Source organism: Mauremys reevesii, linkage group 22 (assembly GCF_016161935.1).
Source record: "Mauremys reevesii isolate NIE-2019 linkage group 22, ASM1616193v1, whole genome shotgun sequence".
NCBI lineage: Eukaryota > Metazoa > Chordata > Testudines > Geoemydidae > Mauremys > Mauremys reevesii.
In genome coordinates, this window is record NC_052644.1 from 881454 (window position 1) to 946987 (window position 65534).

Genomic DNA, 65534 nt, shown 5'->3' on the forward strand with positions numbered 1-65534 from the left:
GCTGTACATGAGCAGTGGCTTTGTTTTTCTACGTTTCCTTTTCAATAAAACTGGATTTAAGCAAAGAGGCGGCTGCGTCTGTGTCACTCCCGGCCACGGGGGATCCCCGGCGCCCTCGGCCTGGCCACTCGCAGGGGCTATTTCGGGCCTAGGTCAAGGCCAATTTTAGAACAGGAAGCCAGAGGCCGACTTGGCCCAGCCAGGGCCCCTGCCCACGGAGCCAGAGCTGGGTGTGGGAAGGGAACGGCTGCCAGGGGCCTCTGGCACCGTCCCTGCAGTGCTGCACCCCTGCCCACCAGCTGTGTCCACCAGAGCACCCCAGCCTCCCCCCTGCCTGAGCCCACCTTCTCCGGTGAGGGCCAGGAACACCAGGCCCCCGCAGGGCCAGCGGGCTCTGTCCAGCGGCACGGGGGGGTGGGGGGGGGGCATGTGGAAAGCAGCAGCGCCACCCCTGCCCTAGGCCCCCCGGCAGCCCTGGCATGGGTGAGCCCGCCCCCGCCCAGGGCAGTGCCACTCGGCTGAGCTATTTCAGTGCGAAGTGCTTCCCCCAGCCCCACAGCAGGAGGCTGGGGAGCCTGCCCGGCACAGGCCTGGGTGGGCCTTTCCCCCGAGCAGCCGCTCAGAGCGAGGGGGCCTGGGCCCGGGCCCAGCAGCACTGGAGAGCCTGGTGTGACGAGCCGCCTGCCGGCGGAGACAGCAGCGCAGCCAGGGGGAGGGGGCTGCACGGCCGGGGCTCCCGCCCTGCAAGGAAAGGAGCAGCCTGGGAAGAAGAGAGTTTATTTGAGAGCCCAGGAGAACACACAGGGGGTGGTTATGTCCCCGGCACGCGGGGGGGCCATGCCTGCGGTGGCCGGAGGGGAACGTGGTGCAAGCGGGACTCCAGTGGCACCACGCTGCGGCTGCCCGGGCGCTGCAGGGAGGCTCCCGCGGCACCGGGTGCTGAACTGCAGCTGCAGGCCGACGGGCCGGGAGCCCACCGCCGCCAGGCTCAGTGGGGACCCAGGCACTCGACGACCCCGTTCCCTTTGATGCCATCGAAGAAGAAGAAGTTGTTGTGGGGTGGATCCCGCTGGGAGAGGGCCTGGGGGTGGGGTGGGGGGAAGGACGTTGTTACAGCCTGGCTAGTGCCGAAAGCCCAGTTCCAGGAACCCCCACCCCCCTCGCTAGGAGCTTCACCACACAGGGGCGGCTCCTGGGGGTGTGGAGAAGCTTCACCCGGGGGCACATGCCCCCCACTGCCCCCAATCTCAGCCAGCAGGTGAACTGGGGACACGTGCCCGCTCACACTGGTTTTCACCTGGCTGTTCCAGGACAGAGTAACAGCGCAGGGGGCCCTGCAGCCAGCAATACCCATGTCCAGCAGCCACGGACAGCTGAGCACCCTGTGGGGGTGAGCGCAGCAGGGAGCAGCCCCTGCACAGGGGGCAGGGGCCCAGCAGCACTAATCCTGCTGCAGAGCGGCTCTCGGCCAGGGGAGTTTGGAGACAGGGACCCCCTTCCTCCCAGGCGCAGGACGACAGGCAGGGAGCAGAGGACACAGCAAGTTGGTGGCAGGCTGGGACTCTCCCAGCAGTCCTGTCCCCAGCCCCCCTGCACCCCTCCCAGCCGACTGACCAGAGAGCAGAGGGGGCAGGGAGAGGAATCCCCTCCCCCCAGTTGCCAGCCAGGCCCCTGGTCCCAGCAGAGCAGCACAGCTGGGGCTCAGACAGGACAGTCACAGCCAAGGCTGCTGGGAGACGGCAGCACCCAGGGGCCCGGAGGAGGGAGGGCACCCAACTGGCCGTGCCTGGTGCAGGGTGAGGGGCACTGAGCTTCCCAAGCAAGCTGGGCTGGGATTCCAGACACACCCAGCCCCAGGAATGCTCAGGGCTCCCGGGCCCAGCAGCTGTGCCAGGCAGCTGGGAGGGGGCACAGAGCCTCCCCATGGCCCAGAGTGGGAGAGCACCACCTCCGCCCAACAGCCTTTCCTGGTCTCCCCACGACACCCCACCCCTTCTGTCTGCACAAGCAGGGGAAATGGGGGGGCTGGGAGGCAGGACTCCTGGGTTCCATCCCCTGCGCTGGCAGGGGACTGGGGCCTAGTGGTTACAGCGGCCAGGGGGGGAGCCAGTCTTGGGTTCTATCCCAGCTCTGAGAAGGGAGTGGGGTGTCGTGGTTAGAGCAGGGGGGGCTGGGAACCAGGACTTCTGGGTTCTATCCCCAGCTCTGGGAGGGGAGTGGGGTGTAATGGTTAGAGCAGGGACGGTTGGGAGCCAGGACTCCTGGGTTCTAGTCCGGCTCTGCCACTGGCTCCCTGTGTGATGGAGGGTAAATTTCTCCCCCACCATGGCTATACTACCTCTCTCAGACAGCTGGGCATAGCCGCACACCCATTACCTTGACGACCTCCTGTCCCAGGACCCCTCCAAGCACTGCGCAGACGGGAGCCATTTCAGAGAAGCAGTAGCTGGAAGAAGCACACACACCAGGTCAGTGCCTGAGGTGCCCAGCTGGCTCAGCACCCTGAGTCCCAGCGCCAACGTGGCACCGGCTGCCCCATGCCAGGGGAGTGACCAGACCAGCCACCGGCACTGACAGCCCGGCCCGAGGGTCACTGGCCCAGGCACGGAGCCCCGTGGAAGGGAGGCGATGGGTGATCCTGCCAGACAGAGGGAACGCCGGGGGTCTGCAAGGAGCGTGTCTGGTAGATCCAGCAGTGAACACCCCTAGGCTGGGGCAGAGAACCAGAGTCAGGACTGAGCTAAGGGCGAAGCGTGAACCGGCCCAAGCCCCCGATCTGGGGGGGGGGGCCCTGCGAGATGGGAAAGGTGGGCAGGGGTGCAGTGAGACAGGGGCCATAGCCAGAGGGGTCGGGTAGTGGGCCCAAGATACACCTCAATGCGATCAGGCCAGGGGGTCCAGGGCCTTCGGGGGGGAGCAATGAGCAGCCAGCACTGCCGGGAGCTCATCAGCCAGACGGGTGTCTTGTCCCAGCCCCTCACATGCTGCACGCGACCCTTCTAAAAATAGGGCCAGACATATCTGCCGTGTGCCCGGGCGCATTCCCGCCATTCCTGCCCATGCACAGCGGCCTGCGCCTCCTAGGCCAGCGTGTGGCGACATGCAGGCGGGGTGGGATTTTCAGGCTGAAATGAATCCGGGGGCGCAGGGAGGGTCCTTCCAGCCCACACATGAAGGGACGGCAGGGTCCGGGGGTGGGAGTCGTGCCCCCTGCAGCATCTGCCCTGGCCCCCCCATCCCCACTGGTCCAGCCCATCACAGCCTCCACCCGGCCCAGGTAGCCGGGTCTCTCCCATGTGCTCAGGGCTGATTGGGGCCATCTCTGCCCCAGCTCCAAAGCTTCAGCTGGGCCTCTCAGCCCATGGCGTCACTGCCCCGGGGCCCCTCCACCCAATGGGGCAGTTCCCTGGGTCAGGATGTCTGGGACTGTGTCCAGCCCTCGTCCGGCCGTTCAGCACCAGGACTCACTGGTGCTGGGGTCTCCCTGGGGCTGCAGAGACAGGGTCGCAGGCAGCCCGGGAGAGCAGGGAGGAGCCGAGTCTTCCCAGCAGCCCATCCATCCCCGTCAGGCCCACGCAGCCAAGCAGGGCAGAACAGGCAGCGCATGAGACGACCCGGGCGAGGGAGTGGAGCCCAGCCGGGAGGCTCTGTGCTCACCCACGGGGCGACGCAGCCAGACGGCTCAGGTCACTGCTGATGCAGAACTGCGGCTGCCCAGAGGGGATCAGAGCCAGATTAATGATCCTGCGATGTGCTCCTCGCTGTGGGGCTGGCGCAGCGCTGCAGACAGCGGCATGGCCCCATGCTGGGCCCAGACCATGGGAGGGCTGGTCTGCAGCAGGCATCCCCCCTCACAGCGCAGGGAGGAGGCTCTGAACCCCAGCAGAGCTGGTACAGGAAAGGCAGTTCCATCCCCCAGAAATCCCTGCGCCCACGGAAGAGAGGCCAAGACGCCCTCTGGAGCCAGGCAGCTACTCACAGGCCAGACACAGGCCCCAGGAGCTTCACAGAGTCGTTTTCAGTCTAGTACCTGTGGGCACATGCACACTCCAGTGCCCGATGAGGGGCAGCCCCCCGGGGACGCAGCGGGGACACATGGGGTGTGTGGGGGTGTCTGGCAGACAGGCCCATTGGACAGACACTTTCTTTGGGACTCGCTTTGCTCCTGTTCACATGTGGGCAGCGAGGAGCCCCCAGCGTGGACAGTGGTCCCCAGCCAAGGGAAAGTTCTCTCCCGAGGCCGGGCCCAGGCCCAATCCCAGCCCGACGCCGGACTGCAGGGAACCCAGCGCACCTGACGAAGTCATCGGGCAGCAGGCCCGCACCAACGCCCAGGGAGTCCAGCACCTCATTTCGGATCTGCAGCAGAAGCTCGGCATCTTCGGCATAGCTCTCTGGCAACGGGTCCCTCCCTTTATCCGCCCGGAACTTCAGCAGCACTGGGGGGGGAAGAGGCGGAGGTCACAGTCCCGATCCCTGGGGCTGTGCTCGACCCACGAGATTCCTCACTGAGCTTCTAGCTGGGGAGAGCTTCGCTGCGCTAATGGGAGAATCTAGAGCACAGGCCACTTGCAGTAAAACCTGCTGCTACAGATCCTGTGCACGCTCGAGCGCATTGGCACAGCCGCCCCGTGCCTGGGCCAGAGAGACACATGCACACAGCTCATGCCAGGGGAAGGCAGCCTGGACCAGTGGACAGAGCACTGGCCTGGGGTTCAGGGGGGACAGGACCTATTCCCAGACACCTTCCTCATCAGACCTGTTTGGCTGGCAAGAGAGGATTGGCTGCCTGTGTCATGCTGGGCACACGGTGCCCGGATCTCGGATGGCAGGGCACTGCCAATAGCAAAGAATAACTCAGGGGAGACATGGCCAGAGGCCATGCCTAGTGACCCGAGCCCAGGCTGGGGCAGGACTCTCCCATCGCTGGCTTGCTGCACGCCCCGGCTGTAAAACAGGGACACGCTCGCTGTCCGCCGGGGTCCCCACGCGGAAGAGCTACGCAGAGTGCTTTGGGAAGGCAGCGCCGCCAGCCGGACGGGTTCTCATTCAGCCAGCTGAAGCTGCGGCTCTGACGCTGCCCTGGAACAAAACCATTCAGCAGCCCTGCTCCCCACCCAACCCCCTCCCAGCACATCGGTGCCAGAGCGCCACGGCCACTGCCACAGGGCAGCTCCGGGGCACTTCCCAGCATTCTCCGGGGCAAGGCTGGTTCTCTCCTCACCTCGACCCTGACCACAGCCACCCCCCAGGCCAAAGCCCTAAGGGCTGGTCTGCTCGTTTATTTTGAGCTGTCGGCTCAGCGGGCAATCGAGCCGAGGGGTCAGTATAGGCCCAGCCAGCCATCTTCCCGGAGCCAGGGGAGCGACTCCCAGCCCAGCACAAATCACATCAGCAGATCCAGGAAGGGCAGAGAGCACGGGCAGCAGCTCAGCCTGGTGTTTATCTGGGCTGTCTGCCTGCCATCCGTGCAGTCTGCTCGGGCGCTAACGAGGGGGCAGGCTGGCACCAGGCAGCTACCTCCCCTGCCACATCTGACGGGATCCTGGGGGCTGCTGGGAAAGCAGCCAAGAGGCCCAGCATGTCTGCAATGACTTACGGTAAAGCAAACAGGAGCAGCGATTTTAACTCATCTTTTGGGAGCGTCAGCACTTTGCAGCCCACTACAGACCAGCAGAGAAGGAAACCCCGAGAGCGAGCCAGCGCCCAGCCCCCACTAACCCCACACCGGGAGCCAGCACCCAGCGGAGCCGGGAACAGGGGTCCCGGCCCCCGCTAGCCAGCGCCTGGCAGAGCCAGGAACAGGGGTCCCGCCCCCCGCTAACCCCTCACCGGGAGCCAGCGCCCGGCAGAGCTGGGAACAGGGGCCCCGGCCCCCCCTACCCCCCACCGGGAGCCAGCGCCCGGCAGAGCTGGGAACAGGGGCCCCAGCCCCCGCTACCCCCCACCGGGAGCCAGCGCCCGGCAGAGCCAGGAACAGGGGCCCCGGCCCCCGCTACCTCCCACCGGGAGCCAGCGCCCGGCAGAGCTGGGAACAGGGGCCCCGGCCCCGCTAACCCCTCACCGGGAGCCAGCGCCCGGCAGAGCTGGGAACAGGGGCCCCAGCCCCCGCTACCCCCCACCGGGAGCCAGCGCCCTGGCAGAGCCGGGAACAGCTCCAGCGACTGCTGAATACCTAGGCCAATACAGAGGCACCGTGTACCAGGCAGCGTGGCCTAGTGGGGAGAGTGATGGGACTGGAACTCAGGGATCCAAGAGTCTATTCTCAGCTCTGCCACTGACCAGCTGGCTAACCTTGGTCACTGCCCCTCTCAGTGCCTCAATCCCCGCCCACTGTCTCCCTTGTGGGTTCAGACCGAGCTCTCTGGGGCAGGAACTCTCACTCATTCTCTGCCTGTGCAGCCCCTCGCCCCACGGTGCCCCTCTCTCGGTCTGGGCCCTGCCCGAACAAAGGAATACAAATGCGGCATAATTTCAAAGGGTGGCTTTGAATCCATTCCCGTCCTACCCCGGCCTGCGAGCCCTGGGACAATCTGCCAACTGACAGCCATGTTCTCCTAGTGTTTGAGGTGTTCTGGGGACTGAACACGGGCGAGCAGCACCAGCCAGATGCCGAGTGCTGCCTGACAGCCAGCAGGAAAACAGTCTCCTGCGATGGGCAGGGTCAAGTCCCTCCCAGACTCCGCAGCAGCCTGAGCCGATCGCCCAGCGTCGGACAGGCAGGCAGGCAGCGCTGGCTCTTCGGCCACAGCAGCAGCCAATGCAGCTCTGGAGGGAACGGGCCAACACTGGGGACAGCAACACCTCCTCCCCCAGAGCCTGACTCAGCAGGAGGAATCCTAGCCAGGCAGCCAGGAGGGGATGGGAGGCCTGGATACCGCTGAGAAGCCAGGAGAGGCAGGCGTGTCCTATGCCTGCAGCGAGCCCCAGCCCTGTCTTTACCCTCTGGACGCCCTGCTGTGCAGGGGGGAGGCGGGCACTGCCAGGTGTGGGCAGGAGCTCACAGCCCCGGCTCTGGGGCTATTAATCTGGGAGCCAGCGCTGGCTCACGTCACTGGAAAACCACGCCTGGGGCTGTGGCTTCACCGAGATTGCAGCCCGTGTGGGCACCGGCGCCTGAGCGTGGCACGCTGGAGGGAGAGGGCAGCGGGCAAACCACACGCTGGGGCCGGGCCGGTCCCTCCCAGCTGGCAGGGCGCTTCCGCTCTGGGGAGCGTGGCTGTTTCCACGCTCGCCCGGGTATTTTTAGCTCACTGCTGTTATGGTAAACTTGCATTAACCTCAAAGCCAACAAATCAAAGCCAGCTCCTGCCACAGGAAGTGCCGCGTGCTCGCTCGGCTGAGCGGGGCCCGGCGCTTCCTAAGCAGACTCTGGCGCTGACAGGCGCGCTTGCCAGGCCTGCGCTGGGCAGGGACGAGCAGACACACCCCCGCAGGGCAGATCCCACTCCCAGCCGGGTGCCGAGGCCCGAGCAAGCCAAGAGCAGCTCTCTCTGGGAACAGCCATCTCCCCAGGAGGAGAACGCAGCATTCAGAGAGCTCACGCCAGGCCAGCCAACGCTGGGGTGCGTGGGTGGGAGAATAAAGCCTCAGAGCCTCCCCCACTACGCACCCGTGGGAGCTGGGCCTGTGGGCTCCTCACTGCCAGGATGGGGAAACTGAGGCACAGAGTGGGGAAGCATCCTGCTCCCCAGCCCCACCCCTCTCCCAAGCGTCCCTTACCCTGGAGCAGGAAGTAGTCCGGGGCGGTGCGCTTCAGGGCTGCCTTTGCCTTCTCACTGCTCCAGTCGACTGCCAGCGCTTCCTTCAGCTGGCAGAAAACCACCCGCTGCAACGGGAAAGCCAGCATGAGAGGGGCAGGGAGCCCCCTGCAACGTTCCCCCCACGGCTGGGGGGCATCCCGCCTACGGAGAGCGGAACAAACACCGGGCCAGATCCTCGCCAGCGTTTACCCACGCAGCCCCACTGAGGTCGGGGGAGTTTACACCACTGAGGATCTGGCCGTGCCGCCAGGACTGCAGGTCATCTAGCCAAGCCCCATACACTTCTCCCTGCCCCTAGGCCCCAGGGTGGGAGCGGGCACCCCCCAGGCAGGACGAGCACAGTGCGCGGGTGTTCTGCAGCAGGACGCCGTGCTGGGCCAGGGTATCCGGCCGGCTGTTGCTAGGAAAGAGCTCTAGGGTGGGGGCGAGGATTCGCTGGTGGGCCTGGGTCTCGCCACGTGGACGCTCAGCCTATGGGGCTCAGAGACAGCAAATCGAACCCTGGCCAAGGGCAGGGGAGGGGAACAAAGGCCATTTTCTTCTCCCCTGTGTCCGGCCAGGGGAAGAGATGCTGCTGCTTGTTTGTGCTGGGCTGTCACTGCCTAGCCAGCAGGCCGGCCCGACCCCCGAGCTTCCCGCCCGGGCTGGGCGAGCGGCCTGGCGACGCCGGCCCCAAGCTGGCTGAGCTCAGTGCCAGGTGGAGGGACCAACAGCAGAAGTGAGCTAGCCACCCAGCGCACGGAGCCGAGTGCCTGGTCCAAAGCCGGGGAAGAGCTATGAAGGGGTTAAGTGGGTAAAGTCTGCAGGGGCTTCTGCCGATCACCACCACTCCCGATTCCCAAACTCTGCACGCACGTCCGGGAGGCTAAGAGCCCCACTCAGGGGCTCTCTCTCGCCCCAGTTCCAGAGAGCAGGACCACAGCCGGACGGGAACCTCGCTAGAGACCTCTCGGGGTCTCCGAAACCCAACCCTTTAACTCCTGCCAGCAGTGGCATGCAATCTGCTCCAGCTGGCCGGTCTCATGCATGCGCACATGCGACGCAGGCTGCAGCCCTGCACGGGAAGCGCCGGGGGCTACATGCAGTGCTGAGCACCGGAGGAACCACCACCGCACTCACAGCTGGATGCAAGATGCAGCACTCAGTGTTACGGGCCGAGCTACTACCCACAGCTGGACTGAATGCACAGCCTCGCCCGGGGGAGGGAGGCTGTCCAGGAATTAGCACTGACCCTGGGAACGCGACAAGTCACTTGTGGGGGAGCCTCCCGGGCAGTCTCTCTCTGCGGCTCTCATGCCTCAGCACAATGCTGCAATGTACCCCCCACCCCACCCCCCAGAGCCCAGCGACTGGGCAGTATGTCGAGCTGGGACAAGGGGGAGGTTTCAAGCCGAGTCTTGGGAGCAGAGTGTTAATGCCCGTCTGCCTAACTGCTCCCACTAGAATCACTGGACAAACTCCCAGTCTCAGAGTTAAGCCAGTGCGAAGAGCTCCGGAAAATCCCACCCACTGCGCCCAGTTCCTGGGATGCAGAGTATAAACGGGGAGCAGAGCCCCAGGCTCAGGCCACTAGTGTCCCAGAGAGCATCTGCGTCAGGCGGTCGGATTAATTCTCAGGAGAAGAGCTCATGCCTGGAAGGAGAGGGCAGGGGTATCCAGCCCCGTTCTCAGAACTCAAGGGAGGCTGGTAGTTACTGAAGAATTTTATCATCATCCTTCTTCAGAGATTTTAGGGGGATCGTTGTGATCGAGTCTGAGCTCCTGCAAACACAGGCCAGAGGCTTCTGCGTCCCAGCCAGAACATCTGGCTGAGCTAGAGAGGGTCTTCCAGACAGAGACGCCCAGTCTTGGTGTACGGGCTCAAAGGGCCCCCATGCCCCCAGAACACTGGTTCCAACACTTCATTCCCCACCTCCCTGCTTTTGCCTAACTGCAGGAGAACACACGTGCAAGCTGCCTTGCGCCTCCCTGCACAGCACGTCTGGTTACACAAAGGAAATGCGATGCCAAGGAGCTCCCGTTTCCCTGGCACCCCAGCGGCCGAGCGCAGCACTGCAGATTGCCACCCTCCCAGGCCCTGGCTGCATTCAGACTTGCGGCAGGGGAGAGAAACAGGCGGTGGAGTGACTGCGAGGTGACCCCATCCCCGCTCCACCGGAGGGCACATGACCCTCAGAGCAACACCAGCCAGGTCACAAGAAACGCTGAGGAGAGACGACCCTCCAAACAAGAGCGGAGGCCTCACCTCACCAAGCAGCGCTAAACCCAGCTTGCCACGTTTTGTCACTGGGGGAAACTGCCCCCGCAGTCACCCACCAGGCTGCTGCCGGCGCACTGCAGGCTCGGGAATTTGCTGCAAAGCCACCAGAGAAGGTGCAGGAAGCACCGTGTTCCCCCGCAGGCCTTCAGATCCATATTCCCCGGAGGGGACTCGTCCCAGGCATCGGCATGCTGGAAACTCTCTATAGGAATCCGCTGCATCCTAACACTGATCTGACACGGATCGGAATCCCAGCCCGATCGGGGGAGGACGACAGCTGGCTAGCAGCCGCATCTGGGGAATACTCCCATATCTCCCGATCTGGCCCAGCTGGGGCGAGGTGCACTAAACGCCCCCTGATTGACAAGCGAGAGAAAGGGACACAAAAGGCCATTAAGCTGCTTGCATTCTCCCCATAGCCAGATAAAGCCGGGGGATTTCCACTTCCAGCTGCGAGACCCTAACAATGGCCAGGCCCCAGGCTTTTACATGCGAAAGGCTCTGCCCTCCCCCATCTCCCTTCACCCCCAAGCCACCCTCCCGCTTACACAGGGGCTTAGCAATCAGCTGACAGCAGCAACAAGGCAGCTTCTGGCCCTGGCGTTAGGGTGGGAACGGAAGGCTTGGGGTACCAGTCTAGTTACAGCAGGGTGCAGCGGTGCCTTCCACCCACACAGCTGTTCCCAGACCGGAAGGGGAACGACCTATTGCAGTACAGTGGTGTCCATGCTAGGGACTGTTCCCGAACCGGTGAAAATCCCTCCCCAACCAAAGTGGGGGAGCAGGTGGGGCCTAACTCACCCAACAAGCTATTCAAGGGGGCTGGGTCCAGAAGCTGCATTTTAGACAGCACCAACTCAGGGACCCGGCCATTCAAGGTGCGTGGCCGCTGACCTGGGCCGAGGCCAAGGAGCCTCATTTATCACACGCTGAGACTGGCTTCTCAATAGCCCAGCCTGACAGAACGAACACGAACACACAGCTGGGAAATTCCACAGCAAGTTTCTAGCTCGGGGCCATTCAAGGAGATTCTCGTGGGGAAGAAAACTCTGCAGCCACCTTACACTTCCTTCACTCGCGAACACCTCCCAAGATCATCTGCACGTACATTACCCATGGCGTCCACCCGTGGCTCTGGCCAACTGGGGCTGCCTTACGTTATCACTGGACCACTCTTAGGGCTCCATATAGCGCCCCCCAGAGGATCTAGGCTCTGGCTATAAAGGACCAGAGTTCTGGATGACAGCAGAGATCTCAGGACAAGGAGATGTTCCTGCAAACAACAGGTCCTGCTACAGACAAGGCGCTGTCAATCCGGGATAGGTAATCCGCCATCACAGCCCCTCATTTCAAAGGGAGAGGGAGACATTCTCATGACACTGAGCTCACACAGTTAAAGGTGGCAGGAGGTGCAGACCCAGGCCACACGGCTCACCACCAGCAGACAGAAGCAAAGCCGGGAACTCCAGGACGCCTTCCCAAGGAGTGTAACCCAGCGATCATCCCACCCATGGCTCTCCATGCATATCCTGAAGCTGCTGCCTTAACAACTGCATCCCGTGTACCACACGCCACCAGACAGGCCAGCGCCTCTGCTGGGGGGAGATACCTAGACACAGACTTGAGGTTTCCCTGGAACGCGGGGCTCATTGGTGGCCGACAGGGGCACTGGACACACCTTTTTCACCATGGTTGTCTCTGTTGAATCAAGCTTGGCTTTTTTGGTGTCGGGCCCGTCTTCCACTCCCTGGCTGGCTTTGGTGACCTTGGTCTTCTCTCTGCAGAGAGACGGAGAGAGATTTACCACGGCAGTCCCAGGCTGAGGGAGGCCGGAATCGGAACCTGCCGCATCTCACACTATCATGAGAAAGACGGCAGGCCCTGCGCCTGCGAGTCCTGGACACGGTACACTAGGTCTCAGCTTTGCGACGCGGGGGGCTTCTGTGCAAAGCTGTGTGCTCTGGGGAGGAATCCCATACCCCCTGAAGCAGATGATCTGTGCAAGAGAATCCCCTGGCTCACAGAAGAACCTCAATGCCTGAACTGTCACACAAAACCCCGTGGCCACAATTACACCCATCTACAGCCCATCTCCCCCCACCCCACAGCACTGGGCACAGACCACCCCCCTTTGGTAACTTAGCTTCCCCCACCCGTTAGGCCTTCATGGTGACTTCCCTAAAATGGGAGGATGGCCAACAAGGGTGAGGTCCCAGCATGCACAGCTGCCAGCTGCACACTGTGGCCTGTAGTTTCATGGGCTGCTCCCTTTTGTACATACCAGGTGCTGCCTGGCATGCTACCAACATGCTTGTGCTAGTACCATAGATGTCAGTGCACCTGAGCGGGGGGGTATTCGGGGGATGGCCGCTCTCCTCCCCCACAGCCAGACTTACTCCACAAACTCGTGTGCCCCCAGGTTGGCGAACATGTAGCCATAGTAGCCAAAGATGTCCCCGGTGAAGAACTTGATGCCGTTTTTGTGGCAGATCTGATCGACCTTCACCATGACGCAGCGGGAGCAGCACGTCAGGCACACCTGGGAGGAAGCAGAAGCAGCAGAGTCATTCTCTCCCCACCATGGACAGGAGCAGCAGAAGCTGCACATTTACAAACCGGCCCCCCCTTCTGAGACTAGGGTCAAATAAACAGGCCCCGGGTGGATTACTGTTCCCCAGGAGGGTGTGAACCCCCCCCGCCCGTCTTGGGCAGGGCAGGGCAGCCCTCCATTCACAGCCAGACAAAGAACGGTGCTTTACATGCAGTACTATCAATTACCCCTCCTGGCAGCAGAACACTAAGTTGAGGCGGCTCATTCCAACAGGCCCCTCTCCAGGGAGAATCAGGAGTTTAGAGGTGGCAGAGCCCAGCTGGCTCCTGGCAACAAAGCCAAAGACAGACACTTTTCATTTGATTTAAACGCACGGCTTGTCCACACAGGGCAATGGACCAGCACGGCTACTCTGGAGTCACTCCCTGCATGGAGACACATTCCAGAGCAGACAGTGTCCAGCGTGTGCCGTAATAGCCGCTCCGGTCAAGTCTCCTGGCTAAGTAACTCTCCATCTTCCAGCTTTGGAGACTTGAGACAGGCCAGAAAGGAAGCAGATGCTGTTTACAAACACATATTCAGCTTGCCAAACCAGACGTGTAGCCATTCTGCAGAAGCCAGGTGACACAGGATTTAAAGGGACATTCTCCATTAACTTATGCCCAAAAGTTACGTTGGGCAGGAATTGATTTTACTGGTTGGTTTTTTTTTTTTTTTGGGGGGGTTGAAGAAAATGATATAAAAATCGGGGAAATGGACTAAGGAAGCCCCAGTCACAATGCTTAACTGTGTGATGGTAACCGATTTCCATTTTCAGGATTTCATTGGAAGAGTTTTTATCTGAAAATTTTCCAGCAGTGCTGGAAACTCAATGGCCCCACAAGATGCCAGCCCAGGGGAGCCAGAAAACGAAGCAAACCCGTCCAAAACAGAGGACATGCGAACAGGAAACAAATGGTATCAAGATCCTCCCCGATCCATGCCAACTCACAGCCCTGGCTACACACAAAGGTGCATCAGGTTAATTAAAGATACTATTTTAAACCAGTTTAGTTAAATGGGTGTGAATCCCTGCAGGGTTGTGCTTAAATCGGTTTAAACCTGGCCTGTTGGAAATGCACGGGTGAAAGCTAAACTGACAGAACCAGCTTTAGATCGAGTTACTACACAGGGGTTCATACTAGTTTAACTACATCTGTTTTTAAACCAGCTTTAATTAATCACCCAAGGACACCTCTGCTCAATGCCCTCAACCTCCTGCCACTTACAGCATCAAACTGAGTAAAGAAATCTTCGGCTTTGTTTTCGATATTCTCTGGGTCAGCTTTCACGTCTACCATGGGGTTGAGGTTCTGAGCCCGTTCCAAAGAGGCTTCGGCTCTGTTGCGGCCCAGCGAGCCCACGGGAATCAGGAACTGAGCTCTAGTGTCCTGCTGCGATACCTGGGGCGGGGGAAATAAAACCAACCCATCTCTGACTGGTTGGCAAGTGGCAGGACCCCAAGAGGCAGCGACACCACGGGCCGTTAATCACAAGTGGGAACACGGGAGACATGGGCCTCCATGGGGCCAGCTTCCCTGCTAGCAGGGTGCAGTTCTCATCACACAGGAACTGAAACGCTCATCCAAAGCCACTAGGGAGAAGAGAGACAGTTGTGGGGCAGGAAGAAGGGGGCTGGTTTGGGAGTTAAATGGTGCAATTCCAGCCAGCCTGAGCGGGAACTGTCAAACAGCAAGAGCTGGGGGTGTCACGTCCTACCAGTCAGTGCCCCCAGTCGCACCACGGAACCCCGGCTGTGCTCAGAACGGCACAGACCCACTGCAGTGCCCTCCAAGACAGCCCCACTAGGGCACACGCAGCAGGTACAAGGGGAAGCTTCCCTGACGCAGCAGCTTTCGCTGCTCTCCCTCCAGTCACCTTCCTCGGCCACGCTGTGCCTTGCCAGCGAGTGTCTCTAAAGCCGAGAGCTCCACCTGGTGCCCGATGTGGAGTCACAGCAGCACTGCGGCCTAGCGCCTGCACTAGGAATCACAAGCCGAGCCAGGAGCAGCAAGGGAGACCTCGGCTGCTATTCTGACCAGGGGAACGATCCTGCTCCACACGCGGGGGCCGAGAGAACTCAGCCACGGCCACGCCAGGCCTCGCCGAACTCCCATGGACAGCGGTCTCCACGTGCCTTACAGACACTTCACCGCTGTGGGCGAGTGTTCCCTTAGCTACCAGGCCACGCTGCCTGTTTGACTTCTCCACACACCACGCAGGGGCGCCCTGCTCTCTTGCTGCCAGCCTGTCATAGAGGGCAGCTGTCGGCACGGCAGCCACCTCTGTGAACCTGGGGTGCGTAAACTCTGGCACAGCTCCAAGTGAGAACAATGGGTCCTGTCCCCTCAGCCAGCTCCGGCCCCCGAAGGAAAGTCAGCTCCTCAGGGTGCTACACACCGGGGGCGGAGAGGGGCCAGGAATGCAAATACTCAACCAAGGCAGGTACTTACTCTGACCCACCTTCCATCCCAGCGAAGTGGAAGTGGCACGCCCCTAGGCTATCAGCACGTCCGGAACTGCCCTGGTCCATACCTTACGCACCTCAGAGCGCTGATCGGGGCGACAGGCACCAGGCCAGCGGGAAGGGGTCGGAGAAACATGGGAGGATGCAAGCATGACGCAGCAGCAAGGAAGCATGGCCCCGCTGGGCGAGCAGCTGGGTCTCCAAGGGACAGATTGAGAGGGAGGGTCGGGGGATTGGGTGCTGGATGAAGAAGACCTTGGTTCAATTCCCAGGCCCGCCACGCACTTCCCGTGTGACCTTGGGGAGTCACTCATCTCTGCCCCGTGGCTCCCCAAAGGGAGATCCAGGCGCATACAGGGGTGGGTGGGGATAGAATCCATAGTGTTCGTGGGGCTCTAAGACACTCCGGGACAGGGGTTAGAGAAGCACCCAGACAGGCACTTCTTGCCCCATCCCGCAATGAGCCTGTCCTAATGGACCTGTGAGAACCAAACCCTCCTGCTCTGCTCCAGCATGGTCGTGCCCCCCTGCAGGGACCTGTGTGCTCAGAAATCCCAGGCGAGACAAGCCAAGGGCTCCTACCTGCTGATGGTCTAGCATGGTCAGGCCTTTGACCCCTGCCAAGATGAGGTTCTTCGCCACTTCTGCTCCCAGGCCCTTCATGCCAACCAGCAGCACCCGGGATGCTCGCAGCCTGCAACGAGATGCATGGGCAGTGTTAACGGATGGACTGCACCAGCTGAGGCGCGTGAGGGGAACGGTTCTGTGTTCGCAGCCACGTGATGGCAAGGAGAGAAAAACATACCGATAACCAACATCTCACAGGGCCAACGCCGCGAGGAAAGGCAGTTAGCGCTGCCCCAATCAACCAGGGACGTCCTCCAGGCAAGGGAGGCCCAACCCTAGGGTCTGCTAGCCACCCCTGCTCCGTGAAGTGGGCTCTGGGTTACAATGCCACGCCAATGACTGGGGACACAGCAAACGTGGCAGAGGAGTTGCTGTCCAGGCCTTAGCACAACCAGGGTGAGGAACGCCTTCAACTACAGCAGAATCTCAGAGCTGCAAACACCTGGGAATGGAGGTTGTTCTTAAGGCTGAACATAACGTTACGGCTCTTTCAAAAGTTTACAACTGAACAGTAACTCAACACAGCTTTGAAACGTTCCTGTGCAGGAGAAAACGGCTGCCTTCCCTTGATTTTTTGGGGGCAGAGCGCATTAACATCCATGGCGGAGAGGGCAGCGCCAGTTGGAACGCGCCGGTCTGCACTGTCTGCAGCAGCAGAGCCAGATGGTTCCATGGCACTTGAGCGGGGAAGCAGTTAAATAAAAGCAGCAAAGAGTCCCGTGGCACCTTATAGACTAACAGACGTATTGGAGCATGAGCTTTCGTGGGTGAATACCCACTTCCTCGGATACCTGACGCAGCGGGGGAGGCATAGCTCAGTGGTTTGAGCATTGGCCTGCTAAACCCAGGGTTGTGAGTTCAATCCTTGAGGGGGCCACTTAGGGATCTGGGGCAAAAATTGGTCCTGCTAGTGAAGGCAGGGGCTGGACTCGATGACCTTTTGAGGTCCCTTCCAGTTCTAGGAGATTGGTATATTACCAATTATGTCTCCGACGCAGTGGGTATTCACCCACGAAAGCTCATGCTCCACTATGTCTATAAGGTGCCACAGGACTCTTTGCTGCTTTTACAGATCCAGACTAACACGGCTGGCAGTTAAACTGAGGCAGCGAGGACTTCCGGGGTGACACCTCTACACAGCAGAAAAGACCCAGACACTGGATCCAGAAGGCTCCGTGGCTGTTGGGCAGCACTAACTCGAACTGTGCCGTTAAATGGGGGGCAGCTAGGAGGTGGCAGCTTGAACTGGGCCGTCGCCTCCTCTCTGTGGTCACCTCCTTCCTCCCACCTGCCCCCTCCGCCCACCTCCATCCCATCCCCCCACCCCGCCCCACTCCCATCCTGCCCGCTCCACCTTCTCCCCATCTGCCCCCATCATACTACCCCTTCTCCCCTCTCCCCCATCCCCTTCCCTTCCCCGCTTCCTGCGCTGCCCTCCACCCCTCTACTCCCCCCATCACCTCCTTCCCCCACCTGCCCCCGCCCCACCCCTGCGATCCCTCTACTGCCCTCCATCCCATCCCCTCACCCCCACCCCCATGATACTAACTCCTTCTCCCCTCTCCCCCATCCCCTTCCCTTCCCATCCCGCTCTCGCTGCCTCCACCCCTCTACTCCCCATCACCTCCTTCCCCCCCAACCTCATCCCTGATCCTCTACTGCCCCCTCCCCACCTCCATCCCATCCCCTCACCCCGCCCCATGATACTAACTCCTTCTCCCCTCCTCCCCACCATCCCCTTCCCTTCCCCCTTCCTGCGCTGCCCTCCACCCCTCTACTCCCCATCACCTCCTTCCCCACCTGCCCCCGCCTCACCTCCATCCCATCCCCACTGCCCCCTCCCACCTCCCCTCACCCCCCATGATACTAACTCCTTCTCCCCTCCCCACCATCCCCTTCCTTCCCATCCCCGCGTCCTGCGCTGACCTCCACCCCACTACTCCCCATCACCTCCTTCCCCACCTGCCCCCGCCATCCCTCTACTGCCCCTCCCCACCTCCCCTCACCCCGCCCCATGATACTAACCCCTTCTCCCCTCCCCACCATCCCCTTCCCTTCCTTCCCCGCTTCCTGCGCTGCCCTCCACCCCTCTACTCCCCATCACCTCCTTCCCCACCTGCCCCCGCCTCACCCCTGCGATCCTCTACTGCCCCCTCCCCACCTCCCCTCACCCCGCCCCATGATACTAACCCCTTCTCCCCTCCCCACCATCCCCTTCCCTTCCCTTCCCGCTTCCTGCGCTGCCCTCCACCCTCTACTCCCCATCACCTCCTTCCCCCAACCTCATCCCTGATCCTCTACTGCCCCCCTCCCCACCTCCCCTCACCCCGCCCCCATGATACTAACCCCTTCTCCCCTCCCCTATCCCTTCCCGCTTCCTGCGCTGCCCTCCACCCCACTACTCCCCGTCACCTCCTTCCCCCACCTGCCCCCGCCTCGCCCCAGGCCCCGCCCCGGCCCCGCCCCGCACCGGCGCTGCGCCTCCAGCCCCACAGCCGGATCTGCCGGTCATACTGCGCCGCCTCCTCCTCGCTGATGCCGCCCGAGCCGCCGCCGCCCTCCTGCTCCACCATCCCGCCGCCGCGCGCCACGTGACCCGCGCCGGCCCGCGCGCCGCCCCCAGCACGTGACAGGGGCAGCGCCCCGCCTGCTCCTGCGTCACGTGACACGGGACTGAGCCCCGCCCACGCGCGTCACAGCACCGCGTTCGATGATGCGCATGCGCCCAGCCCGGCCGGGCAGAGGGCACGTCCGGCCCCGCCCCCCAGCTGAGAACCTTGGGGTCCCACGTGCGCTCTGGTGCGCGAGGGCGGCTTCCACCCTAAGGGCTGAGCGCACAAGGCAGCCCCCGCCCCCTGGCTCTGACCCGCAGGGGCTGAGCGCACAGGGCAGCCCCCGCCCCCTGGCTCTGACCCGCAGGGGCTGAGCGCACAGGGCAGCCCCCGCCCCCTGGCTCTGCCCCCCAGGGGCTGAGCGCACACGGCAGCCCCCGCCCCCGGGCTCTGACCCGCAGGGGCTGAGCGCACAGGGCAGCCCCCGCCCCCTGGCTCTGACCCCCAGGGGCTGAGCGCACAGGGCAGCCCCCGCCCCCTGGCTCTGACCCCCAGGGGCTGAGCGCACAGGGCAGCCCCCATGGATTGAGTGCACAAGGCAGCCCCTGCCCCCTGACTCTGACCCCCAGGGACTGAGCGCACAGGGCAGCCCCCGCCCCCTGGCTATGACCCGCAGGGGCTGAGCGCACAGGGCAGCCCCCGCCCCCTGGCTCTGACCCGCAGGGGCTGAGCGCACAGGGCAGCCCCCGCCCCCTGGCTCTGACCCCCAGGGCCTGAGCGCACAAGGCAACCCCCGCCCCCTGGCTCTGACCCCCAGGGGCTGAGCGCACAGGGCAGCCCCCGCCCCCTGGCTCTGACCCGCAGGGGCTGAGCGCACAGGGCAGCCCCCGCCCCCTGGCTCTGACCCCCAGGGACTGAGCGCACAGGGCAGCCCCCGCCCCCTGGCTCTGACCCCCAGGGGCTGAGCGCACAGGGCAGCCCCCGCCCCCTGGCTCTGACCCGCAGGGGCTGAGCGCACAGGGCAGCCCCCGCCCCCTGGCTCTGACCCCCAGGGGCTGAGCGCACAGGGCAGCCCCCGCCCCCTGGGTCTGACCCGCTGGGGGTGTGCGATCTGGGCAGCCCCCGCCCCCTGGCTCTGACCCGCTGGGGCTGTGCGCACTGGGCTGCCCCCGCCCCCTGGCTCTGACCCCCAGGGCCTGAGCGCACAAGGCAACCCCCGCCCCCTGGCTCTGAACCCCAGGGGCTGAGCGCTGGGGCAGCCCCGCCCCTGGCTCTGACCCGCAGGGGCTGAGCGCACAGGGCAGCCCCCGCCCCCTGGCTCTGACCCCCAGGGGCTGAGCGCACAAGGCAGCCCCCGCCCAACCCCCAGGGGCTGAGCGCACAGGGCAGCCCCTGCCCCCTGGCTCTGACCCCCAGGGACTGAGCGCACAGGGCAGCCCCCGCCCCCTGGCTCTGACCCCCAGGGGCTGAGCGCACAGGGCCGCCCCGACCCCATGGACTGAGCGCACACGGCAGCCCCCATGGACTGAGCACACAGGGCAGCCCCCCCCGCACTCCCCAGGGACTGAGCGCACAAGACAGCCCCCACCCCCTGGCTCTGACCCCCAGGGGCTGAGCGCACAGGGCAGCCCCCGCCCCCTGGCTCTGACCCTCATGGACTGAGTGCACAAGGCAGCCCCTGCCCCCTGACTCTGACTCTCAGGGACTATGCCCACAGCTGCCCCATAGAAGATAGACCAGTGACAGCAGCTCCTTAAGTAGCCCTTGCCCCTCATGTAAGCACATTGCAATGTCCGATTGCCCGGGGCAGCCTTTCCCCCAGGGAAACTAGCCCCCGATGCTGCAACAGGAATGGAGTCCCCTTCACATCCTGACCTGGCCTGTGTAGTGTTGGGCCCATTACAGATGGGGGGCAAGAGGAGGCTGGTGTCGAGTAACACAAGTATTTCAGTGCATCCGGATGGGATCAATCCTGTCACCCCGGGCACAGGTCCACGAACCTCCAGGGATGTGTCAGACACAGCTACGCTCATCATCTGCTAAACAATACCCTGCCCCAGGCTTCCGCTTGGCCTCCAGGCCTGCGTACTGGCAGAGCAGCCCGATGGGGTGGGGAACCCTGGTGGGGAGCTCAGGAGGCCTGGGTGGGGTGCAGAGGAGGGAGCTCAGCAGGGGGGCACCGGTTGATTGGGGTGGGGTATCAGTGACCCAGAGATGGGGGTGCAGAGAAGGGAGCTCAGCAGGGGGGCACCGGTTGATTGGGGTGGGGTAACAGTGACCCAGAGATGGGGGTGCTGGGTGCAGAGGAGGGAGCTCAGCAGGGGGCACTAGGTAACGGGGGGTCAGTGACCCAGAGATGGGGGTGCTGGGTGCAGAGAAGGGAGCTCAGCAGGGGGGCACCGGTTGAGTGGGGTGGGGTATCAGTGACCCAGAGAGGGGGGTGCAGTGATGGGAGCTCCGCAGGGGGGCACCGGGGGAGTGGGGTGGGGCAACAGTGACCCAGAGAGGGGGGTGCTGGGTGCAGAGTCGGGAGCTCAGCAGGGGGGCACCGGTTGATTGGGGTGGGGTATCAGTGACCCAGAGATGGGGGTGCTGGGGGCAGAGTAGGGATCTCAGCAGGGGGGCACCGGTTGATTGGGGTGGGGTATCAGTGACCCAGAGATGGGGGGTGCTGGGTGCAGAGAAGGGAGCTCAGCAGGGGGGCACCGGGTGCACGGGGGGGGGCAGTGACCCAGAGATGGGGGGTGCTGGGTGCAGAGGAGGGAGCTCAGCAGGGGGCACTAGGTAACGGGGGGGTCAGTGACCCAGAGATGGGGGGTGCTGGGTGCAGAGAAGGGAGCTCAGCAGGGGGACACCGGGTGCACGGGGGGGGGGCAGTGACCCAGAGATGGGGGTGCATGGGGGTCAGTGACCCAGAGATGGGGGGTGCTGGGTGCAGAGGAGGGAGCTCAGCAGGGGGGCACCGGGTGCACGGGGTGGGGTATCAGTGACCCAGACACGGGTCACCCCCCCCCCGGCTGGAGCCAGCTCTCCCTGGCGGCCGCTCCCTTCGCTTGGCTTCCCCCGGCTTCCCCCTTCCTCGGCAATCTCCGCCGCCGCCCGCTCCCCTTCGGCGCGGCCCCGCCCCCGCTCGGCTCCGCTTCGGCCATCTCCGGCCCCGCTCGGCTCCGCTTCGGCAACCTCCGCCCGCTTCCGCCGGCCGCGCGGGCGCTGCCTCGGCGCGGCTGCGTGCCCGGCGGGCGCCATTTTGTGTGCTTCGCCGCGGAGCGCGGGGCCGCGCCGAGTGAGCCCCCCCGTACAGTGACTGTGCCCCGTGTGCCCCCCCATGGCCGTGGAGAGCCCGAGTGTCCCCCCCGCCGCCGCCGCCTCCCCCCCCAGCCCGCACTCCGCCCCCCCATCTCCGTCCTGCCACCACCACGACAGCGGCAGCTGCGGCCTCCCCCGGCCGCCGCCACAACTCCACCACCACGGCCCGGACGAAAGGTCCAGTAACCGCCTCTCCCGAGCGCCTCTGTCTGTCCGTGTGTCCGTCCGGCCCGCCGGACCAGGTTTGGGGGGGGCTGGGCCGCCGGGGGGGCACGGAGCCAGCTGCGGGCACCCGGGAGACGGGGGGGCCGCCCGGGGGTCAGGGCCTGAGGCAGGGCAGGGCCTGAGATCAGCCGGGGGGCAGGGTCCGGGGAGGGGAGGGAGTATCTGGGGCAGGGCCCTGGGGGGAGCGTCAGGGGAAGGGGCAGCTTGGGGGCAGGGCCTGCGATCAGTCAGGTGGGGGGGGTGAGAAGCAGGGGGTGCCCGGGACCTGCATAGAGGGGCAGGGCCCTTGGGGGGGCATTAGGGGGAACCTGGGGGCAGGGCCTGAGATCAGGGGCATTATCGGGGGGGGTGTATGGAGCATCAGGGGCCATAGGAAAAGGGGAGACCTGGGGACCAGGGCCTGAGATCAGGGGCATTATCTGGGGGGGGGGGTGTATGGAGCATCAGGGGCCATAGGAAAAGGGGAGACCTGGGGGCAGGGCCTGAGATCAGGGGCATTATCGGGGGGGCGTGTATGGAGCACCAGGGGCCATAGGAAAAGGGGAGACCTGGGGGCCAGGGCCTGAGATCAGCCTGGGAGCAGGATCCTGGGCGGGGGGGGACGACCAGAGATTAGCTGAGGGGTGCAGAGTTAGGGGCTGGGGGAGGCAGTGGTTATGTTCCTGAGCATGGGGGAGATAGCTGTGGAGGCTAGGCAGGGAGCTGAGCTGCTGGCACTAGGGGAGTGAGAGGCGCCAAAGAGGGGTTGGGGGGCTCTTCTGATCTTCCAGCTTTTGGAGGGGTTAAGGGAAGGCTTTGTGGACTCCTTAATGAGGCCATGGACCCCATAGCCCAGCTGGGCAGTACTGGCCTCATTAATGTTTCCTTTGTTCTCAGTGGCTTCATGGACCCCTGCAGGCCACAGGGGGGCTTTAGGGAGTGCAGTGTGGGCAGAAAGGCACCTGGGGTGTAATGAGGAGTGTGTAGTGGTATGGGATGTGTTGAGCAGTAATACCCCTTGGTTCCCCTCCCCCCTTTATATAGAGAGACTCCCTTCCACAGCTGGAATCTCAAGTGATCCCAGTCTATCAAGGTACTGAAAGGTTTATAGTCCCCCAGGAAAACCGTCTCTCCTTTTATCCTCAGAGATGTATGTGAAGCACCTTTCCCCAGCCAAAGAAACCTAAGTGCAACTGTTCCCTTTGTTAGTATTAGCACGTGCTGTTATTTAAAAAGGTAGAGCCAGAGATTAGTGTATGCAGTGCACAAAAATAAACAGCTTAATCATGTATGTTTGTGAGAGAGAGAGAGAGAGAGAGAGATGCTCCCTTTCCCACTCCCCTATGAAGGCAGTTGTGTAGTACAGAGAGCTGCTTGTATGTATTAGTGTGCCTTCCTCTCTAAGGAGTTCTGTATTTCATGTGATGCAGGGGTTGGGGTGGTAAGTATTCTCTTTTATTGAATAATTCAATTATACGTTTTCCTTTCTTTTCCCCACCACCAAAAAAAAAGTCCGGAGACCATCCTTTGATACATTTCATGTAAGGAATGAGTTAATACAGTATGTATACAAACCAAGCGGGATTCTGCCCCTTTGTGTTGACTTGACTTTTAGATTCATGCACCCCACAGATGTGAACTAAAAAAAAGTCACAAAAGCACACAATTTTCTCCAAAAATAGGTCTGCTGTGACGTTTAAACGGCACGGGTACCAGAGTGAAAGGTCAGCTAGCCCAAACCCCTTGATTCCATCTAGAAACAGGATGTGGATCCATTACTTTGTTTGCAAACTCCATCCTCATTCCATTATGTTGAAAGCAGGCAGACTATCCTGTTAAAAATATTTGGTGACAAACTCACAAGTGTGCAAAAAAATTGTGGCAAAAGAAATCACTGTTTCCCAAATGTCATCACACATTCTCTCCCCCCGCCCCAATCCCCTTTTACAGTGTTATAGTTGATACCTGGAGAAGTTTAAGGAGGACAAGTAGTGATGTACAGTATAAGCACACCGTTTATAGGAATCTGTTTTACAATGTCCTAATTTCTCTTCTGCCTGTGTTTCCATGATCCCTTTGTTTATCCAATGTATTATGAAAAGTTCATATAAGTTTGTTCCTCACAATACTTACATGAAATAAATTAGCTCATGTATCCCCTCAGTGTACAATATACTGCCCCCTCAGGCCCCCCCCCCCCAAAAATCCTCAGTCATTCCTTCTGTCCTTCATATTGAACAAATCCACACATATTGTCCTGGAGTATTCCATCCAGTTTACGTTTTTCTTGTGTGAAAAAGACAAAATTAGTTTCTTAAAAGCACACACAAGTATATTTATGTGGAATTGTGTTGTTTCATTTCCCCCTTGTTTACTCTTCTTCCTGTGCAAAACAAAAAAAAAAATTAGAAACTTGTGTACATTTGTTAGAAAACGTCAATTATAAAACAGCACAACACTTGTAATCCATTGTCGAAGACTAGTGGAGGTTTTTTGTTGCAAATGTTGGTGCATTGTAAAGGGGACTTTCACAATTGAGTAAAATGGGGGTGTAAAAATGCAATTTACTTGTATTATTCCGTTTGCTATTATTTTAGATGTATTTTATAATGGGACCTTTCTCCCTAACATCCTACCTCTGGCAGCTTACTTTTGCTATGACGTTATAAGGATTGAAATGTCTCTTTGATCAATGGGCCAGGGTCAGAGCTGGAAAATGTTTACGTACCTGGCTAAGGTGTTTCTAGCCCTGGCAGTTCATGAGGAGTGGGACCTGACAGTATGGATTTCTCCTAATTTGTTAAAGCCATATTATTATTTTTTTATAAAATCTTCATGTTAAACCTCTCAGTTGTTCCACAAAATATAAATAAAAGTTAATTTTTATACCTCCATAGTAGATCATTTTCCAAGCAAAATCTGAAAGGCTTTTTGAGTCTTAATCTACTATTGACTGATGTCATCAGGAGTTTCTGTATCCACTGTCATTGGAACTAGAATGGCCAAATGCAGCTGAGAAACTAGATATTTGGTGGAGGAGAATCTTATACTAATTTCCACTTTATTGGGCTAATGTAGTGCACTTCTTCATGGAAATGGGAATTGTTGTGAAATCAGAAGCAGTAGAGTCTTAAACTGCCAAGTTTTGTGGAATTGTCGAGAGATTTCACAAAATGAACATTCAAGTTTTGGAGTTTTTAAAATGTTAATAAATGAAGTGACACTCAATCTTTTAACATTTTCTTCTGATTACAATCCTGTATTTTCAGTTCTGTCATGACTGTAATCCAGGACTCAAGATTCTGGCCCCAATCACACGTATAGGCATGGGTTTAACTTTACTGCTATGAGTAAATCAATGGAATTACTTTTAGTAGTAAGTTCAACACATGCCTAAATGTTTGTTAATATTTTTGATTACTTGGTTTCTTCCAGATGGTTTAAGGCAAAGATTTCTAGTTTTAGCAGTTCTTGAATTAGCCACTAATAATGTCAGGTGAGAATTGAAGTGCAGATAGATGAAGCAAGATGGCATTTGGAATGATTTAGTCTTATCACCTGGTATCCTGTGACCTGTTGCACTAGAAGTGACGTGTATCCCTTTGGAAAGTTGAAAGCTTGGGTATAAGGTATTTTATTTTTCTACTGCTGCTTCACAAGATACCAGCCCTTGCAAAAACTAGTGTTGGTCCTTCGGTCTAGCTGTACTTTATGGCACGGGTTGAGAAGTGATTAAAGCAAATCCTAAACCCCAGAACAGTGTCCTTTTCAATAGCCTTGTTATACTCCTGGGTTTGTGACATCATCTAGTGCAGTAGCAGTGTCTAGAATATCAAAACAACATTATTACTTCACTGCAGGATCGAGTAACGGGTGGGAAGGAGCCAACTGTCTAAACTCAGTGACTTCAGTAGTTAGCAATCAGGGCAAAAACATGCCAAGTGAGAGCTGGATTATGTTTTAAAGCAGTTTGTGAAAGTTTTCCCCGATATAAAAGTCCCTTCAAAATAGAAAAGAAAAGCAGAGAGGCATAAGAACGGCCGTACTGGGTCAGACCAAAGGTCCATCTAGCCCAGTATCCTGTCTACTGACAGTGGCTAATGCCAGGTGTCCCAGAGGGAGTGACCCTAACAGCTAATGATCAAGTGATCTCTCTCCTGCCATCCATCTCCACCCTCTGACAAACAGAGGCTAGGGACACCATTCCTTACCCATCCTGGCTAATAGCCATTAATGGACTTAACCTCCATGAATTTATGAGTGAGACCCCTGTTCAGGAGTGACATTAGTTTTTTACCTTGGGTTGAGAGGAATGTCTCGTAGAACTCCCTGTGGAGAACCACAGTTGATGTGTCAGATTGAAGAAAGGCATTGAATGGAAGGTAGTTTGCAGGAAGGCTGAGAAACTTAGGATGGAATTTCTGCTTCAACCTGAGTGGTTCTGTAGGTACCACAGTACACTGCATTCTTGAGGCCACACCAGTTTGCAAAGTGAATATCCTCCTGGTTTCTCAGTTGACCTTATTCACACTGTTACCATCTTGAGGTAAAAATCCAAGATGGCAACACTCTGAAGGAGCAGAAAAGAGGCAGGTTCTGGCCAGTTCCGTTTTTGCTTCAGGATTGTACCGAGTCTCTCAGGGTTTTAGTGAATTAACCAATATTTGTATTGAGGGAGGTAGGACTTCAAATCGTATTGAGATAGACATGTAATTCTCTTAGGTTCCTTTGAAATGTAGAGATGTCCTGGCCATCCAGGCCTTTGATGGCCTTTACAGAACTCAAGTAATAACCTAAGACAGTGTGCCACTGCCTCCATTAAAAAGAGCCACAAAGCACCATAAAACAACACAAGATCTCCACCCTGCTGTACGTACTGCAAAACCAGGAAAAAGTCTTTTAAACCTTGTTCAGAAAGATGCTATGAATGTACCATTGCATGACTGGACACTTGTTCCCAACTAGAATAGTCTTTTCCCACTCCCACATGAAGTTTTCTCCATTCCCTGCATATTCAGCTTGTGTAATGGCTTTCTTGCTAGTTTTCAGCTGCACCACTTCTTTTTGCTGATTTTGTTGTGTAGTTTTTTTCCTCCCTTATGGAATGTGCTGTAAAAAAAAAATCAGATTATTAATAGAAAACAAATTTCATCTTAAACCCTCCTGATCATACCTTTCTTGAGGTAGAAGAAATACATTTATCCCAAGAATAGGGAAATGTGCTATGCACATTCTAGGGTTTCATATATTTTGCTTAAATTCATGCAAGATTAGAAGTTAATATTTCATGATTGTGTGATTAGATCTTGCAGACTTTTCAGTCCAGTAAACTTCCTGTTAACCTGTGTTTGTGGTTCATTTTCTAACAGAGCCGCCCCTTCTATTGCTTTGAAAAGATGCATTTTCACCACATTTTTTTGCATTCTTTTATGCTGACCTCAGTTACCTTGTAGCCATTTTTCTTTGTATGTTAACGTTCAGGTTTTGTAGTCTGTAGATCCATTCCACTAAAGCAGATCACACTGTACATGGGATTTCATGCTCAACTGCACCTGTTGTGCAAATAACTATTGTAAAAAGGAAGGTTTTCTGCAGTAGTCTGGCAGCCCAGTTATTAATCACCATCCTAATTCTCCTACCCTGTGACCAACACTTTGGATAAAGCTGTTTTTTATAACGTAAATAAGATACTCCCATGTTTTGTAACAGATGGGTTTATAGAGCAATTTTTTCTTTCCCTTGAGTCAGACAAACTTCCTTCACTTCCCTTTCCAGCTTCCATAGATAGTAAAACCACTTGTTTCCATATGAAGTTGGCAGATGAGGGAGAGCATGTTATTCTGGACCAACTTTTGTAGCTGTGATGAGGAAAATAATTATAAAATCTTTAGCATAACTAGTAAATTATCTCAGTTACAGCTGTCAGTTATGTCCACTGTGCAAAAAGTTCTCATAATTTGTCAGTTTCATACAAGTTTTTCCAAGTTCATCCAAGTATTTAGTTATATGAAATAGAACTTTGTAAATATTTAGCCCTTAATTTTTCTAAGCCATTTTGAATTATTTTTAAAAAGCACCTGAATTGTTTTTAATAGACACGTTTGCATAGTAGAAATGCTGCTATTACATAAAACATGTTGTTGTTTCCTGTATTCAGATGAAACATGTTATTGTTAAAAGAAAACAGAGGGCAAAAAATGAATATTTAAGGGCAGGGGATTTATTCAGCTCACAAGTGCAAGATTATTCTGAGCAAAATTCTTTCTTAACTCTCTTTTGTGCATAATATTGCATTATAGCGCTTTAATCCCCATAATCTCGATGGATGATTTAACATTCCATATGTGCATAGATACAAACACACCTGGTGCGACTAAACACCTGTTCAACTTCAGTTCATCAGAAAAAATGTCAAAGTTCTGAAATAGTTTGGATAAATGTGACATTCTAATTTCTGTAAATTCTAACAGTGTATGGTAGTGAAAGACCTTGAGCATACTCCAAATGTCCTATTTTTACATAAAAACCATGCATTATTTTTGCTACTTATTTCTATGATTTAAAAAATCTTTCTAAACACCTGGTATCCCATTTTAGAATCGATTACAATATAATTAAAAAAGAAGAAAACAGAAAACTTGAAATTGTTTTCCAAAAGGCCACACTTTTTTTTTCCGGATTTATGCTGGTGTGAATATTTTTGTTTTCTCTGCTGCTGTCATATGAGAGAGTTCACCTTTATGACACTGTATCTGCTTGAGGTGGCAGCTGGTTCATAGTACTGTGTTTAGGTCATTACTATGATTGTGAGGTCATAGATGTAGTGCTATGGATAAAGTTCAGCATTCTGCTAAGATAGCAGCATGCTCTGTACTGGAGATGGCCCTTGATAGAAAAAGTGTGAAGGGACTATAGGAAGGCCACAGGATGGGTACACACTTAGCTAAGGATTTTCCCACAGTCAGCATTCTTCTCTACAAATACGTTAGCCACTTTACCAACTTGGCTTCTTTACTGTATAACCACAGTGAATGCAAATGGTGAGCTAGCTTATGAAATTAGCACAGCCTTGGCACTTTATAATCATTTTTATTCAAACTTTTTAATTCGTAGTTTTACTCACCCTAACTTTCAGGTGGCACTATAATTTGCCAGATTTCAGATTCTGATGTTATTTTCTATTTTGTTTGTGTGAAAACCCAAAACCAAAGTTAATGGTGAAATAATATTAAGCCCTCTAGAGTCCTTCTGCCCAAAGAGCTCAAAGCACTTTCCCAAACACTAATGAATTAACTCTCACACGCTCGCTCTGAGGTAGGTATTATAATCTCCATTTTACAGACTGGGAAATTGAGGTTGAGACAGCGTTTCCCAAACTTTTTTGGCCTATTACGGAACACCTATAATATTATTTTATAGTCGTTTGGTTTTCAAGTAAAAAAATTGCATTATTTATGCTCAAATATATTTTATTTTGTAAAACAAAGCAACAATACAAATTTAAAATAACTTGAACTAAGAATTTCTAACTGGAAAGCGCGTATAAAGGAGTACAAAAATCAAGTGCAAGAGTCTTTCACGGAACACATATTCACATCGTGCGGAACACCAGTGTTCCATGGAAATGCTGGGTTAAGAGATTAAATAATGGGACCAAAGCTACTAAAATGAGTCGGTGGCAGAACCCGAGTTAAGGAATTCAGGAATATATGGCTCCTGGCCCCATGGTGGGTGCTATGCTGTGCTTGATATCTAAACATTTGTATAAAAGTGATTTATTAGACTCTCTTTTATTCTACTGAATTTTTGTACAATGATGAAGTAACTTGTTTCACCAGAATTAGTTCTGTTTAGAGTCCCAGCAACTGTTTCACAAATTGCCTCGCAGTAGCCACAGGCTTTTACAGTTACTTCCAGATTGGCCTCTTGTTTTTCATGGCATTTGTTATTCACAAATGCCATGATAGAACAGGCTGATACATTCTTTTCTCCAAACTGTACATAGGCCAGAGTAATTCAAAGCAGAGCTGAAGAACTGTGTACTTTACTCAGCAAAAATGACAGTTGTTCTGACTGCTGGGAATTGCAATTAGGGTGATTGCAACCTGATATTTACGGGAGCACTTGTTCCTGTTTAAAGCCAACAGGGAAGGTAGGAAATTAAGAGCAGCCTTGCAATGCCCAGTTGGCAGGTGCTTTGGGGAAGGTAATGCTGATTTAAGCAGAGCAGTGCTAATGGGAATAGTCTTTTTTCCCTGTGGATAATAGCATGCATGCCAAAACATACGTTGTTGAATGAATTTACCATACCACAGCAGGCCTTTAAAATAGTGGCTTATCAGCAGTTGCCATAGGAGAATATTAATACTCTAAATAGCCTGCCCAGCTTGTTTTTTCTCACAACATAGTCTGCGCTGGTGTGTGGGTTTGGTTTTTTTTGGTACTTTATCCAGCTACACACTGGACACTGCTTGGTTGATGGAAGAATTCCGTCAATCTAGCTACCACCTATTGATAAGATGGATTTGCTACAGGTCTACACTAGAATGGTGCAGCTGTGCCACAATAGCATTTCTAGTGTAGATATACCCTGAGTCTCTTGAAGCCCAGTCCTTTGTGGCCAGTGCACGATTGTTCTTGTTAGTATTTTTTTTTTCTGCATTATTCTCCGATCTGATTGTAAATGTCTGAAATAATGGGGTTTCCGTTGTTTCTGGGATGCTAGTATAAAAGTTTAAACACAGTTTCTTTTCTTTGTGAAGCTGCCATTTTAAATTAGCTGCAACTCCGTGAAAAATGTTGGTTCATCTAGTCCAGGGTTGATTTTCCTATTTTCTAGAAGGAGTCAGATTCACCAGTGTTCTGGGTCCCTTGTGATTGCAGAAAATCAGTCATGGAGGATTCTCCTGGCTGATCCTAACATAGTGCCTTCTCAGTGCTACAGAGGAAGATGAAAATGAACTAGCCACTCCCAAGGCAAATACAATGTTAGAACTCAGGGATTCTTGCCTTCTCTCTGACTGCTCTAAAGGGAGGGAAATCTTTCATGTTATGTGTATTCCTAGTGTCTTGTATGTTTTCGATTTGTCACGTGTGCATTAGACTTTGGAAGTGTTTCCTTGGAAATCATAACTTGCTGAGATTTGGTGACCTTAGAGGGGCTTTTGTTTTTAACTAGTAGCGAACCATAATTTGTTGTGGGATGGAGAAAGGGTTGTCAGGCACCTGGTATTGTACTGAACCATTATTTTGAGATTCTGGAGTGTCTGAGGTAATTGTTGTGGGGACAAAGGGAAATGGCTACTGGAAGGGGAAATTACAGTTATTTAACCTTTTTTTCTCATTGGCTTTATACATTGATTATTTGATTCTGTCAGAAATGTGTATAGGGTCTGAATTCACCAGATCCAGGCACTCTCACTTTGTGCCATTTGGATGTGTGGAACATGAACCTTGCATGGACACTGAGTACTTTCAGTGACTAGTTGAAGTTTATTCAACTGGTGCTTGCCTTTCAAAATTCCACATGCTTGCAGGAACAGGTAGACTGCAGCAAGCCTGATCATGGATTGAACAAATCTGTTGTTCAAATGTTGCAAATACAAACCAAAACAGGATTGGAATTTTGGATTATAGTGGGAATGGATGGCTCAGGGAAATTGGTAATGGTGGGATCGGGAGTGTTTGATCTCTAAGCGGCTAGAGCTGGTTTCCATTCAGTCCTAGCGGATGATGACCAAATGTTGTCTTCTAATGTCCGTTCAGCTGTCCATGTAATGAGTTGCAGGGCCTTAGTCCATTCAAAATAACTTCAGAAGTGTTGACTGCATTGCTCGCTGTCCGGGAGACATTGGGGTGTGGATGAGGGCTAGCTGGCTGAGACTCAAGCAGGTAAGACTGTGGTGATGTTGATCGGATTGGTGAGTTTACCAGAGGAGATGGCAGGGATTATTTCTGTCCCTTCAAGGTGTGCGACTACCTGTGGTTGACCTGGTTCCTGACCTGGGGATGGCGATGTCTAATGAGATTCCTACCTGCTGCTAGAGGAGCAGGTAGCAGCTATAGCCGCTTTGGCAGCTAGGAAATTGTTCCTGTTTCTTTCAGATGTAGACTCTGCCACTGTCATCTCTGCCTTTGAAATCAGATACTGTCATGTGCTCTACATGTAGATACTTCTTAAATCTATTTGGAAACTGCAGCTGGTGCAGAATTTGTCGGCTTGCTTGTTAATCAGTGTTTATTTTTGTGAGCACGTTAGACCTGTGATGCATGACCTGCCGTAGCTGCATGTTGAATTCTGGATTGATTTTAAGATGTTGGTTTTGACTTATACAGCTGTAAATAGTCTGGGATCTCCCTGTCTAAGAAATGCCTCTGCCCCATGACACTGTCATAGCTGCTGTCAAAGGAGGCACCTGAGCTGGCGTCCCATCAGTATAGGCTAGAGGGGTTTGTTGGCAGAATGTTTTTTATTAAGGCCCTGGGACTTTAGAACTCGCATCCTCCCCAGGTCCCTATTAACCTACCGGTGTATTACAGTGCCTGTCTGTTAGGGTGACCATAAGTCCCGTTTGGCCAGGACAGTCCCTTTTTTAAACCTTGTCCCGGCCGTCCCGACATTTTTGGCAAAAGTGGGCATTTGTCCCGTTTGCTTTTACTGACTTGATCAGTTGGCAAGAGAAAACTGGACAGATGCCCACTTTCGTCACAAACATGGCATGCTGTGGGGAGGAACGTGTGGGGGAATGAGCAGACACGCCAGCCCCTTGCAGGGGTCACGGCTTGTGCAGGGGGCAGGCAGGGTTCCAGCGACCCCAGCCTCGTGTGTGTGTGGGGGAGAGGACAGACGGGGGTACCAGCGACCCCAGCCTCATCGGGGGGGCGGGGATAGGGAGGGGACTCCAGTGAGCAGCTGGGGTTATCCCTGTGCAGGGGAGGGGCACTCGCCAGCCCCGTGCTGGGGTGGGGAGAGGGTTCGAGCCAGCCCTGTGTGGTGTCCCATTTTCCCTTTGGGAAATACTGTCTGTCCTCCCTGGCCTTGCGGGGAGATTGGTGTTGAGCAGGGCTGGTGGGAACAGGGGACTCTGGTGTGGGGGTCGATTAATGTCTGTTCACATGATCAGTGGGTTATTTGATTTAATCTGGTGGTACTGATTACTCTGTTCATTTATGTAATGTAGAAATTACCAAGGGCATCCAGAGTCCTGGAGGGGGATGGGGGGATGCCCTTTTACCATTGTAAAATCCAGATAAATCATTCCGCAAAACCACAAACAGACCAGGCCCCTTGGTGGCAGAGTCTCAGCATGGAGGTGGAATGACTGAAGTCCCTTCTTTCCCCAGAGCTCGTCTCTCCATGGAAGGGGTGAGACACATTAGCAGGGAGCCGTGTAGAGAGTGGAACTTGGTACCATTGCTTCTGTACCTGATCTGCAGCTAATGGCACTGTTTCGGGTTCAGTTTCTAAGGCTGCCCATCTTCCCATCTTTCAACAGCAGTGACATTCATAGGAGATGTTTTGTAGAGGGGGCAAAGATTATTGTCCTAAAAGCTGTTTCTGTTTGAATTCTTGCCACTGAAAAGTAGTAACGGCACCATTATTGTTGTGCTTTGCCTTTAACAGAAAAGGAGGGGGAGAGCTTGTAATGGGTTTTAGACTGAACGCTCGATCTGCACAGCACCAAGCTAATCTTGGGCACGTCTGCCAAATAAATAACAATGAAAACATCATAGAAAGATCCCTGTGAAAGCAGACATGCTGATAGCCACTTGAGAGACAGCATTGCCGCTGTGCCCTGTACCCCATCTAGAGTTCCCAACAAGGGATGGGTTAGAAGGGGAACCTCCCTCGGAAGTTTCCCTTCACTGCGGTACTGCATGCTACTAAGGTATTTGAGGAAAGGGTTACCCTTAAATTGGTGACATATACACCCTGTTCTCCAAACTCAGCGATAAAATTCCATCCATTCATCGTACTCAACATCATTTTAAATAAAGAATTGAACAGTGATAAGTATGTACTGCTTTGGTCAGAGCGTAGAGGAGATGGAAAATTAGAGCAAGATTAAGAATGTGAGAATTTGTAGGATTCGGGAAGGGGTGAGCAGTATAAAAAGAGAATTCAAGTACTGCTTGCACCCTTACTTGATTCGTAAATTCGATTTATTGTGAGCTTAGAGAAAGCTTCACTTAACCAAACCCCAGTAATTCTTAAACTGAATATGACTGGAAAATCCTCTGAGGGCATTAAAGATCTTGGTTTGTTTTATCTCATCTCATGATGACCGTAGTTATGTGTGAACCCTAATGTGGTGTAAAGATCAGGAAGCAGCAGTGCATGTGTTTCCAAAATTAAGAGACAAATTAAATTTTCTTAAGGCAGCATTCTCACTTGGAAATGGGGACTCAAACAGCTATTCTTTCCAGGCAAAAGTCCAGATAATTATAGATGAAACCAAATGTTTGTTTATTTATTTAAATTTACACACACAGATGCTTTTTAGGTAAGAAGAAGTTGCCTATTTAAAACCCCTGGAAAAGGAGCTAGATGCTTCTTCAGTCCATGATTAGGATAGACAACAGGAATAATGGGGTTTCTGTGATAATTTGTTTTATTTTTATCTTCTGTGGGACCACATGGTTTCTGGAAAAATATTGACTTTAATTCTAAGGCTGATTGAATTTGTGATAATGTTCTCTAAGATTTGAAGCTGTAATTTTGCAGTCTCTGCTATTGTATGTTCAGTAGAATTATTTTATAGGCTTTCATTTTTTTAAAATGTGCATAGATGTGATCAGTTAAATAGCAGAGCTCTCTTGTCTTTATTTAACTGGGAACTTTGGTCCGAAGTGCGTGTGTGTATGTGTGAGAGAGAGAGATTTGAATAGGCTCTATTTGTATGTTCCAGTGACATGGATTGATAAAGTCAAATAGACTCATAGACTTTAAGGTCAGAAGGGACCATTATGGTCATCTAGTCTGACCTCCTGCACAACGCAGGCCACAGAATCCCACCCACCCACTCCTGTAACAAACCCCTAACCTATGTCTGAGTTATTGAAGTCCTCAAACCAAGGTATTTGGGACTAGTGTTACCTTTAGATTTAGAAAACCCCAAGATGTCCAGCTGGCTTGAGTGCCTTGAGTGATTTTGTCAGGAGTGAAATGCCAATGTGAGTGTTTGCTTTGCAGGGAGGATGGGGAGCTGGAAGAAGGCGAGCTGGAGGACGATGGGGGAGAGGAGCCCCAGAATGCATCTGAGTCCCATGAGAGGGGCCGGAAAGAGAAGGGAGAGAAGCACAGAAGTGACTCGGATGAAGAAAAGGCTCATCGGCGGATGAAGCGCAAGAGGAGGAAAGAGAGAGAGCGAGAGAAAGAGAAAAGAAGAGCAAAAAAGAAAAGGAAATCCAAGCACAAAGTGAGTAAACAAACCTCCAGGGTCCTCTTCTTCCTGCCAGGTATGGTAATAGGGATCCCAGCTCCACTCCTCCAAGAGGCTCCATATCTAGTGATTCCAATGGCTGTAGAGCTGGGGGTCTCAGCCCGCCCCCCGAATGCTGTAAAACCTCCACAGCCCACCCGTGTCACAACAACTGCTTTTCTGCCTATAAAAGTCAGGGTGAGGGGGTAGCAGATGGGAATTGCATGGGGCCCCATGCCGCAGGGATGGCTCAGGCTGCTCAGGCTTCGGCTTCAGCCCAGGGCCTCGGGTTTCAGCTCCATGCACTGGGGCTTCGGCTTTCTGCCCAGGGTCCCAGTGAGTCGGATGCTGGCCCTGCTTGACAGATCCCCTGAAACCTGCTCGTGGCCCCTCAGGGGACCCCAGACTCTTGGTTGAGAACCACTGTTGTAGAGAACATATTAGCTGTAGTATCCTAGGCAGAGTCTCCCTGCCTTAGGCCCTGCTGTATGGACATAGTCCATCGTTATGGCACCATGTGGTGCATTGTACTGCACCTACAAGGAAATATGAGCTTGCTGTTTAAATTAGACATCACCCAGCAGGAGGTAACAAGTAAACAAACTGGGGGGAGGTAGAAGATACCCTGGTAAGGAATCTCTCTTCTTTTTCTGTGTTTGCATATATCTGTGGGTGGAATGGAAAGGAAAAAGAGTTTCATTTGGGAAACTAAATCTCTTTTTTGTGAACACCTGTGCTTGCAAGAGACTAGTATATGGTAAATTAAAATATCTGCCTTGTAAAGTCAAAGATGTTTAGGAGACCCTCAAGCTAACAGACAGTGTAATATGAATTGCTTTCATTAAAAACTGATGAAACAAACTGGTAACGTTCCCAATTGGGACGGAATCTACAGTGAAGTTTGAAATACACTAAAGTCTTTTGCATCATATTCAAGGAACACTGTCAAGATTTTTGCAAGCCAGAATCTGAGTTACCTTAAGAAAGACTCGTTTATATTGTGTGTGGCAGTCCAGATGCCCGACCACAGAGTTGGAATTCAAGCTTAGAGCGTAAGAGCCTCTGTACTAAAATCATACAATATGTTTGCCATGCCTTGCAGCGCCATGCATCTTCCAGTGAAGACTTCTCTGACTATAGCGAGGACTCTGATTTCAGCCCCAGTGAGAAGGGGCACAGAAAGTACCGGGAATACAGCCCTCCTTACCCTCTTGTAAGTATCTGCAATCAGCCAGTTGTGGAAAAAGCTGCTCTCTCTTGCACTGGGTTGGAAAAGCTTCAGGCTTTGCACATAGAGACCTGTCTTGCTGCATGCAGGGGCTGAAGGCCAGTCTTATGGACTCCTGGATTTGCCTCCAGACGCTGAGCCCCTTCCATCTTTCATTTTTTCCCATTTCTTCTAAAAATTAAATCATTACATCAAATGTCCCCTTTGGCCTTCCCTTGTCAACATGAAACAACCACGTCCCAACAAAGAGACAGGGAAGAGCAGAAGGAAATGAGCAAATAAATGCAGGTGCCACATGCAGTTATATTGGGAACTCAGCCTGAAGCAGGTGTGGTTTTCTTTCAGAGGCCGTGGGCCTTTGAATCCAGAGGGGACCCTGATGAATACTGGTGATTCCCTCTTCAAGGAGCTATCTATTGCCAGGCTTTAATCCTGTAGAGTAGTGGCTGGGAGAAGGGAGATGACATGAGTTCACCTTTCAGTGTCGTCTCCTAGTTCTGTCCGATGGCTCCTTTACACCCCTTCTAACCGCACTTTGCATGTACAGTCTTGATGAGGAGCTTGTCTGTCTCTACAGAGTTCCGAAGGCCCTGGGAGAAAGCTGCCAGGGAAGGGATGCATGGTGGGTAGTAAATGAAACTATGAGGGGGCTGTGGCTTTGCAGGTTTGGGGATAAAGACTGCTCTACTTCCACAATTCCTTGGCAAGTCTGGAAAGAGGGCATGCCCCAGGGACCTGCTGTGCGTCAGCCATCACCATGCTGTTTCAGATTGGTCTTAGCTTCATTGTTAACCCTTCCTGTCTGTCTACTTTTTTCAGTCTCACCAGCAGTATCAGTCCTCTCACAGTGCCCCCTTGCCAAAGAAGAGCTACTCCAAAATGGAGAGCAAGAATTACAGCATGTATGAGGATTACGAGAATGAGGCCTATGGCGAATACGAGGGGGATGAAGATGAAGACATGGGGAAAGAAGAGTATGACGACTTCACAAAAGAGCTGAACCAGTACCGGAGAGCTAAGGAGGGGACACATCGGGGACGAGGTATGGCTGTCGTTGCCAACACACTTCCCAGGCCAAGCCACTTTTCTAATCAACATGTTACAACAGTTTGCTTATTAAGGTTGCAAAGAATCCTGTGGCACCTTATAGACTAACAGACGTTTTGGAGCATGAGCTTTCATGGGTGAATCCCCACTTCGTCAGATGCAATTCACCCACGAAAGCTCATTAGTCTATAAGGTGCCACAGGATTCTTTGCTGCTTTTGCAGATCCAGACTAACACGGCTCCCCTCTGATGCTTATTAAGGTTGATGATCAGTCACCACGTAATGTCTGATCTTGTAGTTGGATGCATGCAGATGGACTGCTGTGCCTACTCTGAGCCCCGGTACAACAGAGGTCTGCTTCAATTGCAATGGCAGGGCCGAAATAACTCATTAGTGCTGCATAGCGAGACCCAGAGACAGCCATTTCTTTACATCTTTTACTCTGCGAGGGCAAAGGCCAGATCCCAGTTTTGTGGCTTTATATTTAAAGGTGCATTCTTTCTCTTATGTCTAGATAGATTTAAAAATACAGATGAGGTTAAAAAAAAAAATGTGTCCTTTATGTGCAAAGAAAACAAAGTCAGAATAACATGGCAAGTCTGATTTCATCCTGCTAAAGTACATTCAGAGTAAACTCTGAAGCGTAGCATGTTGCTGATCCTGCAGGAAGGATGAAACTTTGTGTGGTAATTGCCCTGCATTCACAATGGCTCCTTTAAAATGTTTACGTCTTAGCCACTTTAAGAGTAATTGCTTCAGAATATTAAAAAGCATTAACCCACTTAAAGCCAAATAGCACCAAGACTTATTCTATCAAAAGTCTAAAATACACAGAACCTGCTCTTATAAGGAGGAGGTGAGTGTTTTGATGTCTTTACTAACCAGGTATGTAATATATACATATATAGATACATTCTGTTAGAAGGGTCACTGAGTGGTAGAAGTGATAACCTGGGACTCGGAGGATCTGTGTTCAGTTCCCTGCTTTTCCACAGATTTCTTGTGAGACCTTGGGCAGGTTACCGTGTCTATCTGAAGCTCTGTTTTCCTGTCTGTAAAGTGGGGAGAGTAGCCTTGCCCTCCCTCATAGTGGTGTGGTGAGGATAAATACAGTAGAGATTGTGATGCGCTCAGATACTGTGGTAATGGGGGCAGGTAAGTACCACAGATTGATGGATTCTGGTTACAGGTTGATAGCATGGTACAGATATTGTACCCGGCGTGTATTGTCTTTGCCATATTCTTCACTATTTAAATATGATGGGTAACCCTTACTGGAATGCCATTGACTTTCCTTTCAATTAGGTATGCACCTACGTTTGTGTTCCTTAGGAAAGTGACCCTATGTTGTATTAGTAGTCTTTAAAAGCCCCAGCACGCCCTCGCAAACTCATTGATCTCACTAGCAGCAACTAAGAGATCATTTGCTGTCATAAGCTGATCTGATTGTCCTCTGGAAGTGAGACTATATGTTACTCCTGTGAACTGACTTGGTAGCTACTCCAAAGACAGTCAGACATGGTGCCACGTGGCTGTCTGAGTGTTCAAGTACCGCGGTAGCAGACTGACGCTTGTTTGCTTGTTCTACAGGCAGTCGAGGCCGAGGCCGAGGATACCGAGGGCGTGGAGGCAGAGGTGGAATGAGAGGGCGAGGCATGGGCCGAGGAGGCCGGGGGAGAGGGAGAGGAGAACATCCGGGAGAGGAGGAGGAGATGTATGAGGAAGAAATGGAAGTAAGGCCCGTTACTGACTGTGTCTGAGTCCCCCAGAGGGGGGGAGTGTTAACGGGGAGAACATTCCTTTCTGGAATTAGAAGCGGTGGGCCCAGAGTCCGGTGCCCTGAGCGCTCTGTTCTTTCTGAATTGCAGTATGGTGACAATGAAGAGCCAATGGGTGACGAGGAGTACGACGACTATTCGAAAGAGCTCAACCAGTACCGGAGGAGCAAAGAGGGCAGAGGGCGAGGTACAGACTGAGCCCAGAGCAGATGGTGCTCGTGGGCTCTGCGCAATGCGGAGAGTGGAGCCAGCCTGTGGTATCATAATGGTCAGGTTTTATTTGAGGGGAAGCATATAAATAATGAGGCTGTTTTACTCTATTTCAGGTTTAAATCGGGGGCGTGGCCGTGGCCCCAGAGGGAGAGGGAGCAAGGGGATGGGCAGGGGAAGAGGAAGAGGTGGGAGCAGAAGTGGAATGGGGAAAGGTGGCGGAATGAACGACGATGACGATTACTACGATGAAGACATGGGGGTAAGCAGCTCGGGGAGCCCTTGTTAGGGTTCATGTCACTAAGTGTATGCACTGATCTTACAGTCAGAAAAATGACCCCCATTCCCCACCCACCGAAAAGACGATCTCTGAAATACCTTGAAATGAGCCCAAAGTCTAGACTTCATATTTGTGTATTTCCCAGCAGAGTAAAAATGGGACTGGCCCAGGCTTCGTGACAATAAGCCCTTTTCTAGGCAGGGTGGATTTTTCAGATTCGGATGGGTTGACTGACAAACCAAGTTGAAATCTGTCTCTCCATCTAGCTACAGTCAGTCAGGCTGCGAGTCTTATGCTCCCTTCATACAAGACCTTCATGTGCACTTCAAAATGCATATTGTAGGGAGGTTATTGTAGGTTAATTTCTTTCCATGGCTAGGATTTGCCTCTTCATGCTTGTTAACTACACCCTTACAATTCCTGCAGGATGGAGGAGGTGGTGGAAATTACAGGCGGAATGACCATGATAAACCCCACCAGCAGTCGGATAAAAAAGGAAAAGTTATCTGCAAATACTTTGTGGAAGGCAGGTGTACCTGGGTAAGGAGATAATTAATGGTGGCCTTGACTTTACTGTTAAGCATTTCTTTAGTACCTAAAATGCATCCAGGTCTGTACAAGATATAGACTGAATCGTAGGTGGTCCTTGACTGAGACCTACGTGGTCTAGAACATAGAGTCTAGAATACATGTTGAAAGTGATAATATGCTGAGTGCTAGGAGCGTTACACCGAGTGTAAGGAAAATAAGCGTGCAAACGCTAATCTGAGACAAGCGCTTGCTTTACTTTCTGCTTCCTGATTCTCCGATTTTAAAAACACAAGATGACGGTGGTACACAGAGCCCAGTTTTCAAGGATTTCAGGGCCAGAACCCCAGCAGAGAATCAGTTCCATAACAAGTGCCTTCTAGGTGTTAGCTGCCCCTTGTTATTGTGTATGCTTTGTTGTTTCATTAACGGTGCGGGGGCTGTACTTTTTCTATACAGGGGGAACATTGCAATTTCAGCCATGACATCGAGCTACCAAAGAAGCGGGAACTGTGCAAGTTTTACATCACGGGTTACTGTGCGAGGGCGGAGAATTGCCCTTACATGCATGATATCCTTTCCTCTTGTTACTGTGCTCCCAGTCACCATGGAGATCAGTGGCTAAGTCAGTCGTGTGCAGCCCTGTGCAACAGGGAAAAATGGGCCAGCAGAGTAGGTCCCTGCACCAAGCAGCTTACGATCTATAGGCAAGTGCCTGTATGATATTGGTTCCCAGAATGTGGGGTGCACCCGCTTGTGGGAGGGGGCCGTGAAGGGCTAGCTGATGGTGTAGACAGACCTCTCATTTGTTCTTCAGTCTCAGCTTTCGTTTTAAAAAAAGTCAATCTCTAGCTGTTAGAATTGCCGACAAATCCTTCACGTTGTGATCTGAGTTAACTGATGCAGAGACGTCTGCCTAAGTTTGCAGAGAGCCTGAAACAATAACGGGGGGAGAGACAACCTATGCCTGCCTGAGCCTGCAGAGAGCCTGAATGCTGAGGTGTGAACAGCCCCATTCGTTTCAGTGGGTGCCAGTGATGGCATGTTCATTATTTCACTGCTCACCGGAGTGTGTCAGAAAGGAAGGGAAGGGTCCCATGATGAAGACCTGCACTAACGTTTCCCCAGGGGGAGGGAGGCTAGGAGTAGCCATGGGAGTGTGGAAGATGTGTAGGCTTTTAACAGTGTATGACAGCTGCAGGGACACTAGTGAAGGCGGACTCAGCTGGTGAACAATACAGTGTGGAGTAAGCACAAGGGAATGGGGTCTTCAGGCCACAGAGCTGCACAGAGCAGGTGGGTTTGCAGGAGTTTTAGAAAAGGAAAATGTTGGGTGTGGGGCAGTTGTGCTTTATTTTCAGTGTTGGGACTGCAGAGATTTCACATGCTTAGTAAAAATGTACCATTTGTGCAGCATTGTTAAAAATAACCTGTCTGCCCATTGACAGATTTTTTATTAATTACTCAAAGGAGTTTTATTTTCCTTAACACTTTGTACGAGACTTTCCTTGTAAACTGTTCCACACCACTGGGAACTGTATCAATGGGGACGACTGCATGTTTTCCCATGAGCCGCTCACAGACGAAACACGGGAGCTGCTGGACAAGGTAAAAGGGAATGTTAATGCGGGTTCCTTTCCGAGTGGCTCTCTTGCCTTGGCTGATTTTGCTGCCCAAGCGAGACTTTCACAGCAAGGAAAGAGGAGGGGGTAACGAGGGGGTCATTTGGAGTTCCGAGATTGAATTCTGAACAGGGAAGTGCAGGGAGCCTGGTCTGACTCTGCAGAGCAGAAGCCCCATCGTTTGGGACACTTTCAGCTTGCAAGAACACTAGTTTAATGTACAGTAAGAGACAAGCCTGTGCTGGCAGACTCATATGGAACCTCAGCACTGGAGAAACACGGGCCCAGGCTGTGGTCTAACCAGCCATGTCGAGACCTGGCAAACTCATACCAAGATGGGCTGTTTAGGGCGTTGCTTTTAACTGCCTCTCATTTCTCTCTCTCCCTCAGATGCTGGCTGATGATGCAGAAGCAGGTGCAGAAGATGAGAAGGAAGTTGAAGAGCTAAAGAAACAGGGCATCAATCCATTACCGAAACCTCCACCTGGAGTGGGCCTGCTGCCCACACCCCCTCGTCCTCCTGGACCGCCAGCTCCAACTTCTCCCAACGGGAGGCCAATTCCTGGAGGACCACCGCCTCCTCCACCACCCCCCCTTCCACCACCAGGGCCACCACAGCTGCCACCACCACCGCATGAGCCTCTCTCACCACAGCAGCTTCAGCAGCAGCAGGACATGTATAAGAAGATCCCATCTCTGTTTGAGATTGTGGTACGGCCCACTGGGCAGCTGGCGGAGAAACTAGGCGTGCGGTAAGCATGACCCTCCCAACTACTTACGGATGTACTAAAGGAATAACGCTCAGTGGGAGAGTCAGGAATAGGAAGGAGGGGTTGTGTGTGCCGTTGGTAGGTCATTATTCATACCCTTCTCTCTGAGGGTCTTAAAGTAATTTTACAGGATGAAATTCATCCATAGCCTCTCTCTGTCACAAGCAAAACATTCCCACTTGCAGTCTAGTTGTTATTTAATGTAGCTAATATATGGAATTTCTTTGTGTTATTTGCATAGTAGTAAAATTCTCCCTACATGTGTCTCGGACACTCCGTGGATCCTTTAGACGCGGTACAGGGTGTATAGGAACCTGTGTGTGGTTTCACTGCACACAGGGTGTACTGACCCCTTGGTGCAGTCACTGAGACAGTGTCATCTGAACATTATGTATTTCCTGCTCTCTCTCTTGGAGTAGGCTCGGAAAGGGGCCAGGCAAGGTTCTGCTCCTGACATCTGGTTTGCTACAAGGTTAGCCTGTCTTCGGCGCCCAGAGAGACCTCTGTGCCATGGCATGGTGGTTTAGGCAGGAGGGGGTTGCACTGTGTGAATTCAACATCCTGCTGCCATTTCATAGCAGTGTACAGAAGGGCTGGGGACACAGTCCTGCTGCTACTGAAATTCGACAGTAAAGAGCTGGCTGCTGAAGTTGAGAGATGTGGAATAGGCGCCTTTTGTGTGGAAATGAGGCTTTTCTGGCAGCTCCTGCCGGTGGGTGCATTAAAACAACATGATCTACTCCTGCAGGAAGCAGAGCATGCAGCAATGGGCATTCCCTGCAGAACCGTGCCTGTCCTTCCCGTCTGATGGGGACACTCCTTCAAGCCCTGCTCTTCGTAGGGAAATGAGACTGATCTCAAGTTTGCATTTTAAAAGTTAAATTTCCCTCTGTTCTCTTCCAGGCACCCAGTTCCACCACCTCCCCGCTTCCCTGGGCCTGGTGGACCACCTGGGCCTATGCCAGGACCCATGCACCCGGATATGCATCCCGACATGCACCCGGATATGCATCCCGACATGCACCCGGATATGCACCCCGACATGCACCCGGATATGCATCTGGACATGCACCCGGACATGCACCCCGACATGCACCCGGACATGCACCCCGACATGCACCCGGACATGCCTATGGGCCCTGGGATGAATCCTGGGCCTCCAATGGGTCCCAGGCCCCCAATGATGCCATATGGCCCAGATGATTCTCCACACTCCGGAATGATGCCTCCTGGCCCACCTGCACAAAGCTTCTATGATAATTTCTACCAACAGCAAGAGGGCCTGGAGATGGACTCTGGCTTGATGGGTGACCCAGGTATGTTCCTCTTACTAGCTGTCCCTGGGTTGTCTCTGTTTACCAACAATGACAAGAGTTGGTCTGGTGCAGGGAGGGCTGGACATGCGATGTTGGCCTGGTCTCTTTTAGCTTCCTGTGAGCATTTAACGTGCTGCTCTGGGTGGCCGGACAGAACTCGCACCAGCCAAGACTCAAAACATTGGCTGGTTTCATGGGCATAAGTCTCTCTTTACTGCTTTCTTGAGTGTCAGCTGCTATATTCAGCTGTATGAGAAATAACTTCAGTGTCTGTGATTGTGAATGTTTGCCCTGTTCCTTCCATGGCAGAGGACTATGGGAATTACGAGGATATGGATGAGCCTCTGGGAGAGCATCTTTTCCCTGACCAGTCCTTGGAACCCGACTCCTTGTGTGAAGGAGGGGCTCCAGGGTTACACAAACCATCAGCCAACATCCCTGACTTCCTGCCATCAGCCCCGAGAGCCCTGTACCTGAGGATCCAGCAAAAGCAGCAGGAAGAGGAGGAGAGGGCTCGGAGACTGGCCGAGAGCAGTAAGCAGGAGCGGGAGAATGAGGAAGGCAAGTGGCAGAGCAGCAGCAGACTTGTTCAAAGATGTGTCCGTGAAGGATGCCCCTGCACAAGCTACCCTATCCCCCAGGGGCTCCACACCAGCCTATCCTGCTACCCTGGCTTAGGCCCTTGGCCTGTTTCCTCCCAGAGTCCAGTGGCTCCATTTCTGGTTGACTGGAGTTGGTTGCTGCCTTCCCCCTCCATGTGGGCTGTGGGCACTGGCACATCTGAATTTCCATGCTGTGCTTGCGACATTCCTATGCTTGCAGGTCTCTCAGCGACAGCGACAAGAATGCTGTCCCAGATCTGTCGTTGCCCAGCCCTTCCCTATGAGGGCTACGGTGTCTTGGGGGACAGACATTCTCCCTGTTTTCCAAATGGCAGCCCTGTGGGAATGTCATTCTGCGTCCCATCCCTTCCGTCCCCAGCTCCTCTTGGAACATGCTCGACAGCTCAGGCTGGCGGTGGAGTTTGTGCTTTTATTTTACAAATGACAAATCTTAAAACAAAAAGAGGAGCTATAGAGATTGTGATCTCAACAGACAGCGCCTGTGCCCGTGTGGGCCCCGCGTGGGAGCTGGGGAGAGAGTCTCTGCAGATGGCCATAGTGAGGGGCACTGGAGGTTTCTGAAGAACATGCACTCGGGTCTTTTCCCAATAAATCTCCCAAGCACTGATTCAGAAACTCCCTTTGTAGGGAGGGCCTGGGGCGAGTGCCAAAAGTCATGAAGGAAGAAATAGGTGAGAGGAAGAATGGCAAGAGTACGCTACAGAAATAAGAGCAGCTGGCTGAAAGATTCAGCAAAGCCAATGTAGTTTGGTGAGGTTGGGTGCCTGCTAAGTGTTTGTGGATCCCCCTTTCTAGCATTGTAGCACTGTGAGCTGGCAAGGAGTTGAGGGAGCTGCGTGTTAGTGTGAGACCAGTTGCTGCAGACCCTAACAGCTAGTTACCCTGCGGTTAGCTGCAGTTGCGCACACTGTGGTATTTGCTTACTCTCTCCTCCTTGTTCCCAGGTGATCCTGGCAACTGGTATTCCAGTGATGAGGATGACGGTGGAAGTAGCGTCACTTCCATACTGAAAACGCTAAGGCAGCAAAGTTCAAGCAGGCCTCACGCCCAGGCATCCCATGGAGAAATCAGTGGCGGTATCGGCCCATCCTCAGGTGTGAGTGACCCTCGCCTGCAGAAGGCCCAGCCAGCAGGGAACAGTCGGCCTGCGGATCCACGTGTGCTGCGGGATCCCAGGCTGTCTCGAAATGCCGATACTTGTGGCCCATCTAGCACTGGGGAGGCAGGGCCCACTGACCCGAGACTAGCACGACACATTCCCACGCCTGCCCTGAAACCGGATGCTCCTCATTCCAGCACTGCTGCCAGTCAGAAGGCTGCCTTGGTTCCTGAGGAGGAGGAAGGGGAAAGAGCACTAAGGGACAAACCGGTCAATATCCCCTTAGAGGCACTGCCAGCCCACGCTCTGCGGGACCCCAGGTCTCAACTGCAGCAGTTCAGTCACATAAAGAAAGACGTGATCCTGAACAAGCCGAACTTTGCCCGAATGGTCCTGTGGAGCCCCGAGGATCTGATTCCACTGCCTGTCCCAAAGCAAGAATTTGTTCCTGTCCCAGCTGCTCTCCAGACATTACCTGCCCTTGACCCACGACTCAACAGGCCCCAAAATGCAGGCCTTTCTGACCCCAGACAACGAGGAGCAGCAGCCCAAGCAGAGCCTGCCACCGGTTCTGGCACCAACATCCCTGACTTCGAGCTGTTGTCAAGAATATTAAAGACTGTGAATGCGTCTGGCAGTCCAGGGCCTGGGCAGAGCGATAAACCGAGTGACCCTCGGATGCGCAAAGCATCAGCCGATCCCAGGTTACAGAAACCAGCAGAGCCAGCAGCCGCCAGAGCTGCTAAACCTGCGGAGCCAGCTCAGCCAACCGCTGCTACCACGCCCAGCAGCGAGACAGCTCCCACCATTGCTCCCTACGACCCCAGGCTGCTGTCAGCTGGCGGACTAAGCAAAGGCAGTAGCCAAAGCAGTGTGCTCAGTGGGATTAGCCTGTATGACCCCAGGACTCCCAGTTCAGGTGGCAAAGCCGCAGAGTCTCCCAGCGAAGGGACTGCATCGTTGAAAGGCCCAGAGGCCAGCAAGACCGCTAACAAGGCCAAGGAGCCTCTGTTTGTGCGCAGGTCTGCGCTGGATCAGCCCGAGGCCGAGAAGCCAAGCGCTGAGCTTGCAACAGACAGATACAATAGTTATAACAGGCCGCGTCCCAAGGCCTCCTCCACCGCCCCCGCCACCTCCTCCACACCTGCCCAGGAGACTGCACCTCAGCCAGGGGTTCATAACCTCCCTGTGCCCTCCGTCTATGGCATGGTGAAGCAGACCACAAAGCCTGGGTCAGGCAGCCCCTTTGCAGGGAACAGTCCTGCCCAGGACAGTGAGCAGCAGGATGCTGGGTCTCTGAAAGATGTTTTTAAGGGCTTTGATCCCACAGCTTCACCATTCTGCCAGTAGTATTAAAGGACTGACCTTGCGTCCATGTATTGAAGAACAGCGCGCAGTGTTGGTAACTTTTTTTTATTCCATTAGTGCTCACTTTAGCCATATAACGTGTATATAAATCATTTTGGTTCTGGTCAGTGCTGTAACATATAGTCTCAAAGATTCATTTTAAATGACTAATCAAAGTATCCTTGTGCAGTAATAGCCAGCATTTTGTTTGACTACCCCCATAGTTTGTTTTAGAGCTTTCTTTCAAAATGCAATTGCAATCATTCTCGGAAAATAATTAATTGTCTGAAATCTCCCTGGGAAGCTGTGGCTGATCTGTCACGCCACCCTTTTGTCCTCTCTCTTTGCAGTAGCCGATCATCTCCCCGGTACTACATTCAGGACAAGGGTAGTGACAGACTGGATGGCAGAGAAATGTGGTTCATACGTGTTGTTTAGCAGATTAAAGCTGTGAGCCATGCGGATTAGTAGAATGTGTTCACTTCTAAAATGTAACTAACTGAAGTATTTGTATCATAGTCTTTTTTAAAATTCTAGTACAGTGAACAGAATTACCATGGAAACATAACCATGTGGGATTATTTTTGTAATTGTGGGGGTTTTGTTTGCTTTTGTTTTAAGTAAATATTTTATGCCATTTCCTGGAGGTTGTTTGATTGTAAGACCCAGCTGGGTTGTAACAGGACTCGCATTCTCGAGACCTTCCGTGGATGGCCATGGAATATTTGCATCCCAAAAAGTTGTGCAGTCTACCAAAAAAAAAAGGTTGTATTATTGAAATTAAATTATTAATCTCAATCAGATTTCACTTGTATGTATTTTGCGTATGGAGGGATTTTCCATAAACACAAATCTGTGTTCTAAGATTTTCAGTAGATGATCCCCACCCTACCCCACCAGGGGTAAAACCCATCTCCATCCAGATGGGACGGGTGAACTCTGCATGCTGTGCATTTAGGAGGCAGAGTTTTGTCCTATAGTGCCACACTACGAAGAGAGGCTGTTCTCTAGGAAAGATAGGAAAGCGACGTTAGGTGCTGAATACTTTTTCTGATTCATTGTGTGTTTAGAAACAAATGTGAAGATGGAAGTGTTGAGTACAGTGAACTGTGCTTTCAGTGTGTGCAGGGAAAAGCAGCTACCTGGGCAGGGACGTGAGTGATAGATAATCAAGATTTTCAAAAGATGAATGGGATACAGTAGAGTCTGTGGTTATGAAATGGTTGTTGAGGGAAGGAAGATCTGGGGTGACTCCTTTCTGTGGCTCAGTGTTCTTGCTACAGCCTGTTTCAGTGGGTAACGGGGGTAACAGGTTTATAAACTTTTCCAACAGATGAGACAAGTCTGTAGTTTACGGTTCCCTGATCAACCCTCAGCCCCGCACTTGTCTCGAACGTGCCAGATCTTTGTACTAATACTTTTTTTTTCCTCCTTCCCATGCTCGCCTTGGTAGCCTCTGGTTACTCGATGTCCAGGTGTGTCCTATCCCCTACTGCTTGGTATTTCGATAGTGGTATCGCTGTGGAGCTAACTGGATTCCGCCGTGTGTCACGTGAATACTGGTAGTACCTCACACTCACAAGTATTTGGCTGGCAAAGCCTGTAGCAAACATGCTCACAAGTATTGGAAGGTGAAGACATTTTATGCAAAGTGTCTTTAAAGCATAAACTGCACCAAGGAAAAGCTAAAATGCCTGCACCCTTTTAGCCATATGCTGAGACATGGATCTGTACAATGTACATGACCAAAATGCAGTATCAATTCCTGTGAAATAATGGAAACAAAGTTAAATATTTTAAACACAGTTTTATAAACATGGCTGAGCGAGATGTGTTCTTCTTTACACTTTCAGCCAGGTCAGTGTCTGTGGTACTATCAGGGAAATGTCTATGGAGTGTGAACTGAGTATTGCGCTTTCTTCTGACTGAGGCACAAGCCAGAACTTTTGTCAGAGACCCCAAATATTTGGTGATGGTGAGTGTTTTAAAGGCACAGTGTGCGCGTCGTAACTCTCCTTCCCCAGAGCCTCGCACCAGGGAGTGCTACACCAGCTTAGAGGGGGATCTGGTGCCAGGGTATCCCAGCTGACCCACCTTCACCAGAAGAGAGGTTCCTGTTTTATTGCAGAATATATCCCAAGGGGCTGTACCTCTCTGCCTTGAGAATTCATCCATTGCATCATGTCACAGTGGCTCGTCATCGGGCTGGTGTTTGCATGAGGAGCAGTGTGAGAGGAAAAACATTTCTCAGTACGCTGGCTGCCGTCATCAAATCTGGTTTAGGATGAATTGTCCCAACAGTGGGACAGCTGCTTAAAACCCCATTCAGTTGTGCTGTAAGCGTTATAATTTGTTTTGAAAAAGTTCTACAGCTAATGGTGCATGTGAGATTAGTATTAATAATGCCAAAATAACTCTCTTCAATTACAAAAACCCAGTCTGGACTCTGAAGTTTTGTTATGTTTGTTTGGTGTTAATTACTTGTCGTCTTCCCTTTGGACGCTATTTGTTTTACTTCTTCCTGCACCCCGCTTTAATTTGAGGCAAAAGGTTATATCAAACTTACTCGAAACAATGTCTTTCAACTCAGCTGGAGTCCAGAAAACTCAGATGCCAATGGATTGTGCTGATCTCTTCGATAAGTGTCCAATGGAGATCGAATCTATTCGAATTTCTGCTTGCATCTCTCCCTGAAATTGTGTGCTAGTTTTCAGTGAATCAGCCTGGCCTGTGTGTGTAGTAGTTGGCGCACTGCTGAAGTGGTTCACCTCATGCCTTCTCTTGGTGTAGCCTCAGCTCTCGACCTGCAGTGAAGTGGGACATACGAACTCCTGGCTTTGGAGTTTGGCTGGTATCACTAACAAAAAAGAGAGAAGTGAAATAAATCATTTGTGTCGTGTTCCGCTATGTGAGATTGCGTTTAGGGAGAGGGATGTAAAATCAGTGGCATTTGTACCATAACCCTAAACATTTGTAACAGAAATAAAAAAACCAGATTGAACTCTGTCCAGAATATGAAATGTGATGATGCTCTACTTTGGAATAGATTCACCATAACATAAAACATCACCAGTCTTTAATCCATTAATATTTTTCCATCTGCCAGAGCTTTAAGAGAAAAATAATAATGCTCTAACTGAGATTGTAATAAACTGTAAATACTATTTCAGAATTGAAGTTGTTGATGCAAATATGTATATACTGTATTGGTATTTTTACAATGACTGTTTCATTGCATGGCTTTGTGGTTTTTTCCTTTTTTTATTGCACATTTGTCTTCCAAAAATGTCATCTATATTTCTCCTGTGAGCTCTTTAATCCTCTATCATTGTATTACTGCCATTAAAGGATGCAGTTATTTTAAAGGTTTCTGGTTCATTTGGCTCAAGCGTGGGTTAACTACAGTTGTGTGTGTTTAGCAGTCCTGCCTGATAGCCCTTAACAAATTATAGCTTTCGTTTTCACGGGGGAGTTAAAAAATCCCGTCTCGTCTCATTGCAACACTCTTGGGCAGGACTGTTCCACGGAGTGAAGAACGGGGGAGAGAGTTTAAACCCGGCTCGCTGTTTCTGTGTTTAACAGTTGGGGGTGGGACACGCTTCGTAGACGTGTTCCCACTCTATTTGTAACCCAGTCCTACTCAGGCGTGTAACATTGTTTAGAGAACAGCAGTAATCCTGGGTGTGAATATCGGAGTGCTGATGGCACACAAATAACCGCAGGGTTAAAGGGATGGAGCGGGTTCTCAGGAAAGAGTTGTTAGGAGGAGGTGGCTTTGCTGTCTGTCCAAGCACGTGTATATCTCTCTGCCCTGAGCACCTCACAACCGGGCACTTGATTTTCACACCCCTCCCACTGAGCATCATCTCCACGTTATCAGGGAATTGCCGCACCAGGGTTGAGGAATGGACTGTAGGGAGTGGCCCTTCACTGGCCCCTCCAGCAGGGTTAGATGGGCCCTGATGGTCATTAGCATCTTTGAATTCTTCAGGCAGAGTTGTGGATCTCCTCCGTGGAGGGTGCCCACGAAAGCTGCCGGTGCCTTCAGACTCCTTTCACTTGAAAATCTCGCTCGATGTAGAGAAGCAGAGAACAGGGCCCAGGAGCCTTGCGCAGGGAAGTGGGATTTCTCCTGAGCTGGCAGGCAAGCTAATCACTACCGCTGGAGAGTGAAACACGCCTCTCCTCCTTAGGGCTGGCAACAGCCTAGCTAGGAGGAACTGAGCTGTGACACTGAGGACGTTTCCCAGATCTGAGGAAGAGATCGGTGTAAGCCCCAAAGCTTCTCTCTCGCCGGCAGAAGTTGGTCCCATCTTGTCTCAGCTAATAGGAAATCAGACCCCAGAAACCTTTTACACCCACCTTTAGCTGCAAGGTGTGGGACGCCCAGAGAGTCGTCTGCGTGTCTGCGTATTGCTTCTAACCCCAGCTCCCTCTAGGTGGTGCCATGACACTTCCCTACCACCGCCTGGCCGACGCTTGGGGCTTTAACGTCCCCATAGCCGAGCGGGATCCGACCCACAGCGGCCAGAATGGGGGTCCCAGGTGGTGCAGGCAGCAGCAGGGCCTGGTGCGTGCGAGGGGGCGTGAGAACAGCTCATGGGGCGCGTAGGCAGCGTCACGCTGAGGCGCTATGGCGGCGCTCCAGCATTTCCAGTGTAGATGTGCCCCAAGTTACTCCTAGACTTGGGTGGGAGAGGGGCCGGGAGCTCCCTGACACGCACACGCCCGGCTGGTAGCAACAGGGGCTCGGGCCTGCGGAGAGGTGGAGCTGCACGGGGCTTTGTGCCTGTCACTTACGGCTCGTCTACGCTTCAAACACCACAGCTGCACTGCTGCAGCGCTTCAGTGGAGACACTGCCTAGGCCTGCTCCCGTCGCATGGCTAATCCGCCTCCCCGAGGGGTAGCCGGGTCAGCAGGGGACTTCTCCCGTTGCCTAGTGCTGTCTGCACCAGGTCAGGGGCTGGGTCAGGTTAACAGCATCGCTCAGCGGGGTGGATTGTTCCTACCGTGAGTGATGCAGTTACACCGACCTCATACCTGGCCCCCCTCGCTTGCCTTCGTTCGATGGCATCTGCCCGAGTGCTCAGCGCCTAATGCAGCCGGGGGAGATGGGGTGAGATCAAGCAAAGGGCTGTTTTGCCCGAATCCTGGCAAGCTTGGGCCATCAGGCCTGGGTCAGTGCCCCGTGTAGGGGGGATTTGCAGGAGCAGGTGCAAAAGGGACCACTCGTGCATTAAGGTGCAGGGCATGGACGGGGTCTGATCCAGCCGGGTTGCGCTCCCCCGAGGTCGCGGAGCCCTTTGCTGCATAGATGGTCCTGCCTGGTGAGGTCGCTGCACAGGGACGATTATGTAACAGACCAGCACACGGGGGCCCTGGAGCTCAGAGCACGGGGCTGCCAAGTTCTCTGACCCCCCCACCCTGAATGTCCCAGGTCGCTCAGCCCCGGGTCGATCCGCAATCTGCACTGGAGATGGCTATTGTCTGCCCTCCCCCTGGGAAATTAATCTCATTCTGGCCAGGCGCCTGGTGTGCTGGGATCAGGGTCTTTGTGGGCGACCTCATTAGACTAATCGACCCATGGGGGAGCTGATGCAGCCCCCGCCGGAGGGGCTGCTATCTATAGACGCTCATCCTCTTACAGAGAAAATGGGTCAGGGACCTAATGAAGCTGCAGACCTGTGGTGGATTAGTGCCTCGGCAGCTAGTGCTGGGTAATCTCACCGGGCCCCAGGGCCTTTCGTCCTGGGCTCAGCCGCGTGGGAATGGCAGGTGAGGGGCAGCACTGGGCGGACGATGCCAGGACGAGCCCAGAACCATCTTTCTAACTGCAGGGGAGGCTGGGAACACGCCACTCTGCAGCCAGGATGTGCAAGCCCACCACGGCCAGGGAGCGCTGGGGGCCCAGGCTGCTGGGGGACGCGGCCCTGGCCCCAGTGCCCTCTGAATCACCCCAGCACATGGCTCAGTCCCTGTCCACTCAGCCGTCGTGACCATGCCCATGCCAGCATGACCCAGGACTCCAGGGCAGATTGGGGTGGGAGCAGCGCTTGGGGCAGGTGTGCGTGGGGGGCGCCCTGGCTCAGGCTGGAGACTGATGTGTCCTTCCCCTGGGCAGCAGGTTAACCCCTGGACTGGGGAAGGGGCCAGCGGGGACGCGGGATGCAGAGGGTGTTTGTCACTTCTGCGGGTGTTGCCCTGGGAATAGAAGGGCTCCAGGCTGCCCCCCATGCCCCACACTGTCCCCGAGCTGGGATCAGGACGCTGAACAGCTGCCGCTGCAGTGCAGCTCCCCACAGGCTGGGCTCTAGTAACTACTCGCTCCGCGGTGCTGCCAACTCTCACCGTGTTTGGAGCTTTGTGAAAGCCCCAGCTCCTGGAGTCCTGGGATGAGGCAAGAATCTTGGTTTTAACTGGACAGGGCTTGTTTCTGTCCCTGCTGGTTGGGGAGAGAAGCCGGGAAAGGGGACCCCCAATGGCCACCAGGAGGCAGAGAGGCAGGTGCCAGTGCTGGTTACGATTCAAGCCAGTCCTGTGATTTCAGGGGCCTGGATCGTGCTGTTTGGTGTGTGGGGTTGGAGTCAAAGGCTCGGCTGGGGGAAGCGGCTTGAGACAGCGGCATCGCTCCATAGTGAGCAGGGCTGCTGTGTGCTGTGGGGAGGCGCCCACCCTGGCTGGGCATCGAGCATCGCGCAGGGTAGCAGTGCAGGCCACGTGTGGAGTGGACCCCCATGACTCTACAGGGCTCATGGCAGGGGGCAGCGAGAGCTGCTGGGAATCATAAACGCTCTTTGCAGCCAGCTGAGATTGGAACGTGGGCAGCTATGGGTGTGGGGGGCACCGGCAGGGCTGGGCTGGCAGGGGCTGTGGGTCAGGACTGAGGGGCACCGGCAGAGCTGGGCTAGCAGGGGCTGCGGGTCGGGAGTGAGGGGCACCGGCAGGGCTGGGGGGGGCAGGGCTGGGCTAGCAGGGGCTGAGGGTTGGGAGTGAGGGGCACTGGCAGAGCTGGGGGGGTGGGTTTGAATGGAACAGGGAGACGGGTCTGGCCAGTGCTGGGAGCTGGGATCAGGGTTTTTTGTTTAGTTGCAATTTAATTTCCTGTGAAATTTCCTGTTTTATTTTGTCAGGAAACCGCCCCCTCCTTCCCCTCCCCATCCCGTCCCCATGGGGTGATGGGGGTGGGGCACTTCCCGTCCCTGGGATTCCTCTGCAGGAGCCAAAGGGGAAAATCCTGCAGTTCCCAGAACAAATCTCGCCCCGCCCCGCCCCGCCCCATAGCACCACACCCCACCCAGCTCCTCCCATAGGGCACCCCACGCACACAGCCCCACTCAGCACCCCCCAGGTCACTGCCAGTCAGAGCTCGCTGGGGCCCAGGGCCTGTTCTGCTGGACAGCCCGTCCCCTCCCCTCCGCCCCAGTGCCAGGGCCTCACACTCTGTCCAAACTCTGCTGGAGCCGGGGGGCTTGGTGCCTCTTCCACAGGGGCTGTGAGGCCAAGAGCTGCCCTGCCCCAGCAACATGCCCCACACATCCCCCCAGCCCATGGGGGGTGGGCGCAGCACTCCCTGGAGATGGAGAAACTGAGGTGCGGAGGAATGTTCATCATTGCCCACCAAGTGAGTGACAGCGGGGGAGAGAACCCAGAATTCTGGGCTGCCCAGACCCCCCCCCCCCAACCACCGGACCCCACTCCCCTCCCAGAGCCAGGGAGAGAACCCAGGAGTCCTGGCTCCCAGCCCCCCCGCTCTAACCACTAGCCCCCACTCCCCTCCCAGAGCTGGGAGAGAACCCAGGAGTCCTGGCTCCCAGCCCCTCCCCCCCCAACCACCAGACCCCACTCCCCTCCCAGAGCTGGGAGAGAACCCAGGAGTCCTGGCTCCCAGCCACCCCCCTCTAACCACTAACCTCCACTCCCCTCCCAGAGCCAGGCAGAGAACCCAGGCGTCCTGGCTCCCAGCCTCCCCGCCCCTGCCCCAAGACTAGACCACGCACCCTGCCTCATTAGCCCATGATTAGCTGACAGGGTCTGTCCGTCTGGGGGCGGTGGGGGTGGGGGCGGGGGATCCATGTGTGAGACAGTCCCGGTCCCTGACTCACCCTCGCTCCGTCGCCTCCCACCCCCAGGGGGGGAAGACTCAGGAGGGAGCCATTTCCCTGTCAAGGGGACGAGGAAGTTCCGCAGATATATGGGTCTGTGTGACCCCCCCATAGACACAGCTCCCCACTCTGTGCCCCCAGATCCCTCCCCCGGCCTGTGCCCCTCACAGCCCCCGCACCTGCGGCCTGTCCCTCGCGAGCCCTGCCTAACATGCCCCACACCCGCTAATCAGGCACACTCACAAGTTTGCACACATCGCGCACTCATTCATCTGCACCCGCCTTGCACGCTCACGTGGGCACCCTCTCCCGTCTGCACACACACATTTGACCGCACAGACGCGTGCACACACTTACACGTGCTTCCATGGCCAGTGTTGCACACTCGTGTTTGCACACATGCTTCCACGTACAGGTTTGCGATGGCGTTGTGCACACACGGTTGCACGGTTACACGCACGTATTTGCACGCGCACACAGGCTGGGTCACTCTCGGGGACTGAGCCCCAGGCCTGGGATTGGGGGGGGCAGCTGGGCGCGGATTTAAGCCGGGCTGGGGGCGTTACGTCAGTGGCTTGGCGATCCCGGGCGGGGGGGCGGAGGCTGCTCCCGGCCCCCGCCCTGCGGCTCCCGGCTCCCGAGTCCCGGCCGGCTCCAGGCTGCGGAGCCAGCCCCGCGCGGGACGCGCCAGCAGCCGGATCCGGGGCAGCGCCTGGCGGCACCAGGCAAGTCCGGCTCTAGCCCCCACCCCGCCAGCGACAGGCCGAGCACCCATGGGTGCCGCGGGGCCTCGGCCGGAGGGGACCCCGCGCGGGTCCGGCCAGGGGCGGAACGGGGCCAGCCCGGGTCTGCGCCGGGCCGCGGGACCCCGGAGCGGGAGCGACCCAGGCTGGAGCGCAGCGGGTCCGGCCGCCGCCTCTGCACTGAGCAGGGCGTGTGTGTGAGGGGGGGTGTGTGTGTCAGGGTGTGCGTTTGTGTGTGTGTCTGTGTGTGTATTGTTAGTGTGTGTGTGTGTGTGTGTGAGAGAGAGGGGGGGTGTCTGGGTGTGCGTTTGTGTGTGTGTCAGGGTGTGTATTGTTAGTGTGTGAGGGGTGTGTGTGTCTGGGTGTGCGTTTGTGTCTGGGTGTGTATCACGTTGTGCGTTTTGTGTGTGTTAGTGTGTGTGTGAGGGTGTATGTCTGTCAGTGTGCATTTGTGCGTGTGTGCGTGCGTGTCAGGGTGTGCATGTGTGTGTGTCAGGGTGTGCGTTTGTGTGTGTCTCAGCATGTCATTGCATGTGGGTGCATGTCACTGCATGTGCATGTGTGTGCTCTGCATGCACATTAGTGCATCTTTGTGTTTGTGTGTTAACACGGCGGGGACTTAGTTTGTGGATATGCAGTAGTGCGTGTGTGTGTTTGTGTTAGAGTTTGTGGGCATGTGATGTAATAGTATGTTGCACTGTGTGTGTGCGAGTCGGGTTTGTGGATATGTGTGTTGGTGGGTGGGGATGGGTCAGGATGTGTGTGTGAATATGCATGTGTGATGGTATTAAAGTGTGTGTGTGTTAGAGTTTGTGGGGGTGTGGTGTATTAGTGTGGTGTGGTGTGTGTGTGTGAGCCAGGTTTGGTTGTGGCTTTGTGTGTTGGTGTGTGTTAGAGTTTTGGGGAGTGTGTTGTGTTGTGTGTGTGAATCGTGTTTGTGGATATGTGTATGTGTGTGTTGGTGTGGGGGGGCATGTGGTGTATTAGTGTGGTGTGTTGTGTGTGTGAGCCGGGTTTGGTTGTGGATATGTGTGTTTGTGTGTTGGTGGGGGTGTTAGAGTTTGTGGGTGTGTGTTGTGTTGTGTGTGTGAATCGTGTTTGTGGATATGTGTATGTGTGTGTTGGTGTGTGGGAGTGTGTATTAGTGTGTTGGGTTGGGGGGGTGAGCTGGGGGTGTTGGCCTGTGCCCCCCCACTGGGCTTACACCCACGAACCCCTTTCTCGCGCCATCTCTCGGGGCAGGGCAGGGGAGCTGGCCGGGGTCAGGCCGGGGCTGGCAGGGGATGGGGCTGCAGCTCCGGACGCTGCCAGGGGCAGATTCCCAGGCCCACGTCTCTGTTTGCTCCCTTCACGTCCCAGAGCCCAGAATGCGGCGGGGGGTGTTGCCCTGGGGGCAGGATTAGACCCCAGTCCGGACTCTGCCCCCCACGCTCCCCACCCCCGGTGTGCTAAGGTGGCTCCGCTCCCGGGCGTGCGGTTTATTTATAACCCTGGGGGCAGGGGGGCACTCGCAGTGTTACGCTGCCCTGGCCTGGCGGGGCTGGGGTGGGGGAGCGCCGAGCGCTGGCTCTTCTCCGCCAGGAACATACCCCCCCGAGGAGGCTGGGCTGAGGGGGAGCCAGGTGGGTCTCGCGGGCAGTGGCCCCTCCCCATATATTGGTTATGAGTGACAGTGGGCTGGGAGCTTCCAGCCGGCCCCTGGTCCCAGGTCCCTGAACCTCAGGGCTGGGGCTCATGAGCCCTGGGGCTTTTCATGGCAGCTGGTGGCTGGCCAGGCAGGGAGGAGGGGGCCAGGGACGTGGGGGTGGCTGAGTGGTGAAGGGTCTGTCGGGGGGCAGGCGACCTGGATTCTGTCCCAGCTCTGCTGCAGCCCCTTCCCGGGCAAGTCACTGCCCATGGCACGAAAACGAGGGGAGAGAAACAAGCAGAGCCCGGGTGACTGGCGCAGAGCGGCGCAGATCTCCTGGCAAGCTGCGCACAGGTGAACTCTGCGGTTTAATGCGTCTGATCGCAAACGTGGCTGGCTGGGAACAGAGAACGGCCGCCGTAGGCCTGTTCTGACAGGGGAGGGGATGCTCCTGGCGAGCAGGGACCCTGACAAAGGTTTGGGGGTCATGGTGAGTAATCAGCGACCCTGGGATGCAGAAATGGGACTCTCCCGCAGGAGCAGAGGTGATTCCCCCTGTGTTTGGCCCTGGTGCAACGCTGCTGGGAGCCTGGGGCCGGTTCTGGGGCCCGCTGGTCGATTGGGGGGGCCAGGAGAACGACCGACGGGTTGGAAAGCTCCTGGGGGGACAGACGGCGGGAGCTCCAGCTGCTTAGCTGAGCACAGGGATGGTTCAGGGGTGCCTGGGTCCCAGCCTGGCGCTGCCCACAGGGGAACACGTTTCCTGGCGGGCTCGTCAGGCTCGCAGAGGGAGGTCGGACCAGCCGCTGGCTGGAATTTGAAGCTAGATGAATTCAGCCCGGAGGTAAGGTGTAAGTTTTGCTAGTGAGGGTAATTTACCACTGGAGCAACTTCCCGGGGTGTGGGGGATTCTCCAGCACTGGCCATTTGGAAATCAAGGTGGCTGTTTTCCTAAGAGCTCGGGGGCAGTTCTCTGGCGTGTGTTATACTGGGGTCAAGGGGTGTCAGAGCAGCTGGTCACAGTGGTACCTTCTGGCCTCGGAATCTGGGAATCCCTCTGGGCCTTTGTTCCCTGTCCATAAAACAGGGGTAACGAGTCTGCCTTGTGTGTTAGGGTTGTTGTGAGCTCTTCAGTACAGAGACAGTCTGTGTCTGTGCATTGCCCAGCCCCATGGGGCCTTGATCTCGGGCAGGGTCTGGGCAGTGCCCGGCATGACGGGGCCCTGATCTCGGCTGGGGTCTGCGCAACGCCCGGCATGACGGGGCCCCGATCTTGGCTGGGGTCTGGGCAGCAGCTGCGGGGAGCCCAGAGCCCTTTAAATTCCCCCCCACAGCTCCGGCAGCTGGGCTGGGGCCAGGAATTAAAGGGCTCGGGGCTCCCCGCAGCGGCGGGAGCTCCGGGCCCTTTAAATCCACACCCGAACCCAGCTGCCCGAGCTGCGGGGGGAATTTAAAGGGCTCCGGGCTCTTTAATTGGCCCCTGAGCCTCGGTTGATTTAAAGGCACTGGGGCTCCCAGTCACAGCTGGTGCCCCAGGACCTTTAAATCTTGAGAGGCCCCGCCCCTTCCGGTTGAGGCCACGCCCCTCAGGACTCTGGTAGTACCGGTGAGTCCTGTAAGGTACTTTCACCCCTGGGCTTTGCTGGGATGATGCTCCAGGTGCCATGGGCTGGAGCATAACAGGCCATCGCTCAGGACACCAGGCAGCGCCGTGCTGGCCTGTGGCTGCCCATGGCCGGGTTCCTGGCACTTTCCTTTGGAGCAGCTGGGACTGGCCGCGCGCGGCTGGAGGCAAGGTGCTGCCTGGTTCTTGTGTGCAGGGATCTCTGGCCCTGGGAAAACCAAGGCCCTGCTCCGGGCCCCTGCTGAGGGCTGATGCTGGGCTATGTGGACGCAGCTCCTGCACCAGGCAGGTCCCGTAGGTCTCAGAGTCGTTGGCTTCAGGGAAGGGCCCTCTGGTGAAATGTTCCAATCTGCCCACCATCAGCCCCACCCCCAGGGTCGAGGTCTGGCCTCGGTTTCACCTGGGGACGGGCAAGGGCAGCCCTGGGCAGCACGTGTGGCTGAATGAATCAGCTACTCTGCTGGTGCCTGTCGCAGCTCGAGGAGTCAGCGTGCTGTCCGCACGGGGGTGTTTCCTGCCACTCAGTCACCTCCCCAGTTAGATGGCACAGTCAGAGTCTAACTGCTAGCCCCCACTGCCTTCCCAGAGCTGGGAGAGAACCCAGGAGTCCTGGCTCCCAGTTCCCTCTCCTGCTCTAACCACTAGCCCCCACTCCCCTCCCAGAGAGAACCCAGGAGTCCTGGCTCCCAGTTCCCTCTCCTGCTCTAACCACTAGCCCCCACTCCCCTCCCAGAGAGAACCCAGGAGTCCTGGCTCCCCGCCCCCCCCCCACCGCTCTTAACTGCTAGCCCCCACTGCCCTCCCAGAGCCAGTGAGAGAACCCAGGAGTCCTGGGTCCCAGTCGTCCCCCCCGCGCTCTAACCACTAGCCCCCACTGTGCCATCCCCAGCCCTACAGCACAAAGGCTGGGAGGGAGCAGGCCGGGCCAGTCCCTGGAACCCCAGCCCCACATGAGCCCTCCGTGCCCTGAGCTCCGCCCCAAGCCCCGGTGTTTAGGCAGGAGTGAGAGGAAGAGCTGGTGCCTCATGGCTGCCTGGCTGTCCTGTGAGGTCAGTGCAGAGATGGGGGGCAGGGCTGTTTCCTCCCCATTAATCTGCCCCGCTGGGTCCATTCCTGGCAGGAAGTGGAGGCAGCGCAGCCATTTATGGTAACAAAACTAGTGACTGGCTCCGGAGCGAGAGCAGGATGGAAGGAGCCGGGCAGCAGGGCGGCCAGGGGAGATGTGGCTGCACACTTGCCCACGTGTGCACACACACTCTCTCACACACGTGCGTACACACTCACAGGCACACACATGCACTCGCGCACACACACAGGCACTCACACACACGTGCACATGCATGCACACACAGGCACACTCCTGCGCGCGCGCACACACACACTTGCACACACGTTCATATGGACACATGCACTCACACATGCGTACGCACACTCACATGCACACTCATGCACACACAGGCACACTCACATGCACACACACTCACATGGACACACGTGCACTCACTCACACACACACATACACACCCCAGTTGAAGGCTCTTGGAAAGCTGCCCCAGGGAGCCCTGCGGGACCCAGGTTGAAGTGGTGCCCGTGGATTGGTCCAGGTGTCCGTGGGAAGGATCCCGCTGGCGGCCCAATGCCCCAACATTGGGGTTCCTGGGCTGGGGGGGGCTCCAGTTGCCCTGCCATGGGCCAAACTGTAGCCTTTGGCTGAGCAAAGCTCCCCCCCGGTGACAGCCCCCAGAACATGGCTCCGTCCTCCTGGCCTGGGGTTCGCCGTCCGCCTCTGCCCGGGGCTGGGAGCTCCCTTCAGAGACCAGACCTGGGCCCAGCAGGGTCCAGAAGCAGGGGCTGGGGGTGGTCAGAGCCCTGAGCAGAGCCCAGCTCGCCCGGCAGCCCCACTGCCCAGCGCCCCGTGGTGACTCCAGCTGGAGCCTCGCGCCGCGCCGCAGAACTGGAACAGGGCCTGACCCCCCATGGCCAGTGCTGCATGTTCCCAGGCAGGGCAGGGAGCGGCTGGTGGGATGGGGGGGGTACGCATGGTGCTGGGAGCTTTGTGTGCGTATGCACGTGGCTGTCACGTATGTGTGGTGAACCCGGACGGGTGCAGGCCCCTGGTGGCTAGGCCTGGGTGTGCACTTGTGTGTGGGGGTGCATGTGTGCACACGCGTGGTTGTGCACACGTCACTGTCGTGTGTGCATGTGCACACGTGGGTGTTGTGTGTACACACATGGATGTGTGTGGGTGTTTGCACACACGATGCTGCTGCTAACCCCTCCCACCGAGGGGACAGGAGGTTTCAGAGCCCAGAGCGTTTGAGGCCGGCTGGGTGGAAGTGGCCCCTGGGGAGGGGGTGCGCCGTAGTCCTGTCCCTGAGACCCCGCAATGCCAGGTCTCCGCTCTGCAAGTCCCAGCCTCTCCTCCTGCCTTCGCCCGTCCCTGCGGGCATCCAGCCTCAGCCCCCGCCCTGCACTGCCTGCCGTGCGGTTTGCAACCCCCCCCAGGCTGGGTGCCCAGACCCCAGGGGGCGTGTGGGCAGCGTAGGGTGACCAGACAGCAACTGTGAAAAAACGGAAGGGGTGGGGGGCTATAGGTGCCTATATAAGAAAAAGTCCCCAAAAACGGGACTGTCCCTTTGCAAACAGGAGCTCTGGTCACCCTGGGGCAGCGCCATGGCCCCCCCGGCCGGTGACACTCCCTGCTCTGGCTGTTACAGGTGGCGATGCAGCCCCCCGCGGCCGGCTGACGGGGGGGGAGCCAGGCTGATCGCCCCGACACCGGGACTCTGAGTTGCCGCGCTGCCCGGGAGGCAGCGGCTGTTTGCTGCACCCCAGAGGAAGGGGACGTCCCGGGCCGGTCCTGCGGGCGACTTAGCTCCCAAGGTACCATCGCAGCCGGGCGCCAGGGAGCACCCGCCGGGCCGGGGGGGGACTGGTCCCCGTGGGCACCTGCCAGGCCTCAGAGCCCTAAGGCCCAGGGCCCCGCCATGCCAGCCAAGACCCCCATCTACCTGAAGACCTTGACGCCGAAGCGGGGCCGGCGGCTGCGGCTGCGGGACGTGCTGTCGAGTGATATGATCAGCCCGCCGCTGGGGGACTTCCGGCACAGCGCCCACGTCGGGCCGGAGGGCGAGGGCGACATGTTCGGGGAACTCTCCTTCCTGCAGGGCAAGTACGACCTGCTGCCCGGCCTGGGCCGGCGCCTGGCCTCGCAGAGCGCCCAGGCCGTGGGCCACGAGCCGGCCCGGGGCCCCGCCGCCAGCGGCTACCGCAGCCTGCTCAAGAGCGCCGTCTCCCTGCCCGTCTTCAGCGGGGCGCCGAGCCCGGAGCAGGCGCCCCCCAAGCCGCCCCGGCTGCACCTGGAGGAGCTGCCCAGCAGCCAGCGCTCCATGTCCGTCAGCTGCGGCGAGGGCCTGGCCTTCTCCTCCATCTCCCACTACGACCAGCTGCCCTCCTCCGTCTCCTTCTCCGCCACCTCCTCCGAGGGCTCCTTCCCGGGCCCCTGGGGCCTGGGCTACGGCGCCCGGGCCGGCGCGGACACCCAGGAGCCCCCGTACTCCCCTGGGGCCTCTGTCCCGCGCTCCGAGTCCCTGCTGGGCCTGGACCTGGACCTGGGCCCCTCCATCCTGGACGACGTGTTGCGGATCATGGAGGAGTACAAGCTGCCCGGAGCCAAGGCCGTATAGAGCCGTCCTCCGTGCCAGGGAGGCTCCTTCCCCCCCCCCATCCGCGGGGGTGCCACCCACTCAGCGAACGGCCTGAGCTCTGCCCCGCGCCCCCGCCCTGGGCCCACGAGGGGCACCGTGGCCGCCTGGGCTCTGTGGGGAGCCTGCGGGGACTGGCCCCAGAGGGGACTGAGGGGCACGGCTGAGCCCCTGACCCTGCGCGGCTCCAGAACCGGCCTCGGGCGTCGCCTGGCGGAGGAGAACACGGCGCATGGACGCTCCCTCCAGCTCTGCCTGGCCAGCAACACCAGCTGGACTTCAGGAAGAGTCAGGCCTTCAGAGCCCCCTGCCCGGCTCTGCCCCCGGGCGGGCTGGGCTCTGGGCCGGGGAGGATATGGGCCGAGCTGTGGGCCCAAGCCCGGCTCCTCGTTCTGCGGCAGCCGGAGCCTCGCGGGCCCCAGGGAATGGGTGGCGCCAGTGGGGACGCTCCTGGCGCTTTGCTGCTGCGCCTGCCCAGCTCCAGCCCTGGCCCCCGGGACCCAGCTCGGGGCTGCGGGGTCCTGCCCCACTGGGCACAGAGCCCATATTTAAACCCTAACACCCCAGTCCCCCAGCGTAACCGCAGAGCTCTCCCCCAGGGGCCTTGGCTGGCCGCTGACCCCGGCGGGGGGCTCCTGTAGGCTCCAGGGCCAGGCTGACCCCGTGTGATTCGCCACAGCAGGAAGGTCTGGGCATGTCCCCCCCCCCCCGTCACTGCGGCAGCACCCTTACATCGGACCCCGCTCCTGCAGGGAGGGGCCTCCCCTGCCCAGAGCCCTTCCCCATGGCCCTGTGCACGGAGCCTCGAGGACGGGACCGCCGGGGGTGAGGTGGGAAGGGACAGGGAGGTTTGGTGGCCGGGAAGGGGACTGGGGAGAACACACACGCACCCTCACACTTACACACCAGGCTCACACTCCCTGCCCCCCTACATCCTCCCCCACCCCTATACTCACACCCCACACACACACCCCTACACACACCCACACACACTCACTCATACACACCAGGCTCACACTCCCGGCCCCCCCACATCCTCCCCCACCCCTATACTCACACCCCACACACACACCCCTACACACACCCACACACACTCACTCATACCGTTTTGGGGCTTGTTCGCTGCCAGCACCCAGCCGCTCCCGCCTCTCGGCCCACAGAGGCTGCTGCCCCTCGGGGGTGGCCAGGCTGAAAGACGAGCAGTCCGGGGTAGCACATCTGGGGGTCTGGCACCAAACCCTCCTGCCCCCTTAGGAGGGGGCTGCTCCGCAGCCACCGCCGGGTCCCCCAGGTTCTGCCCTGGGCCCCTGCAGCATCCTTGGCAAATCCCAGCTGGTGATGCCTGTCCCTCTAACCACAGACCTGGTGCTCCCTGCAGCCCCAGCTTGCTGGCACGTGGCTTGTGTCTAGTTCTGGCCCTTCAGCAGCTCCTGCCCCTTGGAGAACGGCTCCCGTCCTCCCCGCGTGAGCCCCCTGCAGCGCATCCCCCCTGCGCCCATCACCATGGCCTCTGAACCCCTCGCTCTTCTGCCACCTGGAGTCGTGCATCAGCAATAAAAGGGTTTCGTCCCCGGCGCCTGCTTCCTGTGATGGAGCCCGGCCCCATGGGCACCGCAGGGCCAGCGAGTGACCCAGGCTCCTGACCGGCTGCACCTGAACGGGTGGGACGCAGGGCAATGGCCGGCGTGGGCTCTGCCCCCGCCTGTGCCCCAGCCCCACGGCGCTGCCTCCTCAGCAGCAAAACAGGCCAGAGCCCCAGCCCCAGGGGTGCCTGGGAAGGGGAGAGGCCCTCAGTCTGAGCGAGGCTCAGAACAGCCTCCCCCCACGCCGGAAGGGCTCTGTCCTGCTCTCTGGCCCCCATCGCTTTGCCCTCACAGTGCTGGGTGAGGCAGGGCCACGCAGCTCCATGGAGCCGGGACTGGGCCCAGGTCTCCCGAGTCCTGGGGGGGGCGGGGGAGCCCTAACCACTGGGCCCCCCTGCCTGTCCGCTCCGCGGAGCGCGCCCGACCGGATCTGCGGAGGGTTTAGTGTCAGGAGCCAGGCCTTGGTCCCGTCACAGCTCCTGTGCAGTCACGCAGCATAATGCCACCGCTGAGCCGAGGGGAGGGCGTGGCACCCGGCGAGATGCCAGCAGTGGGGCCTGGGTGACAGGGAATCGGGCCCCATGAGCCACATTTGGCACCAAACTCCCAGGCCTGGTCTAGCCCCAAAGGGGCACCAGGCTCACGACACTGATTCTTCTACAGCTGAGAAGAGAACCCAGGAGTCCTGGCTCCCAGCCCCCCCCCCCCCCCGCTCTAACCACTAGTCCCCACTCCCCTCCCAGACCTGGGCGAGAACCCAGGAGTCCTGGCTCCCAGCCCCCTGCTGCTCTAACCACTAGTCCACACTCCCATCCCAGACCTGGGCGAGAACCCAGGAGTCCTGGCTCCCAGCCCCCCCTACTCTAACCACTAATCCCCACTCCCCTCCCAGAGCTGGGAGAGAACCCAGGAGTCCTGGCTCCCAGCCCCTCCCAGAGCTGGGAGAGAACCCAGGAGTCCTGGCTCCCAGCCCCCCCTGCTCCGACCAGTGGATGCTTTGGGCTGAAGTGGAACCTCCTGCTATGTCTCCCGCCTGTTGGCCCTGTGGCCGAGGGGGCGCAGTTCACCCAGGCCGCAGTTCAACCCTGGGGAGATTTAACAAACCCGCTGG

At 55.8% G+C, this 65534-nt stretch overlaps 3 protein-coding genes and 1 long non-coding RNA gene across 13 annotated transcripts; 2 read left to right on the forward strand and 2 right to left on the reverse strand.

Annotated features, from left to right (window-relative positions):
* Positions 1-847: 847 nt before the first annotated feature.
* SAE1 (SUMO1 activating enzyme subunit 1) lies at positions 848-18313 on the reverse strand. The gene is given in 10 exon segments (XM_039510741.1): positions 848-1081; positions 2377-2446; positions 4295-4439; positions 7723-7828; positions 11702-11801; positions 12420-12562; positions 13843-14016; positions 15663-15774; positions 18178-18193; positions 18196-18313. Coding segments are annotated over 10 exon segments (1044 nt in total). The 5' UTR covers positions 18281-18313; the 3' UTR covers positions 848-988.
* Positions 18314-21578: 3265 nt separating this feature from the next.
* On the forward strand, positions 21579-50404 carry ZC3H4 (zinc finger CCCH-type containing 4). 10 transcript variants are annotated; one of them, XR_005590618.1, is made up of 15 exons: positions 21579-21742; positions 34962-35187; positions 36293-36403; positions 37238-37460; positions 39057-39199; positions 39335-39431; positions 39571-39716; positions 40161-40274; positions 40722-40833; positions 41761-41870; positions 42275-42636; positions 43558-43970; positions 44280-44531; positions 45538-47094; positions 48493-50404. XR_005590618.1 is itself a non-coding variant. In XM_039510562.1 (15 exons), exons 1-14 carry the CDS (start codon positions 21585-21587, stop codon positions 47040-47042), a joined length of 3972 nt encoding a protein of 1323 aa, XP_039366496.1. In that variant the 5' UTR covers positions 21579-21584; the 3' UTR covers positions 47043-47090; positions 48493-50404. The 10 variants fall into 10 exon arrangements, 8 of the variants coding, with proteins under 8 accessions (XP_039366496.1, XP_039366495.1, XP_039366494.1 ...); XR_005590617.1 differs by lacking the exon at positions 48493-50404 and adding an exon at positions 47390-47837; XM_039510562.1 differs by having other exon boundaries at positions 45538-47090.
* On the reverse strand, positions 25334-28494 carry LOC120388624. The gene is made up of 3 exons (XR_005590619.1): positions 28350-28494; positions 26703-26878; positions 25334-25593 (listed from the first exon to the last, which is right to left on the reverse strand). It is a non-coding gene; the product is annotated as an uncharacterized LOC120388624 (long non-coding RNA).
* Positions 50405-61856: 11452 nt separating the features above from the next.
* Positions 61857-63834, forward strand: LOC120388676 (cdc42 effector protein 2-like). Its single transcript, XM_039510675.1, has one exon. The coding sequence runs from the start codon at positions 62124-62126 to the stop codon at positions 62820-62822; it is 699 nt and encodes a 232-aa protein (XP_039366609.1). The 5' UTR covers positions 61857-62123; the 3' UTR covers positions 62823-63834.
* Positions 63835-65534: the final 1700 nt, after the last annotated feature.

Bases quoted from the DNA above. Each gene is read 5' to 3' on its own strand.
- LOC120388676 (XM_039510675.1), top strand. From the start codon at position 62,124: ATGCCAGCCAAGACCCCCATCTACCTGAAGACCTTGACGCCGAAGCGG.
- ZC3H4 (XM_039510562.1), top strand. From the start codon at position 21,585: ATGGCCGTGGAGAGCCCGAGTGTCCCCCCCGCCGCCGCCGCCTCCCCC. The intron at 40,834-41,760 runs ATATCCTTTCCT...AACACTTTGTAC, and splicing joins GAATTGCCCTTACATGCATG to GAGACTTTCCTTGTAAACTG. The intron at 41,871-42,274 runs GTAAAAGGGAAT...TCTCTCCCTCAG, and splicing joins CACGGGAGCTGCTGGACAAG to ATGCTGGCTGATGATGCAGA.